Genomic DNA, 72089 nt, shown 5'->3' on the forward strand with positions numbered 1-72089 from the left:
TTTGTAATACATTTTAAATTCAATATATTATGCATATTATAGGCATATTTTAACGCACATGACTAGACATTTTAACACAAATGTATTATAAGTGTTATATGTGAATTTCAAACATTTAAGTACTATTTATATTAGTTACGTTGTTACAAATGTATTATATTTGTTCTGAAATAACAATTATCAAATTCATAGATGTATAATATTGAATTTAAGTTGTATTACAATTGTCGTTTATATTTAATACATCTTTAATATAATTTTAATACAACGTTTTAAACCTTCACCTTTTCTTCTCCGTTGAATCACCACAACCAAACCATCATCAGACTACCAATAACACCAACCTAAAAATAAATCATCACGCAGTCCACCTAGCCACAAAGCAGCCGCCAAACTCCTTTTTTCCTCCATTTTTTTCAATACAAATTAAACACCACCACCACCACAGTACTCCACCCTTTCTTGTCCTCCTTATCTTCTCTGACAAACTCACAACGCTAGAGTGACCAACAAACAACGCCATAATGATCTATAATATCCATTGTCTCTCAATTTGGTGTCACGCCTCAAGTTAGGTCCTAGACGTGACATGGCGATTAGGGTTCCGAGAGACCCCAATCAAACCTCTTAGCATATCATACATAAGGTAAATAAGACAACAAGATAAATCATGAAAGCAGAAGATAAGTCTCAAAAGATAGAATCTCGATATAAAAGAATCAACACAATAATCAAAGAGCTAAACATACTCATGTAGTCTAAACATGCCTCTACTACTTAAGACGGGACATAGGATAAGTTCCTAACTCACCAAACATGAAGGATGAAATAGTCAAAAAACATGAAGAAAGAACAAAACGGGCTCACCCTCGAATCATGAGGAATCACCAAAAGTTAAAGTGTGAAGTAATCTCCGAACTAGCCACAAGTGGGATGAGAGTGATCGTCGAATCCTACAGTATGATACAATGTAGGCAAAAGTATGCATTAGTACATGAAATGTACTAAGTATGTGAGAAACATGCATGAACAAGAATAATCGGACGTAATCAATATGAACATGTGATGCATGACCAAGTATCTTGTGTTATGTCGAAAAATGGACAAAGTGTAAAATTAATTTCATCTTTATAAGAAAAAATCAATTTTAGTAAAGGAGGAGTCGCCACTTAATTTTTTAAAGAAATTAAGAAAACTTAATTTAAAAGACTCTAACAGATTTAAATCTTAAAAATTTAGAGAAAAAGGGTACGAGGTTCATATTACTATTTTAAGAAGGTTTTAGCACTTAAAATAACCGCTAACATGCGGTTATCCAACGATTTGAAAATTATTTGACTAACTTTGAGAAATATTAATTTAAAAAGAAATGAAGACTTTAAAATTATTTTTTAGAAAATTTTTTTGATACAACTTAAACATTTGACTATAATATATATATATATATATAAAGTAAAAGTTTATCAATGACTAAGTAAATGTAGAAAATCATTTTAAGAATAAATTAACATGAATTGGTTTATCCTTATGGGAATTCAATTAAGTTAAATCAACCTAATCAACTTCTAAGTTAGTATAAACAAACGTAAATAAATAAATAAATTATTACAACCCCAATTAAATATAAATAGATAAAGTATGAAAATTTGGTCCAACACTTAGTTTTTGTACGCCTGGACTAAGTTATTTGGCCATCTGCATTTTGGGCCTTAAGCCCAATTCCATTATATATCGCAGCTGTATATACACTGTATTGAATTGTATATACACCATATACCACGTGTTTGTTTCCCGTAGATGTTGTATATCACTGTATATCATTTTATATCATTGTATATCAGACTATATATACATTGTATACAGTTTTTATTCCTTGTAGCTGCTGCATATTATTGTATATACACTATATATAGTGTTTTTCTCCTGTATCTACTGTATATCACTGCATATATACTGTATATAGTGTATATACAGTATATATAACACTGTATACAGTGTTTTACCCCATGTATCTACTGTATATCATTGCTTATACACTGTATATAGTGTATATAACATTATTGTTTTACATCAAATTGTATACACATGGTATATCAGTGTATACGACACTGTTTTCCGCTTGTATTCTGTGTATACAACCCAATATCAATATTCAAATCATAGATATTACCTTTTTTTTCATGTATCAATTTTCAGTCATTTGATCAAAATGATAGGAGACTCAAAACTCAACGATATGCAAGGATGAAGTCCAAAGATTGACTCGAATTGATATCACATGCACCAAAATAAAATTATAGAAGCATTTACTCCTTTTAAACTAAATCAAAAAATATATCATGGTATTTTGAGTTATTAAATTGATGGGCACCCTAGAAGTGACTAACAACATGCTAACTAGCTCAATTTTAAAGAAAGAATCAAATCAATTAGGCCATGAAGGTTCTAAATAAATATAACTTAAGCATATTTTATTATCTACATTATGTTAAAAGAAGATTTTGAAAATATGAAAACCTATTGTAATGACCCGTTAGGTCATTTTGAGAATGAGTACTCCTCCTTTCATATGAGCCCCTTCCCGTAAAATTTTAATGGATTATTTGAACTATTCGGTAACTTTGGTTAATTAGTTGAGAGATAAGTTTAGAGAATTAATTTAATTGATGGGCTAAAGTGTTAATTTATTTAATATCCTATACCACTTTTCTTATATTTATTAAAATAGGTTAGTAGGATTTGTAAATTTTAATACATAATTAGTTTGGAAAAGGAAAAAAATAAAAGAAAAGAAAAAAAATTATATATAAAATCTGATGGCCTAATGCCATCAGATGTAACGAAGAAAAGAGAACAACGCCGACGAACACTGGGAGAGAAAAAAAAATACAGAGGAAGAAAGAAAAGAAAGGGAAAAAGAAAAATAAAGGAGAAGAGAAAAATAGGGATTTTCATTCCAAAGCGTCAGGGTAATTATTCTCATCCTTTTCATTAAATTTTCATGTGATTATGAACATATTTTTAGGGTATATTGGTGGAGAAACAATGTTGAAATAAGAAAATATGACCCTAGAGTTCTTCATATAAAATCTTGATTTGGGGGTCGAATAACGATCCGTTTTAGCTGAAATTTGACATGTGAGTTTATTTTATCATGAGTGAACATAATCAGAAAGAAAATTTCAGATTAGACTTCAATGACATAGAATGAGTTAGTTCCCGAATTTTGATTTATTGAGATAGATAATTAAATATTAGGTATATTATATTTTATGAATTCCATTAAATTTATGATATTGGAGAAATTAGAACCTAACCCTAGGCTTAAAATTTGGAAATATGAGAGTTGACATGTTATTTGACATCAACATTAGGAACTTGATTATAGATTTGGATAGGTTTTGGGTCTAGGCTAGACATATAATAATATGGGTGTTGTTAGTTTCGAAATCTTATTGTGGTTATTTATTTGACTAGATTACGTTGAATTAGAGGTCTAACAAAAAGGGAAGACTCAAGTTCCGGAGTGATTGCTCGATTAATTAAGGCAAGTGAATTTCTAAACCTCAGTTTAAGCTTGTAGATGCTTGTATTTCCGTGTTATGTGTACGAGGAAGTAATAAAAATTAGACTGGGTTATTGACTATATGATTGGCCTTAAAAATGGAGATGAGGGGTATAAAATGGTGATCTAATGACATGTATTGGTGGAATTGATATGTTGTGATTGTGGATTTATTTTGGACATGTGAAATGGCTATGTTGATGTGAGATAGGAAAAAAAATATTATTATTGTCATGTTATTATCGTGAATTATATGAACATGAATTGATTGCATTGGTTCTGACATATTGTGTTGAGACTGAAATGATATGAAACAAAGGGGTCGGGCCACACGCTCCGTGGCAGGTATTATAAAACAAAGGGGTCGGGTCACACGCTCCGTGGCAAGTATTATGAAATAAAAGGGGTCAGGCCACACGCTCCGTGGCAAGATATATATGTTGAGGGGACGGGCCACACGTTCCGTGGAAGGTTACATGGACAGAAATGTCCCCCATGGGTTCCGGACTGTAATTCAGCGGATGTGTACCGATAGGACAGACATGCATCATCTCATTGCATTTCATCACATTTTGCTGATATTTGTGAATTCGTGTTTACCCCTTTATTGTTCTGTATATGCTGAACTTGACTTGAGATGATTCATTGATGAGGTTATTGATGAGTATTCGTGGACTATGTTGCTGTTGTTATTGTACAAGTGTAGAGTTGGGCTGATTTTATGCAGGTTGTAGTTAAGGAGGTTCGATTGGGAGGACAGGAGTACTTGTATCTATTAAGCTTTGCTTAGTTTTAGCTATCCACTTGGTGAGTACCGTGTTGTTTGGTACTCACCCCTTGCTTCCACACTTGTGTAGGTTGTGAGCCCGGACCTGCTTGATCTTATACTGTTTTCCACTACAGCTGAGGTTATCAATTTCGAGTGTTGAGGTAGCTGTTACATCCATCTAGCGGACACCTCTTACTCTTTTATTATATTTTAGTCCTACTTTAGAGACAAAAACATTGTGATTGTATTTTTTTTCGTACTTCGATAATAAATTAGTGGCTTGTACACGTGACAACCAATCTTGGGGGATGTTGAGTTTCTTTTACGTGTTTTCATTTAAGTTAAATTTTGATTCTTTTCTTTTTCTTCCGCATCTACTTTTCGTTGGGTATTAGGCTGACTTATCTCGGTGGATTGAGATGAGTGTCATCACATCCGGATTAGGGTCGTGACACCTATATTGTCAAGGAAAACTACTTGAAAAAATAATGAACAAAATTAAGTGTTTTCATTAGATAATCTTAACACATGCTAACTATAAGAAATTTCTATCACTAATCTAACTATTCTTAATACATGCTAACTAAGAAAAACAAGACTACAAACCAACTAACTATAAAACATGAAATAATATGAAATAATTAAATAAAATAAAGCTAAGAAAATATTTTACCTCTTTCCGAACCGCGAGATTGAAGACGATGAGCGGAAGGCATTCACCACCATCCAAGAGCTTGATGGAACTCCAATCTACAAAAAAGATAAAATAAAAGATTAAAAATTTAGACTCGAACCTTCGTGAGTTCGACGTTATAAGAACACTGTTCTTAGCCTAAATTTTGACTTCAATCTCCTATTTTTCTTGAAGAAAAATATAGATTGAAAGCTAGAAATTTTCACAACTTTTAGGCTGGGGACAAGAGTCCAAAAATCTTAGCCAAGTTAAGAAAATTTCTAACTTTGGGGTGGCTAAAAAAAACCTCTCACTTCTTCCTTCTTCTTAATAAGAATATGAGCCTTTATATAGGCTCCAAAGACTTCAAATTTTCATACAATTTTCGATGTGGGATTTTTTTTATTTTTTTATTTTTTTATTTTAGAAAAAACTAAAATTTTCAAAAATGCAAACTATAATTAAACTAACCTAACCAACATTGTATTTAGTAAAATATAAAATCTTTTGAGGTGATTTTCGAACAATCAAATAAATATTAATCAAAGATATAATAATATAGAAATATGTATATTATACTAAAATGTTTTTTTTAAAAAGATAAAAAATAGTTAAGAATAACATGAAAATATTTTTATTTTTTATAAAAGCTAATTATTTTAAAATGTTCGAATTCAAAGAAACTCGATAGCTAATTTGCATTGTGGATGGTCAAAATTGGGTGTCAACATCTTGTAAGCATGAAATAATGCTTGAAAACATCTTAAAACATTTCATATGGTCAATGCATTGTAAAATATCACAAGAACTTATAAGAAGAAGCATGTACATAGTGGGATACTAACCTTAACTGACATTTAAGATAAGACCATGTGAGCTATAACATGAAACCTGATATAACTCCCACACCGAGAAAAGAGAGGCTACTTGCCAAGGTCGACTTCGTATAAACATGAAATGAGATATATGTGGATCCACTAGCTACGCTACTAAGGCATCTACAGTGGCAGATAGTTTTGGAACTAAGGGTGGCTACTATGGTTCCCTTGTGGATCCCCACTATAAATTTCTCTCGGTGTTAAGTTAATCCCAACGGAATACATGAAGACATATTCATTAAGAAAGGCAAATAAATACCAATCCACATTCATAAAATGACGTACTAAGAATAGCTCCTTGAAAACCATGATCATAACATAACATGTGGACACTTACCTTTCTAAGCATCCAAATCATAACTTCTTTCATACAGTGAGAAAACCTTTCACAATTCATGATTACTTGCTTGAAACATACTTGAAAACATAGTCATACTTTACGTAAATCATTCATAAAGCATTCTTAAATACTTGATCATAAATTCAAATTTCGTAGTTGAAAATCATGACATTATGCCTGGATCCATGTAAATCTTATTGAAAACATATAATTGAGATTAAATCATGCATGAATAGGCTATTGGAATTAAGTAAAAGCATAATTGAATTGACCTACTGCAAATTGATCAAAACTAGGGTTTAGAAGAAATTCATAAAAGAGATAATTGAGAAACCTTTGGGATTTCATGGATGGAAAAGGATCCACGGACGAATTATCACATACCTTGACTAAAATCAAACTTGAAATCTTGACAAGGAAACTTGAAACTTGGAGCCCTAGCTTTGACTTGAAGAAGAAGCTAAATCCTTGGGAGAGTAATTCTAGAGAGAAATTTTTTGTATAGAGTGGTTGGAGGGGGAGCGAGAAGAATTTGAAGGATTTGGGTAATTATAGGTTTTAGAAATAAATCCAAAACAACAGAGTTTAGAGATTAACTGAGTCAGAAAGAACGGAATTAACCCTGTTAAATAACTAACGAAAACCAATCGGCGAGATAGGTCGAGCTGGCCGTCCTGATCGGCGAGTCGCCGATCTCCTACTCATCTCGCCAAATTGTTTGGGTTCACTGAAGATTTTCTCTGAAGCTTTTGGCGAGTTACATTCAACTCCCCATCCAGGTTGGCGAGTCACCGTTTCCGCCTTATCTCGCCAACTTGGCTCCCTGTCTGAGCAAGATTTCTCTGAACTTTTTGGCGAGGAAACTTAGCTCACCGAACCCGATTCTTCGTTGCCAAATCTCTTCCCTTCTGAGCCAATTTCTCTGAACTATCGGGCGAGTTGTCGTGACTTCGCCGAGTCGCCGAGCGACTCAGCGAGCCTCAACTTGTCTTTTTTCCTTCAAACTTGATCCAAACATAGGAAAACTTTTCTCGGACATTACAATTGGCTTCATTGAAGATGAACTGTCGCTAGAGAGAATTTTCTGGCCAAATCTGAACGCCAATATAGGTTTTTTTTCAACACAATTCAAGATACACTCCTTATATATGTAAATCGAACATCCAAAATTTACACTGCCATCGTCATGAAGATCACCCAATCAATAAGTGACAGTGTACAAGTAAAATATAAGCATCGTTGGAAAAGCCATCTCTAGCGAGGTTGGACAAAGAAAGAGATAGATGATGGGAGCAATGGGGGTGATTTTGGCTAATAAAGATAAACATAGGATATAGACCGTAAAAAAAGTATCCAAAAAATAGTACTAATTAATCTTTAAAAATTCATTTATGTAAAAAAAAACTATCCTTTTTTCTTCTCTTCATTTTCATTCATAAACAGAGTACGGTCTAAGATTTCTTCTTCAAGTCAACTGATTATATTCTTTTGTTTCTTTCACATTGAATCTCATGTTTTCCACATCGTAAGTCCTTTTACGATTAGGCAGATTTGAAGATTGAGATTGTTTGATGAAAGATTTGAAGAAGAAACTCCATTGACAACTATTGGATAAAGTTTTGAAGCTTTGCAGGGTTTTGAAATTGTTACTAATTTTTAGCGAGTGTTGTTTTAAAAGATTGGATATATCATGAGAAATTCATGTATCGAATTTGAGGATTTTTAATGCAAATTTGAGGTGAATTCGATGAATTTTTCAAAGAAATATTCAAGGTTGAAAAATGAAAATTGAAGTTGCAGCCAACTATATGAACAATTAACATGTATTCATGAATACAAATATATTTGTATTCATCTATTCAGAAATCATGAGATATCACAACCACGACAAGTGAAGACGGCGAAACCCAACGCCCAAAACTCCCTTATTTTCTCTTTGCTTCTATATCCCTTTAGATGTTTTTATTCCACTATATCTAATGGTTTCTATTTGTATTTGGCTAGTGAGTGTAAATGTTTATATTTGAATGAACCTTCTCCAAACAAATGTTTTGTATCTGAAAATATTTTTGGGCCGTATCAAGGGATCTAGTGAATTTATAAGTTATAGCTAGGTTGTATTAGGAATGTATCTGGTTTGAGGTCTGACTTTATGGTAATGGTGGGGTGGTTTTTTCTAGTGATGGTAAAAATTATATCTCATTAAATATAAGTGATACACTAACACATTCATGATGCATATACTTACAAAATTTGAAAACACAATGATGCATCCAACTAAATTAAGCGAAACAAATAATTTCTAGGTTTGATAATTAGCTAAACTAATGCTATATTTGATAATTAAATACCAAAGTAGCGCTTTCTTGTTATTGGTACACAATAGCCCAAATTGGCATTTCCACTAAAAAGGTTTGGCCACATATAGCCTTACCCTTTCCTCGTCTATTCTCTCCTTTGCTACTGGAAAATGGAAGCAATTGCGAACTAGTAATAACAAGTTATTTAACATTATAGTTGACATACAACATTGGATGTCAGAAATAAAAATAAAAATGAAATAGCCCACCAACGTATATGATGGATTACAGAGTCTAATGTGTATCTCATTAACAATAATAAAAAGAGAGCCTACCATTGTATATGATGGATTAGACAATCTAATGTGTATTACCTCACTAGTTCAGCATTACACTAAGACTACTAAACTAAACAAACAAGCAGTTAAAATATGAATCAAGACTCATAAAAAGAAGAAAAAAGAGTGTTAAGTGTGGAGAAATGGCCAAAACAAACAATGGCCTGCTCCAGCCATCAGAGCAGAAAGCTTACAGGAGATCAGCGACATTTGCTGGAAGCTCCTCAATCACCACGTTGTAAAACCTCTGAATGTCAGAAAGCATTCTCTCATCATCTTTGGTTGCAAAGTTGATTGCAACACCCTTCCTACCAAATCGTCCACTACGTCCAATACGATGAAGGTAATTCTCAGGTTGAGTGGGGAGATCATAGTTTATGACCAGGGAGACTTGTTGGACATCAATTCCTCTGGCTAAAAGATCAGTGGTGATGAGAACACGAGAGGAACCAGAACGGAATTCACGCATTATAATATCCCTAGTGTTCTGGTCCATGTCACCATGGGTGGCTGAGACTGTATGGTCTCTGCCTCGCATCTGGTCTGTTAACAAGTCAACTTTGCGTCGAGTATTCACAAAAATCACACTCTGTGTGATGGCTAAGGTTTCATACAGATCGCAAAGGGTTTCAAGCTTCCATTCTTCCTTTTCCACATTCACATAAAACTGCTTGATACCTTCTAAGGTCAGTTCATCACGTTTCACAAGAATCCTCACAGGTTTATTCATGAACTTCCTTGTGATCTCAAGGGCCTCAGGAGGCATTGTGGCAGAGAAAACACCAACCTGAATCTTAGGAGGCAAGAGCTGGAAAATATCATAGATCTGGAGACAAAGAAAAAGTAGACCTTTTAGAACCGGGGAAGAAATCATTTAAAGCTGTGGACTGTAAATTTTAGAGAAAATATGCCATGTAAGCACAAGCAATGAATACAGACCCAGAATCCTAGCACACATACTGGGGATATCCCATTGTATACATTATTGAAGCCAAGAAAAAAGGGACAGCAAATTCACAAATGCATTGGATATCATTGCAAAGCTACACATAATGTACAGCTTCACAAATGCCTGATCACACAATTCCTGGGAAACAGGAATATGGATTTTAAAACTAGGTTAGAGCATACTTAATTGTGAAAGAAAAGAAGCTAGTGAAAAGAAAGTCACTTGTGTATGCTAAGTGCATCATAAACCAGAAATCACTTTAGCTAATAACTAAACCTTCCATGCCCTTGTTCCCCAAGAACACAAGTATAATCAGCATCCACTACATTATGATTATACAAATTACTAAACTGATGTTGGTGCTCTCATTCTAGCATCATTTGTGTACCATTTGAACTGAAGAATGTTACGGATTTAGACATCCATTTCTTTGAATAAATTACAGGTTTGATACTAAAGTATAAAAGATACACATATCTACACAAAACTAAAGTGCTTATGCATTCACAGAAACTATAAGTATATATAAGAATATGGAGAGAAGGGCACTTCTAGTCACCTGATCCTTAAACCCTCTGGAGAGCATTTCATCAGCCTCGTCCAATACAAACATCTTAATGTAATCAGGGCGGAGAGACTGTCTTCTCAACATGTCAAATACACGTCCAGGTGTTCCCACAACAACATGAACCCCACTTGAAAGGATCCTTTGATCCTCACGGACACTGGTACCTCCCACACAAGCATGAACCTTGACGCCAAGATAGTCTCCAAGTGCTCGCATGACCTTTTCAATTTGTTGTGCAAGCTCACGAGTAGGTGCCAAGACCAAAGCTTGGCAATCTAACAGTTCATAGTCCAGTTGTTGCAGAACTCCAGAACAAAAAGTAGCAGTCTTTCCTGTTCCAGACTGAGCCTGCTGAATGACATCAAGACCTTTGCAAAAAGGTACAATTCCCCTTTGCTGGATTGCTGAGGGTTTCTCAAAACCTACAAAGTTATACTTCAATATTAGATAGAGCTTATGAAATAGAAGATGACCTAAATATGAATATACTAACCCTTAACTATGACACATATGCACACGGCGGGAACAGAAGGCAAAACACTTCTTTTCTTCTTAATAAACTTTGCACAAGTCATGAACCAAAAAAGAAAAGCAGAAAAGATTTTTCAACTAACCATATGCATAAATGCCTCTCAGGAGGTTCTCCTTCAATTCCATGGCATCAAAAGTATCATAAGCCTCGTCATGTGAGGTAAAAAACTCTTGCCCTTCAGCATTTAGCCTGCATCCACAATCAAAGAAGGATATGATGTATGTATAACAAAAATTTAGTACTTTCCACCATGAGTAAAATAAACATTGTAACTCACAGGTATGCCTATGTGTAGATGAAGAAACTCATGAACAATACCAAAACATTGAAAATGAGACAGCAAAAACATAATTGAGGCAATAGTACTCACAACTCTGTCATTTTTGAATCAAATTGACGAGCATCAAATTCGGATCCATCTGGAGCTGCACCCACCATGCCTAGAAAGAATTCACATCACATTAGGACAAAGAAAGGGTTAGTGTGAACTTACATATTGTCAAAACATCTATAAACCATAACACCGTAATTCCGCAACTGAAAAAAAACAAACCAAAGTAATCTAAAACATGTAGATTTTGGAGAATATCAAAAGAATGACATAACTAATTACTATCCCAGTCAGAACTACAACTTTGGTTTAGAAAAGAAAAACTACCACTTAGAGAATTACATTGTGTTCTCCAGTAGTTTTAAACAAACCAGTTCTTGATTTGGTTAAATGTGTCCAGCCAACATTAATAAGATCATTACCACTCTCAAGAAAACAAAACCCAGCATTAACAAGAACAACAAAACAATAGAAAGAATATCTATCATGTACAAGCAAGCAAAATCAGCTTAAGATATTTATTTTGGTCACAAAAATAGAAAGCAACTCTCACACCACCTTAACTAGATTAGGTAGAACGCTAGAAGGAATAATCATCCATCACTTGTGTATTCAGATTTGTCAGCTCCAACATGGCAAGTTCAATGTACTTCACTAAAAAGTTTAGCACTTGCACAAAACAATGTTAGGTAAATTTTCTGCTTCCCCCATCCCTCCAAACATTATATAGATGCAACCTTCTATTTTACTACTCAAGTAAGAAATTGAGTGTGTGTATATATACTTACATCAGTTCCATAAGAATAAAAAAACCAATCACATGAAAAAATGCCAATGTAGCATTCTGTTTTGAAGAGAATGTCAGCCATAACCACCTCTCTGCTCAACAAACAAACAAAGACGAGGGAATCCTCTTCTACCTACTTGACAAACCATCAACTAAATCACCCACAAACAGTTTATAATAGATACATCTCCATCAAACTAAACAAAAAATTAAAGCATTCAATAATTTCATCTAGAGCAAAAAATCCCCCAAAAAATAAAATAAAATAGTGTTTGTTCTCTAAAAAGGCCATTGGAAATTCGAAAAGACAAAAAAAAAAAGAAGAAGCAAGAGTTACAAGGAAGAATGTAAGGTACCTGAAGAAGAGATGAGAAAGAGGAGGAGTTGGTTCTGTGTGAGTAAAGACAAGTTCCAAAGAGACAAAATATACTTCAATTGTGTGAGTTAGGGTTTTTCCATTACAATTTCTACAAATGTTTTCCTCTTCTGACCAATATGCCCCTTACGCTCAATTACACGTGGCGGCTTCCTACATACGAACATTTAAGGTTGTCTTAAACAACAATAAAAATGTTGTACGTAAAAATAAAATTTGATAAAATAATAAATAAAAAATAGTCCAAAGTTGCCCTACAAACTATAGTATAATTGGGAGAGTCCAACCAAAATCGATAAATTGTACTATTATTTATTTTAGTAAATAAATGATTTTATTCATTAATCAAACAAGAGAGTCATTGCATAAGGGGTTTTAACCTAGACAACACAATATTTCGTTTCTTTCAAATACAGAAATAACAAAAGTAGTACAATATTAAGTTTTTAAAAATATCAAGCTCCCATTTTTTTTTTTTGCTAACTAGTCTGCTACTTCATTAGCCTTTCTATATATATATGTGCTTGATTGGTGCTTTCCTACTTCATGTAGTAGGTATTTGCAATCGTCAATTAAATTTTGATAGAAACGTTATGTTGTATTTGTTTGAATAAAGAAGAAAAATGTCAAAATTGTGGGCATTTGGTTGGTGAAAGTCAAGAAAGGAGGCTAATTATTTTCATATTTTTTTGTCAAATATGGTGGCATAAATGTGTTCATAAGCACCAACCATACCTCTAAATTGCCTATAAATAGGCATCTTCATCATTAACACAACATCACCAAAAATTCAATTCTTTGTATACTAGAGGAGAGGTTTAGAAATAATTCTCTTGAAGATCTCCTTGGGAATAGTATTTTAGGAATTGAGGTGTGTGAGAGAAATATTGTGTATTATATGATTGTAACAATATTCATATAGTAAATATTTTTCTGGGTGGTCCGTGATTTTTCCCGCACTAGGTTTTCACGTTAAATCTTGTGTTGTTGTTATTCTCTTTAAATTTATCTGTTATTATTTTCTGCCTGAAGATGATCCGAAAGGGACGAAAATTAGTTGGTGTTTTTGCCAAACACATTATAGGGGCATTAAGTTGTTTTGTAAAGCTAGTTCTAGACCATGGAGCAATGTCAAGGCTTTCATGTAGATGTTAGTGCCATAATGTATTTCCATGTTAAAATCTATGACCCATGGATTTGCAAGTTTCATATATATTGAGTTTGAAGACATTCTTATCTAGCATTTTCTATTTGATGTAGATAGTGCTCTTTATCCTATTGAGGAAATTTTTACTAGTTATAAGCTTGTATTCCAGAAACTTGTTAGTATTAAATTGACAATTGCACTAAATTGGTAAATCAAGAAAAAATTGATTAGTGATTTAATTTGATATTAATTTTTTTTTATTATAATTGATTTGATTTAACTTTAATTAAAAAGAAATCAAATCACCAATATTATGTGTATGCTTTTAAAAATATTTTATACTTTAGAATATTTATATTAATGTAATTTTTAAGTATACATACTTTTTGTTTATTTAACATATTATTTTAGGCTTTGAACTTATAAATTTGAATGGTCCAATAAGTTTATTATAAATTATAACTCATAGATATTAATAACTCAAATAAACTCCAAATCAAATCATGCCCATTTGTATTCTCTTATTAATAGTACTTGTTTAATAAATATTTATGATATTTATTGTTGGTGAAATTAAATTTTAACGTAATGTCAAGACTCGTCATATTTTGTGTTAATCGCCATATAATTGTTGATTTTACTAGAACAAAAAGAAATATTTTGGGAGAATTAGTTACGTTTTTTTATGTTGTGAAGACCTTATTGGAAAAATAATAATAATTAAAAAGTCAAACCAATTAAATGTTTATTGGTTTGATTTGACTTATGTATTTTAAAGAATAATTAGTTTGACTTGATAAATGAAAAATTCAAACTAAGCAGATATACGTACACCCCTAGTTACAAATACAATTAGTTTGTTATACCATTCAACAATCCAAAACACAAATAACTTGTAACACAAAATTATGATTTGACGTAATTTTATTTGAAAACCAAAGAGAAGGGGGCGGAGAGGGTATCCTTGGAAACTCGTCCTTCTTTTTTATACTGAGGGAACAATAATGGGGTTACTTTTATTTTATAATTATTTCATCCCTAAATAATTTTTTGTCCAAGCACTCCTATAAATTTGGTGTTACTCCACCGCAAAGGGGTGCAAGTTGTTTCCTTTTTATTTAACTATCTGAATTTATAACTCACTAATTAAAATTTGCATCACGTAAATTTCTCTATTCTCAGTGCTCATTTCTTGTCTTCCTATCTCCCGAGTCAAAAAATTTATTCACCAAGATGATAATCTCACAAGTATAGATTCACCACTTGTAATTTTAGTTCTATGTTCTTACAGTAATATATGAAGAAATAAATGGTCATCTAAGTTTTCATCAATTTGGACCAAAGTGTCGCTTTAGAAACTGTGATAAATGACGGTATATGCGATATTATGATTTTCTTAATGGGTGTCCTAAAACCTTAAACAACACTTATTTTGGACTTGAAAAAAGTAATGTTTCATTTTTTATGGCAATAGTTGCTTCATAGTGGTACTTCATCATATGTACACCTCACTTCACTAGAAAAAAACTCAAATATTTGTTAGTTGTAGTCCCTCCCCAAAGCTGATGATACAGGGCTAAATTTCATTTTTGAAGTGAAACTCATATAGCTTGTTGCAAGTACATGGTGACCAAGCTTTTTCCAGAGAAAAAGTTGGTTTTCCTTAACCATGGCATCTCACTAACAAGTTTCTTTGCAGGCAATTTTTTCCTGTCTCGACTGCATCATCTAACAATGTCCCAAAGTTAAATAAGCTGCATTGGCAGTGCCTTCTGAACTTCTCTGCACTGGAATGTGCACAAATGACTACCAAACTGTGACACAATATCCACTATACCTCCGTAACCAGCTACTGCTGTGACCTGAAAGTAATGTACAAGTGGAAGTATGTTTGAGTTATGATAACCAATAATGATGATTAAATGTACTATCCTTCCTGCCACAATGGCGATTCAACTTCAGTTTTGGTGTATATGGTATTTCTAGTGTTTTGTACAAAAGAAGAAAAAAAAAGAGGAGTAGAATTTCAAATCCACCTAAAAAAATGCCGATCACACTTGTGCAAATATAAAGTGTTTGGTATCAGCAAACTAAATAAAAGTAGTCGCTTACCCCTGAAGGATGTACAGAAACGGAAAACAATGACTGAGGAGCACATGGTATCTGTGAAATAATATCTCCATTCAGGTCAAAGCGACTAAGTAGTGGCTCTGCTCCAACTGCTAAAACCTGAAAGGAAAATTAAAGCTCCTTAGGCAAAAAGGAACTGGAAATATCCAAAAAAACAATTGATGGAATTAGTTACTCCCACTAGAATGGTGGATTGAAGACTGCAATCAGCTAGATTGACCTTATTAAGTCCACAAGCACAAAAACGAGAGGGCAGCATTTATGAAAAATGGAAACATTAAGCACAGAAAATTATACTATACTACTAGCATGACAAAGAACAGAAGTCAAAATAGTTCAAAGAGTTGAAATATTTGGAAGACTAGAGTTTGTTGAGATAGAATATAATTAATAAATAGAGTGTACTCAGCTTCAGTTTTTAGATGAGATTGATCACACATTTCAACATAGTATTAGAGAAAACATAAGTTTTGAGTTAGAGTCTCACCACCATCCACTATCACAAAAAGTTCACGTGTTTGGGTCATAAAACAAATTCAAGCCCACATGTGAGGGGCTGCACTGAGATATAATATAAATTAAGCAAATAACTGTCTGCTCTCACTAACAATTTAAGCTTTTCGATGAGATAGTCATTCACTTCAAAATACTCAAAGCTCTTAGCTGTCACCAATAGCTTTACTTATCTAGAGTGCTTTCTGATATATACATATATTACCACTTCAATGCAATTCTCTTTCATACAGTTATAGTGCACCGAAGAATTGTTGTTATTATCTTCTTCCCCACGCCCTCCCCCCTTTCTAAAAGAATTTAATTTGTATTTTCTTGATAAGTCTATTTCTTTTCCCTTTAACTTTTGGTTCGTAGCTGGCCATGCAAAGGTGAGGCATGAGTTGCGCCTTTACCCTCCTTCAACAAGTAGTACACTTCAGTTCTAAACTACTTGGGATCAATTATATGAATCGTATGTAAACATTCTGCTCAATTTTTGGTCCATTTCATTCCATAACTTCATTAAATGTCTTTGAGACAAAAGTAGCATCAATTCTCTGAATCTCACATATATCGATCTACAATTATCTGACCAAACTAAAACTTCTGGAGAACACCAGACTAAGGTAAGAGTAGCAACTTCCTCCCATAGTAACTCCTCATTTTGTTGAATCTCCATTTTAGTTTTATGCATTTACATCTTCATCTGTTATGCCAATTTCTTAAAAGACTTCACGTAGATATCTGAATTGTTTGCATTTTGGCACCACAATTTCATCTGGATTCACGTCGATTTCATTATTATGCAAACTGGACTTGTACTACACATATTTTTTCCTACTTCTACTTATCTTAAAACCCTAACTCTTCAGAGTATTTTTCCATAGTTCATGTTGTTGGTCGATTCCCGCACTAGTTTCATCATTTAGCATAACAGCATTTGCTTGTCGCATACACCAAGAAAATCTATCTTGTATATCAGTTGTTAGTTCATCCATAATTTAGGTAAAATGTACGGGCTCTCAAGGATGATCCTTAGTATAAACCCATGGTTATGAGAAATTTCTCATCTCTTTTCACTTTTCTCACACTGTGTGACGGATTCTTTGAAAATAACCTTTATGACGAAAATGTATTTAGTAAGAATTCCTTTGTGTTTCAATACCCACCGGAAACATATCTTTGCATTCTATTGTACTCAGGGGCGAAGCTAGGTAGGGCTTTATAATGTGTTTACATGATCAAAATTATTCTTTTAAGTATATATATTAGATGTTGAACCACCTTCAGCTTCTTCGTGTGTTATTTCTTCATATTTTGAATCCCTTAATGAAAATTTTGGTCCCAGCCACTGATTGTACACTTTCTCCAAATCAGAGTATCATGTGAAGATTCTTCTTCCATTTCCTATAGATTTAGTTCTATCTTTTTAACAAATACAAAATCTCTTTGTAGATCTATCGGTATAAATCAGAACTGGTTATCTGTATAGTGTTGTATCAATGCTCTCATCATTCTTCCCATGATTTCATCATATGAATCATAAGTTTATTATCACGATAGCAAGCACAATGTTGAATATCTTATTTCTTATTTATTTATTGTAATCAAAGAACTTTCCTCACCCGTTTAGCATCTTTCTAATGTTTAATATAACATTGAATATTTTGGTAAGCTACACACTAGTCCAATGTACAACAACAACAACAACAACAACCCAGTGAAATCCCACAACATGGGGTCTGGGGAGGGTAGAATGTACGCAGACCTTACTCCTACCAAGGTAGGACGGCTGTTTCCTGGAGACCCTCGGCTCAGTAAAAGCATAAATGCATAAAAAAAATGTTAGATAAGAATAGGAAATTAAAAGCTTTATGAGAAAAACAACAAACAAATAACGAATAGATTACAAATAAATAAATACAAATAACAAATAATGATTAAATAAATAATGATAGCGTCACAGGTTCAATAGAGTAATCAAAGCATAGAAAGTAATAAATAATAACATAAATAACAGAAATCAGAATTCACAGCGCAAGAGATCGTAATGCACTACTACGCCTATGAATAGAGAAGAATAACGAGGCTATGAACTAGCATTCTACCCTAATATGGGTCCTCCACACCCTCCTATCTAAGGTCATGTCCTCCGTAAGCTGTAACTGTGCCATGTCCTGTCTAATCACCTCTCCCCAATACTTTTTCGGCCTACCCCTACCTCTTCTGTAACCATCCATGGCCAGCCTCTCACACCTCCGCACTGGGGCATCTGTGTCTCTCCTCTTCACATGTCCATACCATCTCAGTCGCATTTCCCGCATCTTGTCTTCCACCAAGGCCACTCCTACCTTGTCCCGAATAACCTCATTTCTAATCCTGTCGCTCCTGGTGTGCCCACACATCCATCTCAGCATTCTCATCTCAACAACTTTCATCTTTTGAATGTGAGAAGTCTTAACTGGCCAACACTCCGCCCCATACAGCATAGCCGGTCTAACCACCACTTTGTAGAACTTGCCCTTAAGTTTTGGTGGCACATTCTTGTCACACAACACTCCGGAAGCGAGCCTCCATTTCATCCACCCTACCCCAATACGATGTGTGACATCATCGTCAATCAGTCCAATGTATGTGAGGTAATTCAGTACTTTTATAGGGACACCATTTGAACCATAGGCTTCTCTCTCACATTTTTCATGACCTAATTCTTCAAGTGTAGATGAGGTGTTTGTCTTGCTTGGATGTATGTACATCTATAAGCATCATCCTGATTCCAGTTTAGCAATTGATCATAATACAACAACAAACCCACTGTAATCACATAGTTAGGGTCTAGGGAGGATAGAATGTATGCAGACTTTATCCCTACCTTGAGAAGGTAGATACGTTGTTTTCAATAGACCCTCCACTCAAAGAACGAGAAAAAAAAAGAGGCAGTAGAAACAAGAAGAAGATAAGAAATAGCCGAGGCTAAAGGAACATTTAGTAATAGAAATCTGGAAAAAAGAAACCTGAAAAACAAGAAGAATACTGATACACAGAGAAATGGAAAGAAATATGTCTAACTACCTACTAACCCTATATCCTAATTCTCAACCTCCATACCTTCCTATTTGGCCCATTTTCTCACTAAACGAAAGGGCCAGACGAGGAACCGCTTCCCCCATTGCACGCGGCAACGTTGGGCGCTTTAGACCATCTCCAACCCCTCCGTTATTTACTCTCTAAACTCTATATATGGAGGAAAAAAGATAGATATAACCATCTCCAACCCCCCTCTAATTTACTCTCTAAACTATATATATAGAGGGGTGAATAATTTGGAGAACTACTATTAATCCTCTCTATTTCATTTTTTAAATATTTTATTATTATTTATATTATATAACATTTGAAATTTAACATATTATAAATCATATAAGATCATTAATTAAGTCTCTAATATTCGTAATTATAATTATTTTTCACTATGAAACATGCACAAAATTTTGCAATTATCGGTAGGCTATCACGTCTTTGGAGAAAGGAAGTGCTACATGATATGATGACTACATGATAATCGACGATGAGCGTGATCTTAAATATTCGTCACTTTACATGTATTATAGTGCACAACATGATAATCGAGGATGAGCATGATCTTAATGCACCAATTCAAGATACTTCGAAAGTTCCATCTCCAACTACAAAAATGGTGGTAGATGAAAATCTCGAATTTGAACAATTTTTAGCTAGACATAACAAAATTAAGGGCAAAAATGTTCATTTTGAACTCTGTAATGTATTAACAGAGCATTTATAGGAGCAACCTAATATCTTGAAAGTTGAGCATTTATGTAAAATTTTACCATGATGTACTATTTATTTAAGGGAAAAGGGTCAAAAATCCCTTAAACTATGTGAAATGAACAAAAATATCCTCCGATTGTAGTTTGGTTCAAAAATGTTTGCCGTCAATACTTTGGTCCAAAAATGCCCTTACTGTCGATAGTTTGGTTTAGAAATACCCCTATTATTACTAAATGTGTCAAAAATGCATTTTTTGAATAAATATATTATTTCTTTTCATTTTAAACACATCTTGTTTCGAATAAAAAATTGCTTTTAAAAAACTCTATTCTTGTTTTTTTCTTTTAAAACCACTTTAACCGATAAAAATGAATGATTTTTTTTTTCTTCTTAATCTCATTTTATCAATTAAAATAGAATAATTTTAGGGATAATTATTGTTATACCCCCCAAAAAGAAAATTATTTATCATTGAATACCTCATTACTTTCATACCCCTTATTTTTAACTATTTCGCGCATTTGATACCACGAGAGTATATAATATACTCTGATTGTATCAAACAGTTTCGTTGAAGCACTGTCTCTTCCTTCTTGATACCATTAGAGTATATATATACTCTCATGGTATCAAACGTGTATTTATGCCAGTGCCCCTTCTCTTGTTCCTTTTTGATACCATCAAAGTATATTATACTCTAATAGTATTAAGAAGAAACTGTTTGATAAATTGCTTGATACCATCAGGGTATAATATACTCTGATGGTATCAAAGAGGAGCAGTGATATTGACGTCAGCATGACGTTATGCGCGAAATTAAAAGACAAAAAGTGGGGCAAGAGCGTAAATATTTTGGGTCATGAATCTGTTAAGGGTAAATAGTTTGAGTTGGGTCCAATTTGAGTAAATATTTTCACAATTGGTCTATTAGGTGTAATTTTCCCATAATTTTATGTACCCTTTTAACGGATAATTTATATCATATATATAAGATCATAAACCCATCATTAATTTTTATTTAGATAACAATAAAAAATAATTTTAATAAACTATGAAGTATTTTTATATTATAATTTTTTTCGAATTGAAGTAGGATAAATATTTGCTAATAGAAAAATATAATTAGGAAAATTATGAGTTCAAAAAGAAAATAAATAATATATTTATTTGGAAAAAGAGCATTTTTGACCCATTCAGTAATAATAAGGGCATTTTTAAACCAAACTATTGACGGCAAGCGCAATTTTGGACCAAACTATAAACGGAGACATTTTTGTTCATTTCACATCGTTTAAGGGCATTTTGACCCTTTTCCTATATTTAATGGTATTTCCTCAATGATTTCATGTTTATTTGAATTGTCCATTAATATGTATAATATAAAATATTTGCTTGCAATATATGTTATTTAAAAATTTGGGGTAAAAAATAATTTTATATTATATGAAGATTTTGAAAAGAATATGAATTATATAGGGTGATTATTTGAAAAAAGAAGAAAGGATTTACTTTATGAAATAGAATAATATAAAACAATAATATAATATTGAGAAAAGAGAAGAAGATTGTTTTTGGAGTGAAAATAGAGAACTGGATTGGAGTTGATTGTCTCCAAATATAGAGATTCTCTATATTTTGAGATGAAAATAGAGAATTGCATTGTAGATGCCCTTAACCATTCAAACATGGATGCTTAGTGCCTAGGGTGGTCTCTGCCTTCGACACGCGGTGGGAGGCTCACAAACAGTAACCTCTACTCAAGTAGTTTATGTATCCGCAGACGATTTGACAGGCCTTGCTCCTCAAACATTCTCGCTTCCACTTCGACCCCCACCACCTACAAGGAGGTAGAAGGGCCACGGGTACGATTACGGATTGGGTGTTTAATTGGTCCAGGCAGTGATGACAGTATCTTGTACCTGAACTAGTGGCCATATGCCCCTTAAGGTTTACTGTCTGGACTCTTTGACCCCAAATTTGGAGTATCGTACTTCCTTGCAATTCACTGGGTTCAACAACTAATTTATACTTCACATCCACTTAACATCACCTCAGGATGGCCTAGCCTTAAAAGTGTTTCTTTTCACCATTCCGTCATAGTACTACTTCACCATTAGTCACCGTTTACTTGTGTCAGATCATGTTACTGCTCAAGATAAGCCAATAGGCTATGTTGCTCGGATTCTTCAAAAATATCAATGGGTGTGTGTCAGATTGTCCAAAAATAGTGTATTTTTGGAGAATCCGACACGGGTACGACATCGAAAGTGAAGAGTCCACACAACTTAGCCAATAGGCGAAGGGTTGAAGGAATGGAACGTGCAAAGTAGATCGTGCACTTGTCGTGTGACTCATTAGTCCTACGATATTGATGATAATGACAAACTTGATGCTAGTTACGGAGCTGAAGATACACCATATTCTGCCTAATTATCTCATGCTAATACTTCTTTGACCTATCTCTACCCCTCCAAGCCAACTACAGCCTACCTCTCATACCACCTCCTTATTGGGGCATCAACAAATCTCCTTTTTACATGCCTGAACCATCTCAGTCTCACTTCCCGCATCATATCTTCCACAAGGGCCACTCCCTCTTATCCCCAATATTTTCATTCATAATCTTATCTCTCCTGATGTGTCCACAAATCCACCTCAACATCCTTGTCTTTGCCACTCTCATCTTTGAAAATGAGAATTTTCGATTGGCCAACACTCCGCCTAATATAACATAGTCAGTCTAACCACCCTGTAGAATTTACCTTTAATTATGGGTGGCACATACTTATCACACAAAACATCAAATGTGAGCCTCTATTTCATCCACTCTGCTCTAACATAATGTGTGACATCCTCGTAAACCTCCTCAATTGATCACACTAACCTCTGTATCTCTTTTTGATCTCGTTATCTCATATCAAAATATATTGGAAACCGCTTCAATAGATTTGACATAATTTAATTTTTCCTCTCTTCTTTCTTGATTGCGCTAGTTGTCCATTTGTTTCTCCCTCTCTATATCCCTAACTTTTATAACAAGCCATCTAGGACTTTATCTCAAGCATCACTAAGTCTTCTCACTTCTCTGTTAACTATCATATACTCTTGTTCTAAATTGCAGGGAGTCTTCACTTTAGGTGCATCACTCATGTCAACACGACATGGGTATGGGTGTTGGATCCGTACTGAATATGGTCAACTGTTTTTTGGTACTTTGACCAAAATCGATAGAGAAATGTAAGAAAGATACAATGATTTCTGAAATCAAAACAAAAGTTAAAGGTAATATCATAATTTAGGCATATTTTTTTATCGTTAAAAGATATTTGTATTAAAAACTTTGTAACCACAAAGTGCTTTAAAGATAGTTACAGCTAAACATCACTGTTAAATGTGCAATGAACTCAAGAAGTTTATCATGGCCTCTATATCATTTGCAATAGGAAAAAACAATAAGGAGATGCATTTGTAATTAATAATAGTAATAGCTCCAAGCTTACTCTCAAGAATTCGTGCATTCCTTTCCTTCCAAATAGTCCACTATAATTTAGGCATATTTTTATAAAATCTATTCTTAGATTTTTGAATTATTTTTTACCCTAACCCTGCACCCGTATTCGTATCCCCGAATCTTAAAAGCTAAATCATGAAGGATAAGACCTCTAGATCTGCACCCATATCATACACCCGCACCTGCACCTGAACAACTTAGCTCTTCTTACCATTCCCAAAAAAAAACTATCATATGTTAATTTTCCTATTTCAATGTCTTTCCACAATCCTTGTAGTTGAGGTCTTAGGTTGTGAGACATACCTAACTTCACATGTTAATTTTCTAATGCAGTTGTCATTACTTTCCACTATTGGTGTGTTTGGCATCCAACTTTCCAATGGTTGGCTGGTCAAAATGTTCTGAAAAAAATATTTCTTTTAAGAATATAAGTCCTTAAATAAGGAAAATAACTTCCCCAATAGGAGTAAGGGAAACAAGTTTCATAAGTGGCATTCCAAGTTCATAGTCTACTCTCCACACCTTAATACCCCTAACTCGCACCCCTTGACCACCCCACCCCCTGCCACCCCTGACCCCCAATTACCCCACCCCATAATCTTTTTCAAGATGATATATAAATGCTCTACCATTTATTTTCGAGAAAAATATTTTTCATCGAAAATATTTTCCTTCATAGCAAACACGCCCTATGTATCTGTTTATGCTTTTAAGTTTCATGCTCCTACTCCCTCCTTCTGTAGTATGTTCTTAAATGTAATTTGATTTATATTGTTTTGTGGTTTGTGCCCACCATTGACTTATCAATTCCATGCAACTTTTCTCTGTTCTTCACTCTTTCACTTTACAACCAAAACTAGCTGGTGGTAATGGTTTCCTGTTATAAACATTGCAGTCCTTACATATGGTTTTGCCACTTCTTATAAGGATGAAATCTATTTAGCTACAACTATCTCACTCTTAAATGTTATACAAGAAGATAGGTGAGATCAAATAATGAATAGCTTTGTTGCAAATATAAATTAAGTAAATAAAAAAATGATCTTTTTAACAACTTAAGTAAATAAAAAAATGATCTTTTTAACAACTTAAATTTTTAGATGAGATAATCACACAACATCAACATGGTATTGAAGTTATTGTTCATGCTATTGGAAATAAACTTTTAGCTCATGAGGCTCATCCCAATTTATGATTTACCCAATGTTGAGCTCTGATATCATATTGTTCACGCCCCAACTGGCAGACCTGGGTGTGCAAAGGTGTTGAGTTGTCCTACATCAGTTGTGGGGTGGGAGTTTGATCTTATATGATCATGGGCAATCTCCACCTTATAAACTAGCTTTCGGGATTGAGTTAGAGTTAGATTCAAGGTCCATTTTCTTATCATGATATCATAGCAGAGCTCCAGGGTTCGAGTCTCATAGTGGCCAATTAAAAAAAAATCCACATTCATGGCTCATGAAAAAGAATCAAGTGCACACTTAGGTAGACCTCTTGGAGATCAGTGACAGGATTTCCACTAAGGGGGTTTGAAAAATAAGTGTAGTGCCTAAGATTTGAACTTGGAACTTCAAAGTGAATTTTGAACCCCCAAACCACTAAGTCAACCTCTAGTTTTGTATTTAGAGGATTCAAAATATACATATATATATATATATATATATATATATATATATACTAAACTTAAAAAAAAATACCTTATATATACAATATAATTTTTCGCCGAGGGGGTTCGGGTGAACACCCTCGCCTCCTCCTAGATCCGCTCCTGTTAGAGATACAAATTAAGTAAATAAAAGTATGTTCTCTTTAACCGCTTAAGCTTTTAGATGAGATGGTCACACAACTTCATGTTTGATCTAACAAGACCTGTAGTACTGCTTGCAGACAACCAACACAATGTTTATCAGTGGAATCCATCGGAAAAAAGGGGATTTAAAGAAAGGATAATTGTAAATTCTCTTTGAACAGTCACAGGAAACATCAAAACTCTTGGAATTTGATGTAAGTCAAAGAACTCACTTGATTATCATCAAATGAGACATCCTGGGTAGCAGCACTTGTCGTGATACGTGAAACGCATTCACAAGCTGGCAGATTCCAAACAGATAAAGACCGGCCACTTCCACAAGCCTGTGAAGTCAAACAGAGTGGCCATAATTAATATCTTTGATGCAGGAAAGTTACTTATACACATGATTAGTTGATGAGAATATTCATTTCTCTGATTTAAATCTCAAAGGTGTGAAGCAACAATAAACCAGGAAAAAGAAAATGAAAAAAAAAAGAAGCACAAATTGAACAAACCAGGAGATGATATTGTATATCCCCTGTATACACGTAAAGGCACACATATTTTCTTTCTGTTGATTGCATGATCAGATGCAAAACATGCATCAACAAGAATTCAGAAGATATAACTATTGATCAAGATGAAGAAATTGATTTATTTTGAGAGATACATCTTTTTCTAAGAACAAGACCACTTAAATGCTAGAGATTATATGCGGAGAAAAATTTCACTTTGCAATGCTGGAGTTTCAAATGAAACTCAATCCGATTGTTAATCGTTAAGCATTTCATTAACATATTTCATGCATTCATCTAGAGAAAACCATTGTCATGTGGATTCCAACAATGCAAAGTCCTTAAAACTTCAACAGTGAAATAGGAAACCTTTCATTGTCCTCTGATCGTACTAACTGGGAAACAAAATATCTAGCTTTTCTGGCGAATGGGAATAACAAGTACTTTACAAATTTATGGAAGTACCACTACTGAAGGCTTACAGTTGCAAATACCTCACATGTCCATTAGCAATCAAGCAACACAGTACCTGGCTCGAGGCTCTACGTCTATGCATGAACCTGTTCTCATTACCATGTTATCTCAACATGAACTTAGATTCACAAGGCCAAATACAGGTTATGCTCTATGTAAACACAGCCAGTAGTTCACACAACCCATCCCCACTCCACCCCACCCCTCTATTTTTTCCTTTGGCCAGTAAAGATGTATGCCTACTCATTTTTCAAGTTTAATAAGGAAAGAGAAATAGCTTTAGTATGTAAAGCTTTTTGGACAAGGGGGAGGAATGTTTTTTAAAAGAAGTGGGTAGAGGGTCAAAGAATCACACACCGAGTTTGAAGACCGCTATCTTAAACTGTCACATCAGACATAACAAAGAAAATCATGAATGAACAAAGTGGAAACTCTCCAAAATTAGGAGATTCATATCTTAACTGACATCTTCAGCAAAATCAGTCATCACTGACAAGATTATTATAACTACACAGTATGTCTGTAATAGCCCAGTTTATTTATATGATGTGGAGAATTAATTTATTCATAGCTATTGGGTGAAATACTAAACTAGTGAGAAGAATTTTATAATATATAGTGACTAAATAAGTGGCTAATTTTCAACTCTACTTGTTTAGTTGACTTTGACTAGGGCTATTAAATTAAAAAGAGGGGGCCAAGCCCATTCTCTTATTCTTATTTTTTTTGAAATAGGTAACTTTGTATTCACGCAAAAGAACTCATCAAGAAACTGATGCGAAGGGATTTACAAACCCCCGGGGGGTGCCATCATACTCAAAATCCAAAAACAAACTTTCAAAAATTTACAATTGGCCTATAAACTCCACTAAGCTATCTACTTACCCCACTAAATCTTACTTACACCAAAAATACAAAAGACTAAGACATCTCATCTTGATCTTCTGTGAGCTGCTAACCTTCCCTTCATAACATCTCTCATTCCTTTCTTTCCATAGTCTCCACCAGATGCAAGCAGGGATATTTTTCCACCAATCTTCCTTTGATCCTCTCTTTCCAATTCCTTGCCAGTGTGTTAGGACCTCGAAAGTGGTTCTGGGCATTGTCCAATTTATCCCGAGTATACAAACGAACATGTTCCACAGATCTGTAGCTATCTTGCCATGCAGAAATAAATGGCCATTTACTTCAGCCTCTTGTCTGCACATATAACACCTTGGACCTGTATACCTCTTCTTTATAGTACTTCATGGGTTAGACAAGCTCTTCTAATTACCAACCAAGTGAAACATGCAACTTTTAAAGGGAATTTCCAGGGCCAAACTGTTGTCAAAAGGTGATTGGTATTCCTCTCCCAGTAACAGGACTTCACTGTAAAAGTTCCTCTGCTATGCAATTTCCAGACTGGTTTGTTGGGCTCTATGCCAATGCCTGGAAACAAGTTTAAAGCATGTAGTAGGTCTGCTAATCTTCCAACCTCCCAATCATTTAGAGCCCTTCTGAACATAAGGTCCCAACCTTGAGGGCTCCAAATCTGCACTATAGTGACATTCTATTGTAGGCTGATAATGTACAAATCAGGAAAAAGTATCCTCAATTTCACATCACCTAACCAAATCTCATTCCAGAAACTGGTCTTCAAACCATTCCTCACTCTAAAGGTCACCTTTGCATTGAAGGTAGTCCACATTCTCCTGATAGTTCCATACAGAGCACCCAAAAGTGCCATTCACCTCTTCCGTTATCCAGTTTCTCTATAGGCTATATTCCTCAGCAATGAACCTCCTCCATAATGCCATATTTTCACAACAGAACCTCCACAGCCATTTTTGCAACAGACTAGTATTCTGGATACTCAAGTTCTTAAAGCCCAGAGCCCCTTGTGTTTTGCTCATTATCACCTCTTCCCATTTAACCAGTTTGTATCCTTGCTTCTCTTTATTCCCTTGCCAGAGGAATACCTTTCACAGCTTGTTGAGTTTCTTTCCAATACTTTTTTAACAGTGGAAAAAGACTTAAGCATATAAGTTGGAAGGGCATCCAAAACTGATTTTATGAGAGTCAATCTACCTCCCAGGGATAGATATTGACTCTTCCACCTAGTTAGCTTCCTTTCACTTCTCTCCAAGACTTCACTCCATATTTCCAATTCTTTGTTCTTGGCTCCCCAGGGCATCCCCAGGTATTTTGTGGGAAGAGAAGCCACTTGACAGCCCAAGTTGTCGGCAAGGCCTTGCATGTTATTAACTTGATTAACTGGGAACAAGCAACTCTTCTGCCAATTCACATGTAAACCTGATATGCCTTCAAAAATGGTTAGTATTGCCCTCAAATGTCTAATTTGTGACACTTCTGCACCACAAAAGACTAGAGAATCATCTGCATATATTAGGTGTATGACCTCCATGTTATTGGCCCTGTTTGTATATGCACCAAAACCTATAATCCAACCCAACTCATTAGCCTTTCTAATCATGTAGTTAAGTCCCTCCATTGCTAGGAGGAATAAGAAAGGAGACACCTTGTCTCAATCCCCTTTGTGATTGGAAAAAACCCTCTGGACTCCCATTTATAATGATTGAGAACTTTGCTGTTGACACACAAAACTTGATCCCATTCACCCATTTCCTCCCAAAACCCATGTCACTCAGAACTTTAAAGAGGTAGTTCCAGTTGACATGGTCGTACGCCTTCTCTATATCCAGTTTGCATAGGATACCTAGTATCTTTTGTTTTACCCTGGAGTCCACCAACTCGTTAGTCAATAAAGAAGCATCCATTATCTGTCTGTCCTTTAAAAAGCCATTTGGTGCTCATTAATCAGTCTACCCATTGCTGTTTTCATTCTCTCAGTGATCAACTTAGCAACAGTTTTGTACATTCTACCAATCAAACTTATTGGCCTAAAATCCTCGAGTTCCTCTGGCTCCAAACTTCTTAGAAATTAATGCCACAAAAGTGGCATTCAAGGATATTTCAAACACTTCAGTCTGATGGAAATTGTGAATTGTTTGCATCACATCTCCCTTTATGATCTCCCAGCACTCCTTGAAAAAACATAGTAAAACCATCTGGACTAGGGGCTTTGTCCCCATCACACAATCTGAGAATGTGTACCACTTCCTCTTCTGAGAATGGTCTCTGCATCCATTCCTGCTCCCCTTGGCTTATTCTTGGGCAATTCATCATCTCAAATGGTGGCCTCCAACTTTCTGATTCAATGTATAGCTTCTTGTAGAATTCTGTTATATGCTCTTTGATTTCTTTCAGATCTGTAGTCTCCTCCCCGCTAATAATCAGTCTGTCGATAGTGTTGTACCTTCTATGTGTTGTTGCTACTCTTTTAAAGAACTTGGTATTATTATCTCCTTGCTTTAGCCATAATATTCTGGACTTTTGTCTCCACCTGGACTCTTCATTCTTTGCTAACTTTTCTAGCTCGACTAGAACTGTTGCTCTAATCATCATCTCTTCCTCTGTCAGCATTCTATCATTCTGAATCAGATCCATCTCAGCTAGCTCATTTAGTAAACTGTTTTTCTTGTTGGTGAGTTCCCCAAAGGTTACACAGTTCCATTCTTTGATTTTCTGCTTTAGCATCTTCTATTTCATACTGAGTTTGAAGTCTGGACATCCTTCCACAACAAACCCATTCCACCAATCCTGGATTAGATCTTTGAAACCCTCTACATTAAGCCATAGGTTTTCGAATTTGAAGTAAGACTTCCTCTGTTCCCAATCACCACATTGTAGCATAATGGGATTGTGATCAGATATAACTCTAGGCATAATTTGTTGTCTAATGTTTTTGAATTGTTCTTCCCACTCAATTGAGTAGAGAAACCCGTCCAGCCTCGCAGCACTGTGGTGGTTAGCCCCTTTGAACCAGGTAACATCCCACCGTTTAGATGGGGGTCATGCAACTCCATATCTTCTATCCAACTCGAGAAATCTGCCATTACATTGGTTATTCTCTTGCATCCTCTCCTTTCTTCCGTTGTTCTCACAGTGTTGAAGTCCCCACAAGTGACCCAGGGACCTCCACATAGCTCCCTAACTGCTGCAATTTCTTCCCAACATTCCAATTTCTCAGTTCTGGTATGTGGAGCATACACGCCAGTAAGAAACCAACAAAAGGCATCCTGGACAGCTTCGAATCTGTATGTAATTGAGAATTTACCTTCCTCTACATGGCTTCCCACTCAAATTCTTGAATCCCACATAAGTAGAATCCCCCCACTACTACCATCAACCATCAGCTTCAATGTACCCACAACTCATCCATATACTAGACCACAATTGTTTGGCAATCCCCTCTACATCTTTGCTGGCTTTTGTCTCCTGAAATCAACAAACATCAGCTCTCCATTTCAGAAGAGAGCTCATAACCAGATTCCTTGTTGAAATCTTGTTAATCCCTCTGACATTCCACGATAATATATTTACTTCCATTTGAGAGTTAGTGACAGAACTCTCCCTCAGTTTCTTACACCATCAACTTCCTCATTCAAATCTGACTGTAAATTTTTCAGCTCATTCTTGCCAATTCCTCTGTGTCGAGGTGTTGATATTGCACTGTTTGCCCCTTTCTTTTCCATCACACTCTTTCTTTCATCGAGCTTCATCAGTAGTGCATGTGTTTCTCCCCTGAAACCTTCAAAACGCCACTCCATAGGTTTTGATAAGCTCCAAAATATGTGAATTTACCCAACCGGATGCTCCGATCTCGCCATCCGTATGGTACCCAGGATTTTGTATGTATACCGGCTCAGCATCATGAATTTGCTGAATTTGCATGCCTCCTTTCGGAGTTTTTTGTACCCCTGAGTTCTCCCCAAATTCCTTAGATTGTTCGATCCCCTTTGCTTCACTGCGTATTGGTTCGATGGCCTCTTTCATCTTGTTTATCGACTCTCTGTAGTTGTGAGCAGAGATGTTGATGTTTTCCGCTATATTCGATGTTTCCCATTTGTTGTAAGCCTGTAAGAACCGAGTCGCTAGGTCCTTAATAGCACTTAACCTTTCTAGAGATTCCCCCTGCTTGTCACGTGCAATGTCAGGTTTTTTATTTACCAGGCCCCCTTCTTTAGTTTGCTCTGGCCCCAACCTTACAATTGAGCTTTGTTTTGAATTGGACTCGCCCTGGCCCACTCCTTTTATTTTAAAGGACTGCCTATGTGCCTCTATCAAACCACGTGCCCTACCAGCTGTCTCTATTTCTGTCAACCCACATGCTCTACCAGCTGTATTTGTTTCTCTTTGACTTTGCAGCAGGTCCTCATCTTTACCCAGTGGTTCTCCACGTCGTAGCCGATGGGTAATGACCTCCGAGTTCAGATCTTCTCCGGCAAACACCCTTACCGGCGATTCGGTCCAGATTTGCATCGTGTAGCATATTCTGCCCCAGTCGCTGGTTACCTCTTTGGGTATGTCTGCTCCATCTCCTTTGATTCTGATTCTTGCCCATTTGAGATGATTTCTCAATTGGGTTTCCTCTTCCGTCTCTACCCACCCCCATCCCCCCAGAAATCTCCGATGGCCTTGAAAATTTTCTGATCCCAAAATTGCAAAGGTAACCCTACAATTTTTACCCAAGTTGAACTTTCTTTACTCCTCCCGCATCACGTACCTATTGTTGGGTTCCACCACTGAAGGATAACTGGAGTATTCCTCTACTCCCAGTCCCCTTTGATCACTTGCTCTGCTGTGACCCTGAGTGCAAACTCAAATAGAAAGAGTCCATTGCCAATTTCATAGATGTTCAGGATGTGTGTTTGTTTCCTTAGTCGATTAGCCCATCCCCTGATTTCTAATAGAGTCGTTGTTTCTCCGACTCTGAATTCAAACACACTCACCAAACTCCTCTTTAGCACTTCACTATACTCCTTTGGATCATCATTAATAAAGATTCTATCCCCTTATATAACTAACTGCCTTCTCTTTCTCAGCAACTTTTGATCCCTTATTAGCCTATTTAATGCTCCTTAACATTGTAGCATATGGAATGTCTTTGTTCACCAGCCTATGACTACCCAAATTCATTAACTTTCTGTGGCTATTAATGAATCTCCCTACCTTTTCCGCAATGCTCAACCACCCCGAGTTGAAAGTTAGTTCAGGGATGATAATTACTCCCCTCCTCCTGCCTCACACATTTATTAAACTAATGCTGCGCCCGTATTTATTGTAGTTCCTAGAGCAGAAAACTTCTGAAAAACCGTCTTTCTTCTATCTCTTCACCATGTTCCTCTGTCACTGATGCCCCCCTAACGTCTGCACAATCCATTCCATAGTCCTCTCATTGAAAGTTATTCTCGTGATAAAGTTCCTCTTTCTTTCCGTCCAGCCGTACCAGACTCCCGCCGTACCAGATGTTCTTGTGATGTTGTTGGCCTTGAATACAACTGCAAAATAAATATTGTCTTCCATTTGAAATAGATTGCAAGGACCGAGGGAAGAAAGAAAGGGACATGAAATCCAATGATCGAAAGGATCACCGGAGGACGTAGGGGAGGACCATACTGGGTTAGGACATTCCTCGATTTTTGTGTCTGGGACAGAATTGTAGGACTGTTCTCTTATTCTTGTTGCTGCACATTTTGACTGAGGGAGTAAAAAGTAGGGTAGCTGATCTTTTAATTTTTTTAAGCGGGAAGAAGCAACCTCGTAGAAGAGTTTTAAGGAGTTCACGGGCAGGATAGGAAGCTGGTGCAGTAGAGATTAGCCAGTTATTGACATTTCTTGTTGTCGTGATGCTTTCGTTAGCATATAATTATATATATGTTGCTATGATGCTCTTGTCTAAGAAGTGTAATTAATTACGGCTCAATAATGAACCAAACATGTAGAAATGATTAGTAGAAATAATGAGAAGACGACAACAACAACAACCCAGTGAAATCCCACATCGTGGGGTCTGGGGAGGGTAAAGTGTACGCAGACCTGACTCCTACCAATGTAGGATGGCTGTTTCCGAAAGACCCTCGGCTTAATAGAAGCATAAGAAAAAAAGGTCAGACAAGAATATTAAAAGTAGGAAAGTAGGTAACGGAAGAGTTCCAAACAATAGTATAATCAAAGCACCAAAAAACAGTAGATATCGTCAAATAATACCATAAATAACATAAGATAACATAGCATACATAACATAAATAACATAAATCAGAGTACAAGAAATCATAGTGCGTTAATACGCCTATGTACTAGCCTTCTACCCTGATATGTGTCCTCCACACCCTCCTATCTAAGGTCATGTCCTCGGTAAGTCGTAAATGCGCCATATCCTGTCTGATCACCTCTCCCCAATATTTCTTCGATCTACCCCTACCTCTTCTGAAACCATCCATGGCCAACCTCTCACATCTCCGCACTGGGACATTTGTGTCTCTCCTCTTCACATGCCCAAACCATCTCAGTCGCATTTTCCGCATCTTATCTTCCACCGAGGCCACTCCTACCTTGTCCTGAATAGCCTCATTTCTAATCCTGTCGCTCCTGGTATGCCCACATATCCATCTCAACATTCTCATCTCGGCAACTTTCATCTTTTGAATGTGAGGACCTTAACCGGCCAACACTCCGCCCCATATAACATAGCCGGTCTAACCACCACTTTGTAGAACTTGCCCTTAAGTTATGGTGGAACCTTCTTGTCACATAGCACACCAAAAGCGAACCTCTATTTCATCCACCCTGCCCTAATGCATTGTGTGACATCATCGTCAATCTCCCCGCTGCCTTGCATGATAGACCCAAGGTACTTGAAACTATTTTTATTTGGATGGCCTGGTCACCAATCCTAACTTCTGCGCCAACCTCCTAAGGTGTCTCATTGAATTTGCATTCTAAGTACTCTGTCTTGGTTCTACTCAGCTTAAACTCTTTAGACTCCAAGGTGCGTCTCCAATCTTCCAGCCTAGCGTTAACTCCGCTATGAGTCTCATCGATGAGGACTATGTCGTCCGCAAAAAGCATACACCATGGCACCTCACCTTGAATTTGTCGCGTCAATACATCCATCACCAAGGCAAATAGAAACGGACTAAGAGCTGATCCTTGATGCAACCCCATCACAACTAGAAAGTGTTCTGAATCCCCTCCTACTGTCCTTACCCTGGTTTTGGCACCCTCGTACATGTCCTTGATCACCCTTATGTACGCTACAGGTACACCTTTAGCCTCCAAACATCTCCATAGTATCTCTCGTGGGACTTTATCGTAGGCCTTTTCTAAGTCGATGAATACCATATGCAAGTCTCTCTTCCTCTCCCTATATTGCTCCATTAGTCTCCTCATAAGATGGATGGCTTCCGTAGTTGAGCGTCCCGGCATAAATCCAAACTGATTCTCTGAAATAGACACGCCTCTCCTCACCCTCATCTCCACTACTCTTTCCCACACTTTCATAGTATGGCTTAGAAGCTTGATACCCTATAGTTGTCGCAACTCTGGCTATCCCCCTTATTTTTGTATAGAGGGATCATGATGCTCGACCTCCATTCTATGGGCATCGTTGCCGTCGTAAAGATGACATTAAATAACCTAGTCAGCCATTCCAAACCTACCAAGCCCGCACTCTTCCAAAATTCTCCAGGGATCTCGTCAGGTCCGGTCGCTCTTCCCCAACGCATCCTACGAACGGCCTCTTTAACCTCATCGCCCGTAATACTCCTACAACCTCCAATATCGTGACTACTTCCTGTATGTTCCAGATCTCCCAACACAATTTCTCTGTCTCCTTTGTCATTCAAAAGTTTATGAAAGTATGACTGTCATCTTTGTTTGATAAGGGTCTTCTCTAGCAACACTTTTCCGTGAACGTATTTTTATAACTATTCACTGTGTGAAAATTTAATACCTAGACCCAACCTTCTTCAGTGGTGTAGTCAGTAGAGTTGCAGTGAAGTAAAATGCTTGATAATATGGCTAATTGAGATTGATTCTGCAATTATATATTATTAAGTTTATATAGTGGATATGGAATTTGGATTCTCAAATGAGAACCTGGGTAGAAAAATTGCACCATCTAGTTGGGGTTTCGACTTTCGACAGTCTCTATTAGCCACTGTTGGAATGCTATTATTTTAGCTATAAAGATATTGTATTGACTTGGTGGTCGTTTGATAAGGTGTATAAGAATAGTGTTGAATAGGGTGTATTAGTAATGATGGTATTAGTTATGCTGGCATTAGTTATGCTAAGATTATATCTTATGCGGTGTTTGGTTTGGTGTATTAAAAATAACATGCATTGCATATTTTTGAAAAAATATTATTTGTTTACAAAAATACCTCCACAAATATAGTGGAAAATATGTGGAAAAGGTTTTGAGGGGCAATTGCGTCTTTACCAATGCTAATGCATGCATTAAACCCCCTTGCATTGCTAATATCATGGTTTTTCATGTATTAGTTATACATAGCATAATACCAAATAGAGTGTGTATAGGTTGAAAAAGTGCATCAAATAAGGTATTAGTAATACAAAAGGCTAATGAATGAATTATTTTTTCTAACGCATCCTACCAAACGACCCCTTAATATTCTTGGAGTATGGGTATTAATTTATATACATTATAATTGAATATTAGGTTGGATAGTGATACTTTCCCCCTTTAATTCATGGTTTAAGATGTGAGATATTAAGGTTTAGCTTTAACCTTGAAAGTTAGGGATATTGAGACTTGACCCCAACTAGCATAATTGATATTGTTAATCAATATTTTTGCATAGATGGAGGCCATTGAAGGTTATTTGGTTGGTGTTCTATGTGTTGCAATGTTGGGGAACTTGACATTAGCAAAGTAAGTAAGACTTTAAAATATGGGTGCTTTCTTTTCAAATTCGTTTTGAAAATGTATTGTCTGCCCGGTCTATATGTTGGGACGAGCGTGTGCTTGGCGGAATCAGCGGTCTTTGAGGCAGGCCACATATACTTTATTTTCAAGTACACTAAAACTCTCTTTATAAATTGTTCGTGATGTGACACGGCTGTGCCATGAGGTTGGGGCATTGTGTATGCTTCTTGATTTTACTAGGGCATTGTGTATGTTTCCCCGAGCATTGTGTATGCCGTCAGGGACTCGTGGAGTTGATTAATTGCTTTAACTACCATTTATGACAAGTCTTTAGTGTGAATTGTTTTGAGATATATAGTTTCTTCAAAAAATATTGTTTGGAACTTGTTGGATATTCTATTATGATATGATTCCTGTGCATAATATTTTTGTGCTCGTGGTGTGTTTGTATTTTCCAACACTTGTTCCAAAGGTATTTAAAGTGGCGAGTCAAAGATCTTACTGGGTTATATTATGTATAACTACTCACTCCTTGCCTGCATGTCGAAGATACTATTGTTGTGGATGAGGCTAGTGGCTGAAGAGTTTGTTGAGTGGATTCTATTGTTGAGGTGAGCCGCCTCATTGTTCGTGGATGCCGTTGTTTTGACTTCCCTTATTTAATGTCATTTGTTTATTTCCTTGGGTTTGCATGTCTGACAATTAAACTCATGTTATTATATTAGATGTTCCATAGTCTTATTGTTTGATTAGGGCTAGAGAATTAGTATTTGAGTGATCGTTGAATTACTAGATTGATTATAGATTTCGTTGGATTATTATTCTCCATTTATTGATTATTATTAATGCGTTTAGACTTGCACGTAATTGCTCTCAGTGTTTATATGATTGGGTAAGTGAATGGATAATTGGTTCGCCCGACAGGTGGTGTTAGCGAGTGTCAGTCACGTCAAGGGCTATTCTGGGATGTGACTTTTCCAAATAAAGTGAAAAATCTTTTGTTTTCATGGCCAAACGCCCGCTGAACTTTGCAACAAAAGTAATTGCAGTATGACAGCTCTAACCAAACAGCAATTATAATAGTTAGTGCAGTAGCAAATGGACAAGAAAGTTAGTCTGGTAATGGCATCTGAACTCTTACCAGCCAACTCTCGCTTGCATCAAGAGCTATGCAACTGACATATGGAAACAACTCCTTCAACTTCTTATCCTTCTGTGGATCAATTATTTGAATACATTTACCACTTCTGCAATCTAAGGCAATGTCATAAAATGGCAGTCAATAATCAACACATAAAGATGGATCAAAATTGAGAAAATCATGTGTTACTCCCAAGTAAGGGAGAGCCCAAAGCAATCAATAGAAGGCAAAATTGGCAAATTCATCAAAGCTATAAAAGATTTATAACTACTGCTCCTATTATTAGAAGGAATATAAAAGATATACCCCATATTCGTGCTGTCCCATCCTCTGACCCAGTTATAACCTGAAAATTGCAGAGGGGGTGAGGGAGGGAGGGAGGGAGAGAGAGAGAGAGAAGCAAAATTGGGACAAATTCCAAGGTACAATTGAAGTTTCAAGAAACATTATATTCAAAAAACACAACGGTGCTGTTGTACTGAACAAGTGCATAAAATGTAAAGGGTAAGACTAGCCACACAGAAAGAGTGTATATGCATGAGAAACAAACAGAATTTTTACCTGATTGTGAGAATTTCGTGCAACAATGCAATGCAAGTAGTCTGAATGTCCTTTGAGTACCATTTTTATTTCATTCTTCTCCTGAGCACCATAATTTAAATCACATTATCATCACAAAATCTTGTTTAGAAGATTTCCCTTTTTTTTTGGAAAAAGAAAAAAAACCTTTTAAGAAGAAGCAATGAATTACATAGGGACTAGTGCAAACGAAAAGACAGAAGTGATTAAAAATTATTATAATACAATAAACAACCATGCACCTTGAACAAATACATACCACGTCCCAGCAATATGCATAAGAATCACCAGAAGCAGCAAAAATGGATCCGGTCTACAATAGAACACAGAAAACGAAATAAAAATATGTAGACAAATTGGACTTGAGAGAAGCGAGAGATGAATCCATGAGATATAAATGCTAAACGCATAAGTATAAACAAAGTTAGCTAAGTCACATGCTTTGAACTAACAGCTCCAACTACAGCATCCAGACCCCAAAGTCCACTGAGCATGAATGCATAAGTGACTACTTTATTCTTCTCTCGCTACCACCCCATAGGGTTTTTGCAAAAGCCTTCTCCAAATTTGGTATTATAATATCAAATGCACCATTCTCAATTCCAAATGGAGTTGGTTGATGATGTACTAAAGAAGATTGGTAAACCCCCCTTCCCCACCCCCACCCACCCAAACACACACAGAGCATCAAAGAAACAGATGAATAAGAGTATAGCACAAATTGTCCACTACTATGTTCTTTTGTCGTTCACCCAAAATTTAGCACTTCAGTAAATTGCATGATTTGAAAACATGATAGCTTCTTCCACCACCATGCTCTACTCTCTTCTTCGTAAAAAATGAAATGGAACAAACTATTGCCTAACTGCTTCACAGCAGATAGGTTTCAGACGAACATCATAATCTAGTGAAGAACCCAAGACATTCCTTCACAACAAAGAGCATCTGTAGTGATACAGCTGGTTTTGCCTTTCAGATTTAAGAAGCATCTAACATTAGAAGATAACTAAATCACGATTCACATCTAACTCCTAGAAAAACCAGCTAACGCGTAACCAGAAATCAGACTTACCTATAGTTATATCCTCTCACTCTATAGTATCAATCAAGAAGCCATTCGGCTGGACTAGAAAAAGATAAGAGGATAACATGCCTGATTATTAACAGCCATGCAATTATTTTCGGGAATTGGCGAAAGCGCACCCCACGGACCTCTGAGATATGAGAACATGGTTGGAACATAAATAAGGCAATAATAGTGTAAAGTAAAGGAGGATGAAATAAATAGAACCATCATAAGCAGTAACTACTAATTTTCAGATATAGAAGGCAATGAAAAACTTTAATTGCATAATATATTTGTTCAAATTCCCCCAACACCCACACCCCTTGGTTCCAGGTAAACAATAAAAGCTACTAACAATATTGTCAAGGAATCTTCTTAACATAACCATCAGTAAGCAGGAAAATGCATAGACAAAATGTTTAAATGAACAGAACATCTTTTGTTGTATATCAATTGCTAAGGATGCAATATCAACACCTAGCAGTAATGCAAACTGCGTGAGAAGGTTGTAAAATTCCTTAGGGTCTGTTTGGAAAGCCACCTAGTAATTGGAATTGGTGTAATTACTAGGGTAGTAATTACCAGCTAATTACAATGACCTATCATAATGTAATTACACTATAATTGGAATTGGTGTAATTACTAGGGTAGTAATTACCAGCTAATTACAATGACCTATCATAATGTAATTACACTATAATTACAAGTGTACTATTTGGTTACACAAGTGTAATTACATTGTTATATAACATTTTAAAAAAAAATCATTATCAAAAATTAAAAATTTATATTAGACAAATCAAGGTTTTTATAAATAATATTAAATTAAATATTTTAAGATATATATTGTCTTTTGAAAATATTAATTAATTATAATATGTGTTCTTAACTAATATTATATAAAAAATTGATTTATCTTTTTCATATTAGTATATTTTAATTAACTTAATCATAAAAACTAAAAGTACATGAATTTTAAGAACATCATTAAATATCTGTTTGACAAAAAGATTAATATTATAAATATAATATCTTAAAATTATTAAAACACTTGACAAAAAAAATAATCTCTCAATTCTAACTAAAAATGAACGACTTGCAATGTGAAATATCAAGCTTATACTACTAAAACAAATAAATTAGAACAAAAAAATAACATAAGTTAAAAATTTAAACAAAAAGTTAACATAATACTATTATGTCAAATTTCAACATAGCACGCGCGTGTGTATATATATACACACACACACATATATATACACACACATGAGATTCAAAAGAAAGTAAAACGTAAGTCTATAACCTTATTCGACAATGAATTCTACTTTGATTTATAAATTAGAATACTAACAAAATTATAGTAAATGAAAGAAAAAAACATAAAATAAATAAATAAAAACAGATAATACGAATAATTGCATGAAATCACAAGATGTAAAAGTTGGGAATAAGAAGGAAATGAAATATAATAATAACAAATGAAAAATATCTTTTTAAAAAATATTAGAATAATAAAAATAAAAAAGAATTTAAAATAATAAAAATAAAACATAATTAAAACGGAAAAATAAAAATAGAAATAAAAATATAATCAGCTTGTAATTACACCATGTAATTACCTGGAGAGTTTAATTACTCCCTATCAATTACACCCAATTACCTGCTGACCAAGTAATTATCTGGCCAATCAAACATGCCAAACTGTGTAATTACACCCAATTACACCAAATCCAAATTGAAGGGTGGCTTTCCAACCAAGCCCTTAACCTGAAATTGTTTCATGTTTCTTGATAACTTACTTCTTTTGAGGATTTATCAAGTCAAGTACCGGCTCTGAAATTATTTCATGTTCCTTGATAACTTACTTCTTTTGAGGATTTACCAAGTCAAGTACTGGCTTTGATACGCCTCCTGAATAGTAACAAAAGAAAAGTAATCAGAGAAACCAACTCATAGCCAAAAGCGGTAACAAAATAGTTTCAAGTTGCATCAACATCACATTGAAAAGCAGAAAGCCTATGGGCATTCAGCTGATGCTTTGACTTGCAGAACTTTTCTGCCCAAACAAAAAAAGGATGTTGATGTTCAAAAGGTAATTTGGTTTGTGGCTGCTAAACTAGTATCTAAGAGGGCACACAACAAAATATAATGTGGGAACCAAGAAAGGGCATCTTACAGAATTAGGCAAGAACATTTCAAAACTAGTATTTTGCCAGTTCATTAGGTGTGGCAGAAAGTGCATTCCCTCATTTCTCTGTCATCCAAGACTAACAATATTTCTTGCACTGGTAGATCTATAATGCAATAGGGCCACAATAATTAAAATCCAATTTTTCTTTGCTTTTGTTGAGTCCTAAGTCGGTGGGCCTAGGGAAATGTAGTCTTTGGGAATCCTCCCCTCATGAGTTAGCTTTTGATGTTAAGTGAGGCCTAAGGTTCATTTCTTTATCGTGATATTAGATCCATGCCCAACCTAATTCATTATTTCATCCGATGTTGGGCCCCCCGTCTTTTATTGTCCACACTCCAGAACTCCAGTCCTAGGCTTGAGAGGGTATGTTCAATGTTGAGTCCCACACTGGTGGGATTAGGGAAATTTAGTCTCCTTCTATGGTCTTGGGGAATCCTCCCCTCTTGAGTTAGAATTTGAGGTTGAGTTAGGCCTAAGGTAAAAGAGTGAAGGATTGCCCAAAACCATATAAGGAGACCAAATTTCCCTAATCCCACCAATGTGGGACTCAACATCCCCTGCAAGCCTAGCCCCTAAGACTGGAGATCTGGAGCATGGACAATATAAGACGGGGGGCACAACACCGAATGGAACAATGAATTGGGTTGGGCCAGACACTGATACCACGATAAAGAAATGAACCTTGGGCCAACTCAACCCCAAAAGCTAGCTCAACAAGAAGGATTGTCCAAGACCATATAATGAGTCCATGTTCCCATCCCACAAACAATGTGGAACTCCAACAGCTTTTTCACTTATGTCTAACATAACTTTTGCATGTCATCTCACCACTACCCTCATGTTCCTCTCCTTGTCTTTATTATTCAGTTCCCCTTTTACCGAACATGCCACATGAAGGATTGACAAAGACGGAGAAGTATCTTACTTCTAAGTTCTGCAATTAGAAGAGGTAGTTCCAATAAATTGAAGCAACATGGTTTTAGTATGGGTTTTTATATACAATGCTGGGAGGTCATCAAGATAGACATTTGCTTGCGATTCAGAACTTTTCACAGTCGAGAATTTATTTAAAAAATCCTTAATGCCACCTAAATTGCTTTGAATCTTTGATTCCTAAAGGAAATGATGTCAAGGAGCTCAGAGACTATACACCTATCATTTTGATTGGTAGTTTCTACAAGATTGTTTCCAAGCTTCTAACAGAATGGCTCAAAAAATGATGATGCATAAATTGGTAGGCACACATCAAAGAGTTTTCATCAAAGGAAGACAAATAAGGGATATTTCCCTAATTGCAAATGAATGCCTAGACTCCAGATTCTAGGAAGGGAAAGCATAATTCTTTGCAAACTTGACATAGAAAAAGGTTTTTGACCATGGGAATTGGAGATTCTTGTTGAAAACTTTAAGAAGAATGAATTTTGGCAGGGTGAACTGGATCAATTTTTGCATATCTAAATTCAAGTTTAAATCTTGATTAATGGCTCACTTGAAGGTTTCTATCAATCTCACAGAGGACAGGAGGCAAGGAGACCCTGTCTCCTTTCCTCTTTCTGATAGCAATGGAGGGGTTAAAAAGAAACAAATGGCTCAGAGAAAAACCTTGATGTATCCCATCAATTATCCTCAGAACTTCCACCAATGTTCTGAGATCCTGGGAGGTGTAATAGGAACATTACTTACTGTCTACCTTGGAATGGCATTGAGGGCAAAGAGCAGGTCTCAGGACATACGGAATGGGTTTCTAGATAAGTGTGAGAAGAAACTTTCCAGATGGAAAAGCCAATATTTGTCTCTGGGTAGCAGTTTCACTCTAATCAATAGTGTTTTAGATGCCCATCCACATACATTGTGTCATTATTTCCAATCCCCCCAAAGGTTGAGATTTGAGAAGAGAATTGATGCACTTAGAAGAAGTTTCTTGTGGCAGGGAAACAAGGAGAAGAGGGGCTACAACCTTGTCAAATGGAAGACTGTTAAAAGACAAGGAGGCCTAGGGAAAAAAAAACCTCATAAAGCAGAACCAAAGCCTACTCATGAAGTGGCTATGGCCTATGGAGATACTATAATGAAGATGATTCTTTATGGAACTATGTTATTAAAGGCAAGTATGAAGAAGATGAATCATGGAAGACAAAGGAGCTGAGCACAGTTTATGGGGTCAGCGTCAGTATCTGGAGGACTATTAGGAACCTATTCCAGTCTTTCAATTATAGAACAAAACTCAAAGTTAGAAATGGGGAAAAATATCCTTTTGGAGAAAAACTCAAAAGATAAAGTTTAGTTGTATTTTGCTATTTCATTTGTGGTGTAAACAAGAATACATAGAAGACACTGAGGCTCTACTTCAAGTCCTAGAGTCTCTATAGTTTTCCTTTTTGATAGTAGATATCTTCCTAGAATAGCAAGTTTTGCCTTCTATTACTCCTGTAAATACTGGCTTCACAGCCCTTTTAGTGATTTAATATAAGTTGTTATCTTCATCAAAAAAATAAAGATGTCAGCTAAACTGCTACAAGAGGGACAGATTGAATATTTTTAGTTGCTGAATTGACATTTTTAACTTCTAATGTGTTAAGCTGATGAAAGACACAAATACATATGCATTGCATCCCCCATTCTTTCCCCTCCTGAACTTCCTTTCATAATGTGAGGACATTATAACAAGTTTGTCCGGCAAAGAAATCATTCAGCTGCATGAGTTTCAATACAACAAAAGAGTTGGATGCTAGAACTGGAAGCAATACCAAGCAAAGGAACTCGACATTTTCAAATGTTCAAAAATAGGATGTTAGAATCCGTCATTCAACAGCAATACAACTACACCTCAATCTCAAACTACTCAAGGATTCATTACTGCCGACACAAAATGATGGTACCTTGTGCCGATTCCTTAGACCCCAACATTTCTTTCCACTTCCATCCTCGAATCCGACCATCATCCCCACAACTGCATGAAATTTTCATATGTTAACAAAGAATTGACACATATGATAGAATAAATAACACTTATCAGAGAAATTTATAGGACATATTTACTTCTATGTGATAAGTACCACGAGATAATTGCCTCACTTGCTTACTTGATTAAAAATAAAATTAGCTCACCTACTTCCAAAGCCTATTCATTAACTACAATTCTCTAAAACTGAGTGTTTTTTGAGTACTTGAAGTAATATTTTCCCATAATTTTGATTCTAAACAAAAAAAGTATTTTCCCAGTACAGATAAAAGCAAATTTTGAAAAGATACCTCAATAGCAGTGAATCTTCATTGTTACCATAAAATTTAACATCATAAGCAGATCCATCATGTCCTTGCACCAGCCAACTAGGTTCAGCTACTGGCACCAATGAACTAAACCAACGTCGCCAAATAAAATATTAATTCAAACCAAAACTGACTACCACACTTCGAAAACATTGAGAAAACAGAAACTCACTTGCCCGCGGAGCTCAATCCCTATCAAGAAGAAAAAGGAAACAAATAATAGTAATTAGTTTGTAGATTAATCCCTATACTAAAGTTCTAATTCTATTTTGAAGAATGAACTATTTAGCTTACAAGGAAAGAAGAGATAGAGTAAGCGGCAATGGAGCCGTCGCTAATGGCGGCGGCGATGAGGTCCGGATAGGAATTATGGTCCGGGTTCGGGGCGAATGCAGTCCGGAAGACCGTTCGACATTGGGATTCTCTCTCCAGTATAATGGAGTCTCTGTACATGTCTTCGTCCCAGTTTCTGCAGTCCATGACGGTCGCCATTGTTACCAGAATATTTCGGGGTTTAGTGAATCAGGCTTCAGCCAGCGAGTTACGAAGAGAATTCGAAAAAAATACAGATAGTGGACTAGCCACTTTTTGGTTGAACTAGGTGTATATTGTGTTATTTATTAACTAGGTAAATTACTCACGTTAAGATTCATATTGAATCACCACTATTAGGTCACATTTTATTGAATTTATAGTGTAGTTATTAAACATACTAAAATTCAGAACTCAACGTATTATCATTTTGATTAATTGATGTTTCCAGATATGCACTCGAGAAAATATTACCATTAAGGCTTTCATCCTGAATCGATTGAGACTTCTCTATTTTACAAAAGTTTGCCTCACTTTGTCCCCATTATAGTGTCTTTGATACAACTGTTCCTAATCATACATTGAATAGTTTATTCTTTATTTAAGTTTGCAACATAAACATGTTAAGGAAGAAGGATATTGGTTTCTCTAGCAATTTGCAAAGAATAATTTATCAAAAGCTATAAATCTTCATGAACTTTCTGAAGTGCTTTCGAGTTGTAAAAAAATTTAAGCATCTCAACTGAACTGATGGTCAAGTTTCAATGGACATAAATCTATTTTTTCTTTATCAATGATGGTAGGTTTAATTTAATACCATTTCAATAGTAACAGAAGTAGAAGAGGTATAATTAGGACATCTTTAGTTTATGCTTTATCAACAACATCAAGACTATAAAGAAATATTTGTATAGCTATACAACTACTATTGCCATTGACATAAATTAGAAGTAAGAAGAGGATATATATATATTAAGCACTAAGGCAGACACCAAACTCGCAGAATCAATAACCAAGAAATTTGTCAGGTTAAGACCAGTATAGAAAAAGAGAAAGGACTAAAGAATGTTTATGTCACTCTCCGGGAGGGTACCCTAAGCGTGGCCGGCACCCAAAGGCCATTTCTGACCTCCGAGCGAACCACCTGGTCCAGTCACACATTCATTCAATCACAATCTCTTAGCGGAAACTCAATTAATGAAATACTATTCACAATATGGGGGCCGAAGGCCAAACATTCATCAACTCAACAAACAAATATAATAAGACTCCTCAAAATAACCGTTCAACCTCCCCACACTCCAGTCTATGAAGCCTCTATCAAAGTCTAAGAGGTGCCAATGACAAGTCCATGTCTACCAATAATCAAAATAAAGGAAACGACAACACACTATACAAGAAAGCTAAACATCCTCCGGAAACTAGGAGGACTCACCAACTAGCTGGGAGTGTATGTGGATCTTCAACGGAGCACTGGTTGATGATCCCTAGTACCTGTCTCTGCATCATGAAATGATGCAGGCCAAATGGCGTCAGTACATGGAATGTACGAGTATGTAAAATGGCCGAATGCAATGAACATCAAGGAAGAATCAATCAACTCAGAATCTCAACTCAAAAGGGATAACAACTCAATCAAATGTCCTAAGTCTAAACAAGGATATGATTTAGATGGGACCAATCACATACAATTCAACTCAATCTGACTTAGAGTACTATCAAGACCTATTTGGGAGTTTCTCTTATCCGACAACCATCACTTATGAGCCAGTGACAGTACAACAAGCCGACGTTGTTGCCGCGTCCGTTCATACTTTGCCAGGGCATGAACGAGTCAACAACTCATGGATCTAATCCAACCAAGTCCTATAATATCAGGACAAACCTCTCGGGGAAGCATCCGACTTTAACGGTTCAATCCCCCCTACGTTTGGCAACACAGGTATTGGGTTCGAGTATGGACTATACTCTTGCCCAATTCGGTGCTCGATACTCCTCCCAAGACTCAATGCTCATAAAACTCCATCCAATCAACTCAATCAACTCATATCAACAAATCTCATTACAACCTTGTCAACTCATAAACTCTATCACAATCAAATCTCTTCCAATCGTACTATCTGATCAATCTCAATCATCTCTTCAAAAGAAATTTAAATGCACATTTATAGCAACATATAGATATAATCAATCATTACCTCCATCCATTTGAGAAATCTTTGTGACTCATCACAACTTCAAGATTTTAAATCGACACTTTATAATAGGCAACATTCTTAAGAAGATAGCATCTTTTATCATAATCTATATAATTAAGAAGATCAATAAAATATATTTAACAACTCGTCTTCATCAACTCATAATCACATAAAGGCCCATTTTAAGAACTTTTTAGCTCAACAACATCAACACATATAGAGTCAAATAAATAGGGGACAAAGCTCATACAAACATAACCATACCAAGAAAACTCCATTTTTCATGAACATCTAACCTTAAAGCAAGAGTAGGGCACATGGGTGGACTCAATCCCTGTTTTAGATAGCCTTACATACCTTAGTGAAGGCATGAAGAAAACCTTGTGGTTGGGTCTTCAATGGAGAACTCAAACCTTGAAGCTCTTGGAACTCTTCTTGTTGGAGAAGGATTTAGAGAGGAAGAAGAAGAGAGAGAGAGAAAGAGGTTTCTAGGGCTTTTAGAGAGAGAGTGGGGGCTGAAAAATGGTCCAAAAATGTTCAAGGCTTGTGAATATATAATTTGGGACAATTCCCAAATTACCCTTCCTCCAAAATTCTAAAAAATAGGCCAAAACGCCTTTGGCGCGATAGTGGCGCATCACGCCCTTACAGCGCCAAGGCCAATTATGCCTAAAAACCTGCACAACTTTTAGTGGCGCGCCGCACCAAGGACCAAACTACTGAGGCATGTTTATGGCGCGATAGTGGCGCGTCGCGCCCTTATAGCGCCAAGGCCAAAGGTTCTGGGTTCTGGAATTTTGGCTTGAAAAACCCTGCACACCTCGTAGTGGCGCGCCGCGCTAGGGACCAAACTACTGAGGCATGTTCCTGGCGCGATAGTGGCGCATCGCGCCACTGCGGTGCCAAGCCCAGATTTCCAGTAGTTGAACCCCAGGCCTAAAATTCCTGCTATGCTAGTTCATCTTAGGATTATCATATCTTTCGACTCTAAACTCCAAAACTTACTTTCTTGGTGGCGTTGGAAAGAAGACTCAACGACCATTAATTTAATAGGTCGTGGGCCACCTAGATCGTCATATATCAAAAGATAGGGTCGTTAGAAGTCAACCACTCATGCGAACTCGTCCTCAAACTTAGCCACGACGAATCTTTTTGGTCTTAGCTCGGCCCTAGGGGTCCTCCGTGACCCCATATCACCTCCAACACTCCTCAATTACTTAGGGACTTATCTTAACTCAAGCACACACTTCTAAATAATTGGGTTCGACCCTGCACGAATACAAGAAGGGTCCGAATCCTAGGGAAGAATTTTGAGGGGCGTTACATTATCTCCTCCTTGGGATCATTCGTGCTCGAATGACGAGCAACTAAGAATGGACTCGAGGTACCAATCATAATCAAAATTTCATTCAATCAACAAATCAATTCCTCAAACTAATTACCAATCAAACTCGTAATACGCAAACAATATTCAAGTCAATAAAATGGACATTACCTTCAACATTCTCATCGGTAGGCACGAATAGATGTGGATATCTAGATTTCATGGCTTCTTCCACTTCCCATGTGGCTTCCTCAATAAATTGGTTTCTCCATAGGACTTTGACTGAGGCGACCTCTTTGTTCCTCAACTTGCGAATTTGGCGATCAAGAATTTGGACCGGAACCTCTTCATAAGACAAGCTATCCTTAATTCCAATGCTATCAATGGGGACTACCAACGAGGGATCGCCCAAGCACTTCTTCAACATTGAAATGTGGAACACCGGATGAATAGAGGCTACCTATGAGGGTAACTCCAACTCATAGGCAACACTCCCAATCCGCCTCGAAATCTGGTAAAGACCAATATATCGAAGACTGAGCTTCCCTTTCCTTCCAAACCTCATGACACCCTTCATGAGTGACACTTTCAAATACACCCAATCACCCACCTCAAACTCTAAGTCTCTCCTCCTCACGTCGGTGTAAGATTTTTGGCAGCTTTGGGCTGTCTTTAGCCTATCTTGAATAATTCTCACTTTCTCTATGGCTTGGTGAACAAGGTCAGGCCCAATCAACTCGGATTCACCAACTTCAAACCACCCAATGGGCGATCTACACCTCCTCCCATACAAAGCTTCATAAGGAGCCATTTGAATGCTTGCATGATAGCTATTTTTATATGCAAACTCTATGAGAGGCAAGTGATCATCCCAATTTCCTTTGAAGTCAAGCACACATGCCTTCAACATATCTTCCAATGTTTGAATGGTGCGCTCTCCTTGGCCATCTGTCTAGGGATGGAAGGCCGTACTCAAATTCACCTTCGAACCTAATCCCTTTTGAAAGGATTTCCAAAATTGGGAAGTGAATTGAGCTCCTCTGTTTGAGATGATAGACAAAGGGACCCCATGCAGTTTGATGATCTCTTGAATGTAAAACTTTGCATAATCCTCTATGGTGTCAGTAGTCTTCACCGCCAAGAAGTGAGCTGATTTCGTCATCCTATCCACAATTACCCAAATCCAATCATGTTTCCTTCGGGACCTCGGTAGACCTATAATAAAGTCCATGTTGATCATTTCCCACTCCCATTCCGGAATTTCTATATTTTGAGCTAAACTACATGGACTTTGATGCTCAACCTTCACCTGTTGACAATTTGGGCACTTGGAAACGAATTCTGCAATATCTCTCTTCATCCCACTCCACCAATAGATTTTTCTTAAGTCATGGTACATTTTTGTAGAGCCCGGATGGATAGAGTATCTGGAACTATGAGCTTCAACCATAATCCTTCCTCGAACACCATCGACATCTAGCATACACAATTTGTTTTGGTATCTCAACACCTCATCTCCCCCTTTGGTGAAAACCATCACCCCTTGTTTGTGAATAACTTCCTTCAATCGAAGAAGGACGGGATCTTGATCTTATTTTTCCTTTACCTTTGTCACAAGGGAGGACGTAGATCCATCTCGAACGTTTACTCCGCCTTCATTGTCCTCTTCCAGATGAACTCCCAATTGGGATAATCTGTGTACCTCCTTCGCCAATTCTCTCTTTCCTTCCTCCACGTAGGCAGTGCTACCCATAGACAACCTACTAAGAGCATCAACAACAACATTAGCTTTACCTGGATGGTAGAGGATGCTCATATCATAGTCCTTGAGTAGCTCAAGCCATCTCCTTTGCCTCAGGTTGAGTTCCTTCTGGCTAAAGACGTATTGCAAGCTCTTGTGATCGGTGAACACATCGACATGCACTCCATACAAGTAGTAGCGCCAAATTTTAAGCGCAAACACCACCGCTGCCAGCCAAGGTCATAAGTTGGGTAATTCTTCTCATAAACCTTAAGCTGTCTTGAAGCATAGGCTATCACCTTTCCCCTTTGCATCAACACAAAACCCAAACCAATTATGGATGCATCACAATAGACCACAAAGCCCTCTGTTCCATCGGGCAAAGCTAGAACAGAAGCAGTGGTTAGCTTGGTCTTCAATTTCTGGAAACTCTCCTCACAAGCATCGGACTATTGGAACTTAGCCTTCTTTTGGGTCAGCTTAGTCAATGGTGATGATATGGATGAGAATCCCTCTACAAACCTTCGGTAGTAGCCAACCAAACCTAGGAAGTTCCTTATCTCTGTCGAGGATGTGGGTCTGGGCCAATTCTTCATAGCTTCAATCTTCTGAGCGTCAACCTGAATACCATCTCCAGATACAATGTGACCTAGAAAGGCCACTGATGCAAGCCAAAATTCACATTTGGAGAACTTTGCATACAATACCTAGTCCCTCAAAGTTTGTAAAACGACTCTAAGATGATAGGCGTGCTCCTCTTCATTCTTGGAGTAGACCAGGATATCATCTATGAATACAATCATAAACATATCAAGATACGGTTTGAACACCCAGTTCATGAGATCTATGAAAGCTACGGGGGCATTTGTCAACCCAAAGGACATGACCAAAAATTCAAAGTGGCCATAACGAGTCCGAAAAGCGGTCTTCGGAATATCACACACCCTTACCTTCAACTGATGGTAGCCGGATCTCAAGTCTATCTTTGAAAAACAAATGGCATCCTGGAGTTGGTCAAATAAGTCATCTATTCTGGGGAGAGGGTACTTATTCTTTATGGTGACCTTGTTCAGCTGTCTGTAGTCAATACACATTCTAAGGGATCCATCTTTCTTTCGCACAAATAGGACCGGAGCTCCCCATGGTGAGACACTCAGCCTAATGAACCCCTTATCTAATAAGTCCTTAAACTGTTCTTTCAACTCCTTCAACTTGGCTGGAGCTATTTTATATGGAGGAATTGAGATAGGCTGGGTATTAGGAAGAATATCCATCCCAAAGTTAATCTCCCTATCAGGAGGGTCTCCAGGCAGATCTCAGGAAAGACATCCAGAAACTCATTGACAATCAGAACCAACTCAAGGGATGGAGACTCAATATTGTCATCTTTCACTCGGACAAAGTGATAAATGCACTCTTTTGTGATTAGCTTCCTGGCCCTAAGGTATGAAATAAACTTACCCTTAGGCGCAACAGGACTACCCTTCCACTCTATGATAGCCTCATTCGGGAATTTGAACGTGACCATCTGAGTTCTACAATCAATAGAGGCATAACAGACATAGAGCCAGTCCATGCCAAGGATCACATCAAAATCAACCATGTCTAACTCAACCAAGTCAGCCAAGGTATCTTTGTGATAAATTGACACAATGCAATCTCTATAGACTTTCTCAGCTACGACAAAATCACCGACAGGGGTAGCTAAGTAGAAAGGCTCACTAAGACATTCAGGGATTTTATTGAACTTACTAGCCACGTAAGGAGTTACAAAAGATAGGGTGGCACCCGGATCCATCAAAATATAACAGTCAAGAGAAGAGACTCGAATCATACCCGTCATGATGTTTGGAGAGTTCTCCTGATCTTGGCGACTACCCATGGCATATAGGCGGTTTGTACCTCCAATCGTACCTGAAGTAGTGCCCCTCTGATTACCCCTAGCTGGCGGTGCGGTGGTAGAGAACTGGGCTCTGCTCCCCCATTCTGGACACTCCTTCTAAAAATGGTCTATTTGGCCGCATTTAAAACAACGAACCCTTCCCGCTCTGCATTCGCCTAAGTGGAGCCTACCATACTTGCCGCATGGTGGCTTCCCTTGCGAACCTTGACCCACGCTAGCTTGTGATTGAGAACCTTGGGGTCTGAAATTCTGGCGACTTTGACCCTGCCGATCGTACCTGTTCTGTGGCATAGGTGCACTGGCGATAGATGAGGCATAGTTGGAAGGCCTCTTCTGGAAGAAGGACCTGTTGCCCTTGTTTTGCCTCTGTTCACTCTCATGGCCCGCTGATTTTACCTTCTTGCTTAGGTGCTCTTCTCTGTCTCTTCTTTTCTCATCCTCTACCTGTTGAGCATACACCATTAATCTGGAAATATCCATATCTGAGATCAACAATGCTGCTTTGCACTTCTTCTTCACATGCCTCCCTAATCCGGAGACGAACTTCCTCATCTTTGACCTCATATCTGGGATCATTTCTGGAGCATACCTGGACAACTAGATGAACTTCAGGCCATACTCCTTAACCGTCGTACCTTTTTGTTTTAGATTTACAAACTCCTCCACCTTCGCTTCCCTCAATTCTCGGGGAAAGAAGTGGTCAAGAAAGACTCTCTTAAATTTATCCCACCTAGCAGATTCAACATCCTCACCCCTACCTTGCTCCCATTGGTTATACCAGATGTTTGCCACATCCTTGAGTTGATAAGACACTAACTCAACCCCCTCAATTTCCATAGCATGCATAGCTTTTAGAATTTTCCACATCTCATCAATAAAGTTTTGGGGGTCTTCATCAATCTTAGAACCCGTGAATGCTGGCGGATTTATCCTCAGGAAGTCTCTAATTCTAGTGGCAGCAGACGGCTCTTGGGAATTAGAGCTAAGAGCTGGCGAACTCTAGTTACCATTTCGAGCAGCCATTAATTGCGTGAGCATTGCAATTGCCCCTCGAAATTCTGCCTCTGATGTGGTTGCAGGCGGAGTAGCAGGCACTTGGGGCACCTTCGCATACCTCACAGGTCGGCCTTTAGCCCTTACCGGGCGTACCTCAGACTGAGGCATCTCTGCATTTTCGGCATTTCTCTGGCTAGCAGTATGTTTTGGAGGCATTATCTATAACGTATAAACGCACGAATTAGAAGGGAAGTTTCATAGAGTTTAACTCTATCGCACGAAGTCAGAGTATGAAAGAAGTGAAACAATTCCTAATGTCCTATAGCCTCTTTCTTATAAGTGTGGTGCACAACACACCCATATGCAAGACTCTACTAGACACGGCTTCATAGACTCCCTAGGACACTTGAACTCTAGGCTCTGATACCATGTTTGTCACGCCCCGAGAGGGTACCCTAGGCGTGACCGGCACCCAAAGGCCATTTCTGACCTCCGAGCGAACCACCTAGTCCAGTCACATATTCATACAATCACAATCTCTTAGCGGAAACTCAATTAATGAAATACTATTCACAATATGGGGGCCGAAGGCCAAACATTCATCAACTCAACAAATAAATATAATAAGACTCCTCAAAATAACCATTCAACCTCCCCACACTCCAGTCTATGAAGCCTCTATCAAAGTCTAAGAGGTGCCAATGACAAGTCCATGTCTACCAATAATCAAAATAAAGGAAATGACAACACACTATACAAGAAAGCTCAACATCCTCTGGAAACTAGGAGGACTCACCAACTAGCTAGGAGTGTATATGGATCTTCAACAGAGCGCTGGTTGATGATCCCTAGTACCTGTCTCTACATCATGAAACGATGCAGGCCAAATGACGTCAGTACATGGAATGTACGAGTATGTAAAATAGCTGAATGCAACGAACATCAAGGAAGAATCAATCAACTCAGAATCTCAACTCAAAAGGGATAACAACTCAATCAAATATCCTAAGTCTAAACAAGGATATGATTTAGACGGGACCAATCACATACAATTTAACTCAATCTGACTTAGAGTACTATCAAGACATATTTGGGAGTTTCTCTTATCCGACAACCATCACTTATGAGCCAGTGACAGTACAACAAGCCGACGTTGTTGCCGCGTCCGTTCATACTTTGCCAGGGCATGAACGAGTCAACAACTCATGGATCCAATCCAACCAAGTCCTATAATGTTAGGACAAACCTCTCGGGGAAGCATCCGACTTTAACGGTTCAATCCCCCCTACGTTTGGCAACACAGGTATTGGGTTCGAGTATGGACTATACTCTTGCCCAATTCGGTGCTCGATACTCCTCCCAAGACTCAATGCTCATAAAACTCCATCCAATCAACTCAATCAACTCATATCAACAAATCTCATTACAACCTTGTCAACTCATAAACTCTATCACAATCAAATCTCTTCCAATCGTACTATCTGATCAATCTCAATCATCTCTTCAAAAGAAATTTAAATGCACATTTATAGCAACATATAGATATAATCAATCATTACCTCCATCCATTTGAGAAATCTTTGTGACTCATCACAACTTCAAGATTTTAAATCGACACTTTATAATAGGCAACATTCTTAAGAAGATAGCATCTTTTATCATAATCTATATAATTAAGAAGATCAATAAAATATATTTAACAACTCGTCTTCATCAACTCATAATCACATAAAGGCCCATTTTAAGAACTTTTTAGCTCAACAACATCAACACATATAGAGTCAAATAAATAGGGGACAAAGCTCATACAAACATAACCATACCAAGAAAACTCCATTTTTCATGAACATCTAACCTTAAAGCAAGAGTAGGGCACATGGGTGGACTCAATCCCTGTTTTAGATAGCCTTACATACCTTAGTGAAGGCATGAAGAAAACCTTGTGGTTGGGTCTTCAATGGAGAACTCAAACCTTGAAGCTCTTGGAACTCTTCTTGTTGGAGAAGGATTTAGAGAGGAAGAAGAAGAGAGAGAGAGAAAGAGGTTTCTAGGGCTTTTAGAGAGAGAGTGGGGGCTGAAAAATGGTCCAAAAATGTTCAAGGCTTGTGAATATATAATTTGGGACAATTCCCAAATTACCCTTCCTCCAAAATTCTAAAAAATAGGCCAAAACGCCTTTGGCGCGATAGTGGCGCATCACGCCCTTACAGCGCCAAGGCCAATTATGCCTAAAAACCTGCACAACTTTTAGTGGCGCGCCGCACCAAGGACCAAACTACTGAGGCATGTTTATGGCGCGATAGTGGCGCGTCGCGCCCTTATAGCGCCAAGGCCAAAGGTTCTGGGTTCTGGAATTTTGGCTTGAAAAACCCTGCACACCTCGTAGTGGCGCGCCGCGCTAGGGACCAAACTACTGAGGCATGTTCCTGGCGCGATAGTGGCGCATCGCGCCACTGCGGTGCCAAGCCCAGATTTCCAGTAGTTGAACCCCAGGCCTAAAATTCCTGCTATGCTAGTTCATCTTAGGATTATCATATCTTTCGACTCTAAACTCCAAAACTTACTTTCTTGGTGGCGTTGGAAAGAAGACTCAACGACCATTAATTTAATAGGTCGTGGGCCACCTAGATCGTCATATATCAAAAGATAGGGTCGTTAGAAGTCAACCACTCATGCGAACTCGTCCTCAAACTTAGCCACGACGAATCTTTTTGGTCTTAGCTCGGCCCTAGGGGTCCTCCGTGACCCCATATCACCTCCAACACTCCTCAATTACTTAGGGACTTATCTTAACTCAAGCACACACTTCTAAATAATTGGGTTCGACCCTGCACGAATACAAGAAGGGTCCGAATCCTAGGGAAGAATTTTGAGGGGCGTTACAGTTTAAAAATTATTTGAATATGTTCTCAACGAATAAAAGTGAAGACTATGAGATTAAATATAGCACAAAGAAACATAGGATATAACTATTAAGCACAAAGAGAGGCACCATTGCTTGCAAAAGTACAAACAATCGCGTTTAACAGGTTAATATGTATTTCAACAAAACATGGCATACAGAACAAAGAGATATCAGAAAATATTTCGATGATGTACTAAATTAATAATAGGCAAAAATATGCATCTGAGGGACAAAAGTATTAACAAATGAGATGGAAAAAATGGATGATTAATATAGCCAACAGTTGAAGCTGTGTGATTGTATTTATATAATTTTTTTGTTATTCAACACAAAATAGGTCTGAACTGGTGCATTACTTTTCCAAAAAGATTGATCTTCCGGTCATTCTTTTAAGGTTGTGGTGACCTAAGGAGGAAAATATTAAACAAATAGGGTATGAATATATAAGGAATAAACCTGAATGGGATAGGGTATTTTGTGTTATGTAAGAATTCAACATCTACAACCTAATCATTAAGTACAAAAACAATACAGTGCAATTGAATCAAATAGATTGACCAAATTTGTGCTAGCATTTTTATTGACTTGTAGCCACGTATTTGGACAAACGTGGAGGCTACCCGAGACTATTATCTTACCATTAGAGTGATCACGCCAGTTTAACCCATATGAATTAATCGACCCTTATGAGCATTATCGATCTTTGGGGTTTGACTGAAGTGGTTTTTTGTAGTCAAAGGTATGCAGGGGAAGTTGGTGAACAGAAACATGGAGATACGGTAAGGAAAAAAATTAGTTTGGAAAAATAATATTGTGGTTCAATTTTTAAGAGAGTGCCGTCCTTTGCAAATGGGTACAATGTTTCAAAAGAGGCATAATAAGTGTAAAAGGAAGGAAGCGGTAAAGACGTTGCAAAGGGTTATTAAGGTTGAAGAACCATTTGAGTGTGGAGTTCCTGTTGCGGATGGGGTGCTTAGTTTGTGAGAATATCTAAATTTGAGTGAAAAGGAAATCTAGGCTTATGGTGGCGCAACGTCACCGGACAGAGGGTTCTCTTTTATATATATATAAGATTATAATGCAAAGCGAAGGCTTTATCAAAAAAAAATTACTTTATCAAAATAATGTAAAGTGAAGGAAAATAAATCACAATAGTAAAGTAACTCTTCAACGGACATGCGAGGAACAAAGTAATATGACAATAACTTTAAGAATATAAATAATTATGGACCTAGATTGAGAACACTGCCTTTAAATTATTATGTGAAAGATAGCACATCGGTGTAGATATAACGTTCATGAGATAATTTTCTCAAACCAGCACAAGTTGGGGCATGAATGACATAAACTGATAGTAATAGAGTCAGCCAGAACTTACAGGGTAAATCTTCACAAGAGTTATTGAGTTATGATTACTTTCGACACTATCCATAGTATATATTTGGTACTTTTACCCATTTTGGTAGATGGACTGACCTATTAATTTATATTGAAGTATAAAATGGTAAGAATTGCTCATTCTCTTATGCCACTCATGCAACAACAACAAATCACAAGTATCTCTCTGGCTTCTTACAAGACTAAAGCTTTTTGGGTATGTGATCAATAGTTTTATCTACTTGAAACCATTGTTGAGCTGAGCAAGCCATCCAAGCTTGATAAGCCTAGTCTAAGACACTTACCGATTACCCAAATGACAAATACTACATCAAGTTGAATGATGTCTACAATAAAGTGTTTAAAATGAGGAAAAAAAATCGATGCTATTGCAGGAAGGTTGTAAACCGTCTAATGGAAAGTAGGCAATACACTATTTGAAAGTAAGAATTGTGCATTCTCTTGTGTCGCGCATGAAGCAACAACATTATCACAAACGTCTCTTTGGCTTCTCACAAGACTAAAGCTTTTTGGGTATGTGATCAATAGTTTTACCTAATTCAAACAATTGCTGAGTCGAAAAACCCATCCAAGCTTGATAATTCTAGTCCAAGACACTTACCGATTACCCAAATGACAAATACTATATCAAGTTGAATAATGTCTACAATAAAGTGTTTAAAATTAGAAAAAAAATTGATGCTATGGCAGAAGAGTTATAAACCATCTAATGGAAAGTAGGCAGTACACTATTTGAAAGTTTATAAAGTTGCTTATCAGATTGTATGATGTAGAAACATGATCTATTGACTATAAAACAAACACGGCTAATTAGAAGCTTCATTTAACCAGAAATTATCAACTAATAACACAATTTAAGCACCTATTTCACACATACATTGAATCGAATATATTTTGGGAGAAAAAATGATAATTAAACTTTGAAGTGCTTTTAATTATTGAGTTGTACCGAAGAAGAGGCAAGATCTAGTTGTTGATTAAAATTCTCAGCACATTTGAGATACAAGTGCTAAACTGTTCCTGCCAAAGTTAATTTGATTTTAATTCAAACAATTACAGAGGAAAAAACAATTCTGAATAAGAGGAAAAGGGGATCTACTTGGGAGATTGAGAAATTGAAGAGCGAGAAGCGATGGGTCATGTTGTTACGGAAGATAATGAGGTGGTGAAGCTATAACACCCCCAAAAAATTCTACACCAAGAACTGAACCATTCTTCATATGCATATAGGATCAAAATCAATGAATTCAAATTGTATATATGAGTTAGGATCGATTACTAAGTATATAAAGAGTGTTAGATATGGTGGAAGGTCAGAAGGCATCTTTTACATCAAGTTGAGTCCAAAAAATTTCTATCGTCTAAGTTTTTGTATGAGTCTGTATAAGGGTCAAATTCAAATGACCATATCTCTTAGTATATAATAAATTAGGTGGTCCACCTATCAAATTAAATTTCTTTGAGTCTTCTTTACAACGCCACCAAGATTGCTTTTATTGGAGTTCAGAGTAAAAAGTTATGTCCTCTTAACAAGAAGGGTACGCTCCAAGTCTGCGTCACGGACTTGGTCAATCTTGGCTCAAATTTTAATTTTGGAAAAAAAAAACTATGGGGGAACACCTCCACGTCGCGGACCTGTTCCCAGTTAGTTCAAGTTAGGGAATCTTGGACAATTACCTAATTACATATATAAGAACTTGGACGTGTTTTGGGGTCATTTTTGTAGTCTTTTGCCTCCCCAAAACCTAAATTTCATCCTCCTCTCTCTCAGATCATCTCCAACAAATTTGCTCTCAAACTCAAGGATTCAAGCTCCCCATTTAGGACCTAACATCAAGATTTCTTCAAGTTCTACTCTAAGGTATGTGAATTTTTATCCATAGGTTCTTCCATCCATAGAGCCCAAATATTTTCTCAACTTAGTATTTAAATTTTAAACGATGGAGTCCTATAGGATTTTACATGATGGTTCCAAATGCATAGATCATGGTATATTTTAAGTTTATTAACTCATATTGATATATATATAATTTAAAGTGATGAGTTTTATGGGTTTTCATACAACAATTGCAAATATATAGATTCTTGAATATTTGAAATTTATTTACCTATATTGACTTATGTTGATTCTTATTTACATGGAGTGAATGATTTATCAAGGTTCTTATGTGAAGGCTTGAAAGTAGTTTTAAATTATATTGGTGGATTGTTTTAAGATGTTTAAATGATGAATTCCTTCACTCCCGTGCATGCTAGAATTGATTTAAATGACTTGAAAGAAGATTTATCTCACCAACCATGAAAAGATCTAAATTCATTTGACATCACCCATGACATCAATAATCCTCTATTTGACATCATCCATGAGATCACATTCCTCTATTTAATTTTCAAGATCATCCTTTGTAATTATTTTTATTTATTGTTAGGTCCCTCCTTCACACCTATAAATACCCATCTTATTTTCTCATTTTATTCATCAAGCTTTCTCAAAAACTCTTCTCTCTATATACTTCTTTACTCATTCTTAAATATGGTTTTAGTTTTTAGTAGTGTAGAAATACTTTTTCGATGATTCTTATACTCCGGATAGTACACAAAACGCTCCTACAGGGAAAAAAGGCTAGGGGTTCAAGAGTGGTCATTCAGTTCTTCAATTCGGAGAAAAGCTTCGAATTTCAGGTATGTAAGGCTATTCATAGCATTGTATTGAGTTTGTGTATGTACCCAATATTTAAATTCATCATAATTGAGTTATAGTTGAGTTTTACCCTAATCTTGAATTCTAAATGAGTTAATTCTTCTTCTATTGAGTTAGATATATTTATGCATTGAGATTATTATTATTTTTATCTATCATATTATTGGAATAATTTTTCATGGCTACTTTCCCATGAACCCTAATTGATTTAATGTTCATGAATATTTTTATTTGTATTTTGAGTAAATATGTTGGCTTATAATATTCATTGACAGAAAGAGTGATTTGAATTAATACTTAAATAAAAGTCCAATAAGACTAGACGATGAGGTTAATATGAGCATATATTTTGAGAGTAGTATTGAGCATCGACTTGGGTAAGAGTTTAGTTGACTCAACCCCAGAACTATGTAGCCAGCGTAGGATTGAGGCTATGCCTCTTAAATACCAAAAATAGGACTTTGATGATTGGATCCAAGATGGTGATGTCATTTATCCTGGCAAGGTATTGGATGGATGTGGCAACGACATTGCTTCGTTGTATCATCACTAGCTCATAAGTGATGATTATCGGTTAGAGAAACTCTCAACTGAGTAAACATTGCTTATTATTATTATTTTTAAACTTGTATTATATATTGATGTTGAGATGATGTTGAGCTCTGAGCTGAGTCTTCCTGAGAGGAGTTTCTTGATATCTGTCTTTACTTTCCTGCCATTTTACATACTCGTACATTCCATGTACTGACGTCATTCGACCTGCATCATGTTATGATGCAGATACAAGTGTTAGAAATCCTCAACAGGTGCATCGTTGAAGATCATTACTTTTTAGTTATTTGGTGAGTCTTCTTGTATTCAGAGGAACTCTTTATCCTTTTATTATTATTGAGTATTATATTTCTTTTAAGGTAGCCATAGACATGTCATTGGCACCGTCTGATAGTGTTAGAGGCTTTATAGATAGAGTTTGATGATGTAATGGGAGTAGTTCTCCTTTGAAACTACTTCTTCTAAGGATTATTTCTTTCATTTGATGTTGATGATGGCGAGCTCACATAAGTTTTCTTATTTTCACTTAAGTCTTCTGCTGATGAATGAATGTGTGATGAGACCAAGTGGTTTTCTCGGATGCCAAAGATGGTTTCTTAGTGCTGGCCACACCTAGGGTATCCTCTTGGGGCATGACAAACTTGGTATCAAAGCACATAATTCAAGAGTCCTAGGGTGTCTATGAAGCCGTGTCTAGTAGAGTCTTGCTTATGGGTGTGTCTTCACCACACTGATAGTTAGGAGGATATAGGACATTAGGAATTGTTTCACTTCTTTTATAATCTGAGTTCGTGCGATAGAGTTTAACTCTATAAAACTTTCTTTCTAATTCGTGCGTTTATACGTTGCAGACCATGCCTCCTAAATATATAGCCAGATAGAGGAACGCTGTCAGCACTGAGGTTCCACAGTCAGAGATGCCTCCACCGAGAACTAAGAGCCGACCTGCAAGGTCTACTGAGGTACCCCAAATTCCTACTGTTCATACCACTCCTACTTTGGAGGTAGATTTCAAAGCAGCTATTGCCATGCTCACTCAACTGGTAGCTTTCAAGATGGGTGACCATAGTTCACCAAATCCTAGCTCTAGCTCTCAAGAGTCGTCTTCTACCAAAAGGATTAGAGATTTCTAAGGATGAACCCGCTAGTCTTCACAGGGTCTAAGGTTGATGAGGATCCTTAAAATTTTATTGATGAGATGTGGAAGATCTTGAAAGTGATGCATACTACCGAGGTTGAGGGTGTTGAGTTCATTGACGTTTTTGACTTTGAAAGTTAGCCTATGGTTGACTTTGGTCAACATTCTTGAAAATCGCACTCGAATGAAAATTTTGACAGTGCAGTTAGTTCTAGAATGTTGATTTTTTTTGGAACGACCCTTCGTTTGCTTTTCGAGGCTTCTGGACTAATATCGAGGCTCGATGTAGAATGTGGCTTAAAATAACTCTTGGGTGTGGGACCCACTTTCTATTAAAATGATCTTGTATGGGAATTCTGAATGCGCTATTGAGTCTGGAACATCGAATTTAGTGGGGTAGCATATATGGTTTATTTTTATCGGATTCTGAACGAACTCCGAGCACCCCATCAGAGATTTTGGATTTTCTAAAATTTGGAAAAAAAAATTACAGCAGCAACAACTTTTTTTTTGAGGACATTTTCTCCGACTTTAAAACCCCATAACTTGAGCATTAGGGCTCCAAATTGGGTAATTCAAATGGCAAATTTGTGAGATTTTTCATGGAGAATGTATTAGAGAGATTGAAAACTGATTTGGAGCGTTCTATTCAAGTAAAAATCATGATTTTATTTGCAGCAGTATCCATTTTTGGATTAAATTTTTGAAGAACTTTGAGAAATTATTTCTTGACCTATATAAATCCGATTTTGGTGATTCAAGGGTTTAAATTCAAGAGAATTTTGTGAAAAATCTCGTGATGATCTCAAAACGCGAGAGAAAGCTTCTTTTGAGGTAAAAATGCATTTTTAGTTACTGATTTAGTTATTTTCGGAATGAAATTTTGTTAAATTTTAGAAAAGTGTATTTTGGTCAATATAACTCTATTTTGAGTGATTCTTGATTCTATATTGTGGGGTTTTTCGCAAGGATCATCATAGTTTAATTTTGTTGGATTGAAAGAGTCTCATATTTTTAGAATTTGCTGATTTTGATGCTGCCATTTTTGGTCTTTTAGTAAGAATTTATGAGTTTTAGTTGCATGCTCGTCCCACATAGTTTTCCACCCAAATTATGTTATAAATCTGATTTGTGAGCTCGGGGTGACGTTTGAAACCTATTTTGGGGGGTCAAATCTAGAATTCCATATGCGGGTTCCACAATTCTTGTTTTAGACCCTAAAATTGGTTCGTCTCCAAAAATTATGTAATTAGTATGTAAGCGACCGTATTGACGTTTTGGTTCTATTTTTGAAAGCATGGCAACATTCCGAGGTAGTTTGGAAGGGAAAAGCTCCGGCTCAGTTATTTGGAGCCCGCATGTTTAGCCTATAGGTAGGCTATAGTTTTATCTTTCTTTAGATTGAGCTGGAATGTATGAAAACATATTTAAATAATTGGAATTTGGGTTGGGTAGTTTGATTGTATATTTTAGGTGTTAGAAATCATGTTTTAGGCTTGTTATCGAGTTTTTCGGATATTTAGAAGCATGTGTATCTTATAGGTAGCAGGGAGCATTCGGGTACTCAGCCCCGGCCTCTACCGGCTTGCTAGTATGACGAGTATTTGGGTACCCAGTCTCGGCCTCGATCATACCAATGTATTATAGAGAGCATCCGGATACCCAGTCCTGATCTCGACCGCACTTATATATTATAGCAAGTATCCGAGTATCCAGTCCCGGCCTTGGCCACTTTGAACATTCGAGCGAGCATCTGGGTCCCAGTCCCGGCCTCGACCCCTAAGTCACCCCTAGATCGATTGACTCTTAGAGATTCTGGGTTTGGAAATGATATAGTACTTCGGCTCCTAACATCGCAGATTCTTGGTTCCTAGCCTTAGTAGTTCTAGCTATTCTGTGTACTCGGCGGGCTTATAGGGGTTCATCTGAGTTTTTATTTAACTTGCGCACGAGTGTCCCGGCTGGGCTTATGGGGGCCCAGTTTGGTATAATTAGCTGTAGTTCTCATAGGTAGTATTGTTTCCCCCTTTTGATGCTTATGTTGACTTCTATTTAGGATATTCCTCTTTTTTATATTGGTTTTACCTTTTCTGCTCAGTCGGCCTATGATGCCTATTAGGTACCTATTGTCTTGGTACTCATACTATACTCTGCATCTACTTTTGTGATGTAGGACTGAGCACCAGCTATCGCTGTGGATAGATCGAGCCTGTTGTAGTTAGTTTCGGAGACTAGGGTGAGTACTTGTCATTTTTGTATCATTCCTGTCTCTTTCAGTATGGTTGGCCCGTTTTTGCCTTTTGAGACTAATCAGTTGTTATATATATTTTTGGTCTACTTTCGAGACTTGTACTCATTTTTTATTTTGTAGCAGCTCTGTACTTGTGACTTCCAGATTTTGGGAGGGATCGTTAGTTGTTTATATCATGTTTTGGTTTACTTCCGCTTATTCTTTCTGCCTATCTTTATAATTCATCACTATTGTTTAGTTTCTTCCCTCAAACCCATTACTTGAAGTTCTGGGTTGATGGATTGGCTTACCTACTGGAGGGTTATAGTAGGTGACATCATGACCTAAGGAATTGGGTCCCCATAAGAAGGAGCTAAACTTAAGGTAGAGGAGATGACTAGAGTTGCTCAAGGATTATTACATGAGCATTCTCTACAACCCAGGTAAAGCAAATGTAGTTGCCGATGCTCTAAGCAGGTTATCCATGAGGAGTATGTCCCATATGGAAGAGGAAAAGAAGAAGTTGGCAAAGGAAGTGCATATACTTGCTCATTTGGGAGTTCAACTTATTGACTCTAGTGAGGGCGGTATAATAGTCTAGAATGGAGCTAAATCATCTCTAGTTGCAGAGGTGAAAGGAAGGCAAGATCAAGACCCCATTCTCCTTCAATTGAAAGATGGGGTTCACAAGCAAAAGGTAATGGCTTTTGCCATAGGGGGTGGAGTGTTGAGATATCAAGGAAGATTATGTGTTCCAATTATTGATGGCATTCGAGAGAGAATCATGGCAGAAGCCCATAATTCCAAGTATTCCATCCATCCAGGTTCGACAAAGATGTACCACGACTTGATAGAAGTATTCTAGTGGAGTGGAATGAAGAGAGATATAGCAGAGTTTGTGTCCAAATGCTCGAACTTCCAACAAGTTAAAGTTAAGCACCAAAGGCCTTGTGGAGTGGCTCAAAATATAGAGATCCCATAATGGAAGTAGGAGATGATCAACATGGACTTCATTACCAGTTTACTGCGAACCCGCAAACAACATGACTCTATTTGGGTGATTGTGGATAAGATGACCAAATCGGCTCATTTCTTGCCGATTAAGACTACGGACACCGCAGAGGATTATACCAAACTGTATCTTAGAGAGATTGTTAGACTGCATGGAGTTCCTTTGTCTATCATCTCAGACAAGGGAGCTCAATTCACTGATCAGTTTTAGAAGTCATTTCAAAAGGGTTTGGGTTCAAGAGTGAACCTTAATACTGCTTTTTATCCGCAGAAAGACGGCCAGACAGAGCGTACGATACATACTTTGAATGATATGTTGAGAGCTTATGTCATCGATTTCAAAGGTAATTAAAATGCTCATTTACCTCTTATTATGTTTGCATACAATAATAATATTCAAATGGCTCATTATGAAGCTCTATATGGGAGGAGATGTAGATCACCAATTGGTTGGTTCGAAGTTGGTGAAGCTGAGTTGATTGGACCAGACTTGGTTCACTAAGCTATGGAGAAGGTGAAAACCATCCAGGAGAGGTTGAGGACTGCTCAGAGTCACTAGAAATCCTACACTAATATTAGGATGAGAGATTTGGAGTTTGAAGTATATGATTGAGTATATTTAAAAGTTTCACCCATAAATGGTGTGATGAGATTTGGAAAGAAAGGAAAGCTTAGTTCCCGCTATATTGGTCCTTATCAGGTTGTGAAGAGGGTTGGTAATGTAGCCTATGAATTGGAGTTGCCCCCAGAATTAATAGCTATTCATCCCGTGTTTCACATCTCTGTGCTTAAGAAGTGTTTCAGAGATCTTTCATTTGTTGTCCTGACTAAGAGCATTGGGGTGAAAGAGAGTTTGAGTTATGAAGAGATTCCAGTCCAGATTCTTGATCGTCAAGTTCGCAAATTAAGAACTAAGGAAGTGACATTTGTCAAAGTCCTATGGCGAAATCAATTTGTTGAAGAGGCAACATGGGATGCTGAAGAACATATGAAGGCTAAACATCCTCATCTATTCTTACCTTTCGAGGATGATGTTCAAGGTAATATTCCTTACTTCTACCTTTGAGTCGATATGTATTCTTGAGTTTGAGTCATTGACTATTTCAATATATGTTGTTTGAACATTTGAGTATCAGAGTTTTTGAGAAATTGATGTCTTGATAATATTCGTTATTCATGTCCCCTAGTTTCATCTTCATTCGAGGACGAATGATCTTAAGGGAAAGATATTATTACATCCCCTAAATTGTCGTATGTGGTATTTAAATCTCGATGAAAATGATACTGCTTCTATATTTTGGGCATAACGTTTTATAGAATATTCCAAATTAGGTGATTCAAATTTTTTAATAACCCCAACGATATTACCTACAACTTTCATGAAGACCATATCTTAAGATTAAGAGGATAAATAGGTCAAATAAATTAATTTTTACAAGATATGGTGTTGTGATGAAATAGAGTATTTGTAGAAGAAAAATCATATCTTACGGTAGGATCCTCTAAATCGGTTGATTCTTGAACGACATGAAAGTAGATATACAATTCATATGAATACACCAAATCCTAATTAGGAAGTTATCTTGTTCAAACGCAGCTCCGAAAAAGGGTATTCTGTTAAAAAAAGGTTTATCTCACCAACCATGGAATGATCTAGATCCATTTGACATCACCCATGACATCAATAATCCTCCATTTGACATCATCCATGAGATCACAATCCTCCATTGAATTTTCAAGATCATCCTTTGTAATTATTTTTATTTATTATTAGGTCTCTCCTCCACATCTATAAATACCACCTTATTTTCTCATTTTATTCATCAAGCTTTCTCAAGCAACTCTTCTCTCTCTATAATTTTTACTCATTCTCAAATATAGTTTTAGTTTTTAGTAGTGTAGAAATACTTTTTCGATGATTCTTATACTCCGGATAGTACACAAAACGCTCCTGCGGGGAAAAAAGGTAGGGGTTCAAGAGTGGTCATTCAGTTCTTCAATTCGGAGAAAAGCTTCGAATTTCAGGTATGTAAGGCTATTCATAACATTGGATTGAGTTCGTCCATATGCCCAATATTTAAATTCATCGTAATTGAGTTATAATTGAGTTTTACCCTAATCGTGAATTCTAAATGAGCTAATTCTTCTTCTATTGAGTTAGATATATTTATACATTGAGATTATTATTATTATTTTCATCTCTTATATTATTGAAATTATTATTCGTGGCTACTTTTCCATGAATCCTAATTGATTTGATGTTCATGAATATTTTTATGCGTGTTTTGAGTAAAGATGTTGGCTTTTAATATTCATTGACAAAAATAGTGATATGAATTAATATTTAAATAAAAGTCCAATAAGACTAGATGATGAGGTTAATATGAGCACATATTTTGAGAGTAGTATTGAGCACCGACTTGGGTAAGAGTTTAGTTGACTCAATCCCAGAACTATGTATCCAACGTAGGATGAAGGCTATGCCTCTTAAGTACCAAAAAGAGGACTTTGATGATTGGATCCAAGATGGTGATATCCTTTATCCTGGCAATGTATTGGATGGATGTGGTAACGACATCGCTTCGTTGTATCATCACTAGCTCATAAGTGATGGTTGTCGGTTAGAGAAAATCCCAACTGAGTAAGCATTGCTTATTATTATTATTATTTTTAAACTTGCATTACATATTGATGTTGAGATGATGTTGAGTTCTGAGCTGAGTCTTTCTGAGAGGAGTTTCTTCATATTTGTCCTTACTTTCCTGCCATTCTACATACTTATACATTCCATGTACTGATGTTATTCTACCTGCATCATTTTATGATGCAGATACAGGTGTTAGAGATCCTCAACAAACGCATCGTTGAAGATCATTACTTTCTAGCTATTTGGTGAGTCCTTCTTGTATTTGGAGGAACTCTTTATCCTTTTATTATTATTTAGTATTATGTTTCTTTTGAGGTAGCCATGGACATGTCATTTGCACCATCTGATAGTGTTAGAGGCTTCATAGATAGAGTTTGATGATGTAATTGGAGTAGTTCTCCTTTGAAACTACTTCTTCTAAGGATTATTTCTTTCATTTAATGTTGATGATGACGAGGCCACATAAGTATTCTTATTTTCACTTAAGTCTTCTGCTGATGAACGAATGAGTGATGAGACCAAGTGGTTTTCTCAGAGGCCAAAAATGGTTTCTTAGTTCCGGCCACGCCTAGGGTACCTTCTCAGGGCGTGACACTTGCATTGAATCAAATGAAATATTTTAATGAGTTATTCCACCGATTGATATTTTAATGCTAATGTTATATAATGCTTATGCTATATTGATGTTTAAATGTTATTCCATGAGATTTGACCTAGCACCAAATGTAGCATGTAGATGGGGACTCGACCGAAGGGGTCCATAAGTAAAGTCTCATGTTGCATTAACTATGTGCCATCATAGGAGCTCTTGTAGGCTTGGCCTTTGTAGCCATCAAATGTTAAGTAAATGAATGTAAAATGTACGGAGTTCTACCTGGCAAGTAATCTCTCCGTGCCAACTTAGGGGGTTATGTTAGATTCCATGTAATAGTCGCATGGTCTTAAATGTCGGTTATGATCATCTTCCCACATATGTATGATTTAAATGCTATTTACTTGATTACTCATGCATGCATTTACTTATGCATATTGCCTATACATGTCTCTCTCTTATGTTCTTCATTTCATAGCATACTCATATACTTAGTACATTCAAAGTACTAACGCATAAGTACATTCAAAGTACTAACGCATACTTTTGCCTACATGATATCACCATGTAGGGACCGTCGTCTCTCCACACTCTCCTCCTCGTGGCTAATTTGAGCGTTGAAGGCTACCACTTTGGTGAGTTTCCATGTTCCGGGAATGACACTCCTATCTTATCTAACTTATGTTATGTTTAGATATTTAAATTAAGTTTGGTAAATTTTGACTTAATCTTAAGGGTGAGCTAGGGACATGTCTTAGCCTCCGCCAAGTCTTAATGTAGAAGGTATTGTTGGACATAGTAAATGATGTTATGTTGTCTTTGATTCTTATTAATGTGAAGCCCCTTAGTCTCTATATCCCTTATGTTTCTGCTTGATTTGTTTGTCATTACTAATGAAATGCTTAATGATTGCTAAGAGGCTTGGGTGAGGTACCTCCGGGTGTCTCATTCGCCGCGTGTGGCAACATGAGGGCGAAAAAAAGGAAAGAGAGGGATGGGGTTTCTCTCGTTTTTGGCATAGCGGGCCTCCAGTGGGAGGCTCGCATGACGGGCTATTAGCTCAGTGGTAGAGCGCGCCCCTGATAATTGTGTCGTTATGCCTGGGCTGCGAGGGCTCAAGTCTGGATCGTGTCTCAGTCCCAGTGTGACTGATCATCCTCTTGGACCAGCTACTGATCATCGCTAGGCCCTAGGCTTGGGTTGTGACAGAAATCGACGTCTATCACTCTATTATTCTGATTGAGAACAAGAAGTGAAGCGGTGTATTTCAGTTGCCGAAGGGTTCTTTTTTCCTAAGCAATACTCTAGCTTTTAAGAAAATATTTCCAAAATTTACAATAAAAATAAATAGCATTCCTGATGTCTAAGGCTGCCACTTCAGCGACCCTATGATTCTCTTTATATATATATATATATATATATATGTGTTATATTATTAAGTATAAAATATTTAATATAAAAAATATACTTAAAAAGAAACACGATAATTCACCGTTACATTAACAAATAAGAAGAAAAATTAAATATAGTGAACAAAATGTCACCATTCATGATATCAAAAGCTAAAATTATGACGGTATTGATACACAAAATACACTCTAAATAGTAAGCTAAAGCAAAACGAACTACATTATATATGAACATAATAATATAACACAAATACTTGTAACAAATTAACAATAAATTTTTTTGATAAAATAATCATATTAGTCATAGTGAACATAATAGTATAACCCAAGGATCAAGATTATAATCAATTAATATGAAATTTTGGTAAAATAATCATATTAATTATTATTTTTTAAGGGGCGTACAATGTTTAAAGTAGACAAGAAAATATTAACAAAAGTAATTTATAGCCACAAAACTAAGTGCCGATTTATCCAATTAATCTCTATAATAATACATAAATGAGTAACTGTTCAGTCTTCGCATCGTTCAAATCCTTATCTTTAAATGACTAATTAATCGGCTATAGTTAAATCCACAAAGAAAACCATAAACAAAGAATCCTAAACAACCTAAACACGACAAGAAATTTTAAAGGAAAATTAATCGCGTTAGCCTATGAAATTAAATAATAATTTGAGGAAAATAGTAAATAATAATGTTGTCTATTATAAAATCTTTTAATGGAGGGTAAAAAATTCAATTAACATTTATAAAAACCTTCATGCTTTTAATGCACGTGATTTGCACGTAGAGTTGTCAAAATGAGTTGGCCCAACCCAATCCTAAAGAGCTAGCGAGTTAAATGGGTTAGGATGGGCTAACCTTTTTAACTAAAGTGTCTATAAAATAACAGCTCAATCCAAACCTAAGCGTCTGCAGATTGACCATTCAATCAAAAGATGGACAATATTTGCCTCTTCAAAAGGCTATCGAACATTAATGAGCACAATACCAATACGCCAGAAATTTACATGTCACTTATACACACTTTAGTGGAATACTTACAAAACAACAGAATAGACTAGATACAACAGTCAACAATCATAGAATTCATCAGAACGACATACATTGCATGATTGTTTTTCCATAAACTAGACAAGAAAAGAGAAACGAGAAACTAGGCATAAACAGAAAAATAAAAAAGGTCAAAGATTCATAGTTATAATAACTTCAATTGCCTAGTTGATGAAGATTTGACAAAATAAAACACTACTTAAAATATATATAATAAATATTTTTAAAATTCAAGACTCACGGCTGGCCTCTGAGGCTCGCGGGTTGAGCCTATGAGGCTAGCGGGCCAAATGAGGTTGGGCTAAAAATCCTTGTTCGTAAATGAGTTGAAATTTTTTAGCCCAATCCACTTAATTCAATGGTTGGGTTGGAGCGATCTCATGGAACAAACCCATTTTTATAGTTCTATTTGCATGCGTGTCTCCCGTCAACCAATAAAATTATATCTATAAAAAAAGTAGTACTTGATGTTAAATAAATGCTTATTTATTTTAAAAATAACATAGTCTGACTTTGTAATCTATTTATCATCATGACAAAAATCATAAATAATTTTTTTTAAGGTAATATCCCCCCCCCCCAGCAAATTAATAAATTTATTTATGGTAGTTTGTTATTCCCACGTTAGGATTCAATTAATTAGTATTTCTAATTTACGTAAAATTACATTTATCAAAGCCTCAATTTGCCTTACTATTTATTTACTTTTAGGTTCCTTTTTAAATTCTTATTTTCATATATTTTAGGAGTTTAAGTTAATTTTTTTAATAGTTCTTATCATATATTTTAAGATTCTTTATTTTTCTTTTCATATACTTTAGAAGTCAATATTACAACGATATTAAATAAAAATGTAAAGAAAATGATGAAAAAACAATTTTTTCTAAAGCGAACTTTTTTAGTGAAGGGCAAAACATTTAAACAACATTATTAAATACCTCCATGCTTTTAATATAGTATAAATAAATATTCAAATTTCATCCACATTTGACATGTAATAAAAATAATCATTTCTTAATACAAAAATCAAATTTAAAGAAAAATACCTTTAGCCTAGACTAAGGGTGGAAACGGACTGGACCGAAAACTACCAGATCGATTTTATTGGAATCGGGTCTACCGATATATTTTTAAGGTTCTGGTCCTCTCCTATATATAACGGGTTGGAACCGGATTGGACCAGTACCGCAATCGGGTCATTACTGTTTTTCTTAATTTTATTTAAATATTTATTAATAACTTATTATATATTATAAGTAGTAACTTAGTATAATATTATTACAAAAAGTTTGTAACTTTTTATAAAACTTTCAATTTTCAATTTAAAACCTGTAACTTGTAAGAATTGTTATTTAAGTAAAGTTTAAAGTTAAAAGTTTTAATTTTGTAGTAGGCTAATGTTAAAAAAATTTTGAAAATTAAATTTTTTAATGAGTTGCACACTTGCATTAAATAAAAGAATATTGTTTTTTAAAAAATCAAGGCGAATAGCCGTAGTTTTATTCAAATAAATAAAATTGTACAATTACAAATATTAGAAAGAGTACCTAATCTACGCAGCCACCTTCTAGGAAGGGTTCTATTTCAACTAGGTCTCGAAATTGTTTTCTTAAATTTTCTCATTTCCTGGGAAACATTTTATGGAACTTGTATTTGCCGTTCTTCCT

General features: G+C 36.4%; 2 protein-coding genes across 2 annotated transcripts; both read right to left on the minus strand.

The window, feature by feature from the left end:
* Window positions 1-8696: 8696 nt before the first annotated feature.
* LOC129893391 (eukaryotic initiation factor 4A-9-like) lies at window positions 8697-12480 on the minus strand. The gene is made up of 5 exons (XM_055968905.1): window positions 12387-12480; window positions 11283-11352; window positions 10995-11101; window positions 10372-10802; window positions 8697-9689 (listed from the first exon to the last, which is right to left on the minus strand). The coding sequence occupies exons 2-5, from the start codon at window positions 11348-11350 to the stop codon at window positions 9054-9056; spliced, it is 1242 nt and encodes a 413-aa protein (XP_055824880.1). The 5' UTR covers window positions 11351-11352; window positions 12387-12480; the 3' UTR covers window positions 8697-9053.
* Window positions 12481-14980: 2500 nt separating this feature from the next.
* LOC129893392 (THO complex subunit 6) lies at window positions 14981-44914 on the minus strand. Its single transcript, XM_055968906.1, has 13 exons — window positions 44603-44914; window positions 44481-44500; window positions 44291-44395; window positions 43918-43988; window positions 40713-40758; window positions 38935-38995; window positions 38041-38094; window positions 37764-37844; window positions 37509-37548; window positions 37203-37315; window positions 25507-25617; window positions 15666-15782; window positions 14981-15415 (listed from the first exon to the last, which is right to left on the minus strand). Exons 1-13 carry the CDS (start codon window positions 44798-44800, stop codon window positions 15299-15301), a joined length of 1134 nt encoding a protein of 377 aa, XP_055824881.1. The 5' UTR covers window positions 44801-44914; the 3' UTR covers window positions 14981-15298.
* Between the last annotated feature and the right edge of the window lie 27175 nt (window positions 44915-72089).

This window comes from Solanum dulcamara, chromosome 6 (genome assembly GCF_947179165.1).
Source record: "Solanum dulcamara chromosome 6, daSolDulc1.2, whole genome shotgun sequence".
Lineage (NCBI taxonomy): Eukaryota > Viridiplantae > Streptophyta > Magnoliopsida > Solanales > Solanaceae > Solanum > Solanum dulcamara.

Coding starts and splice junctions, on each gene's coding strand:
- LOC129893391 (XM_055968905.1), bottom strand. CDS start 11,350: ATGGTGGGTGCAGCTCCAGATGGATCCGAATTTGATGCTCGTCAATTT. Junction 11,102..11,282: donor GATTCAAAAATGACAGAGTT/GTGAGTACTATT, acceptor TTGTGGATGCAG/GCTAAATGCTGAAGGGCAAG. Junction 9,690..10,371: donor CCAGAGGGTTTAAGGATCAG/GTGACTAGAAGT, acceptor CTTTGTCTCCAG/ATCTATGATATTTTCCAGCT.
- LOC129893392 (XM_055968906.1), bottom strand. CDS start 44,800: ATGGCGACCGTCATGGACTGCAGAAACTGGGACGAAGACATGTACAGA. Junction 37,316..37,508: donor TGGGACAGCACGAATATGGG/GTATATCTTTTA, acceptor ACATTGCCTTAG/ATTGCAGAAGTGGTAAATGT. Junction 25,618..37,202: donor ATGCAAGCGAGAGTTGGCTG/GTAAGAGTTCAG, acceptor TTGACTTCACAG/GCTTGTGGAAGTGGCCGGTC.